General features: G+C 36.8%; 5 protein-coding genes across 7 annotated transcripts; 2 read left to right on the top strand and 3 right to left on the bottom strand.

The window, feature by feature from the left end:
* Nucleotides 1-6762: 6762 nt before the first annotated feature.
* LOC117413812 (chromatin modification-related protein MEAF6) lies at nucleotides 6763-12540 on the bottom strand. 3 transcript variants are annotated; one of them, XM_058997508.1, is made up of 8 exons: nucleotides 12310-12540; nucleotides 11162-11277; nucleotides 10843-10930; nucleotides 10587-10632; nucleotides 10161-10350; nucleotides 9566-9595; nucleotides 7599-7632; nucleotides 6763-7395 (listed from the first exon to the last, which is right to left on the bottom strand). In XM_058997508.1, exons 1-8 carry the CDS (start codon nucleotides 12397-12399, stop codon nucleotides 7387-7389), a joined length of 603 nt encoding a protein of 200 aa, XP_058853491.1. In that variant the 5' UTR covers nucleotides 12400-12540; the 3' UTR covers nucleotides 6763-7386. The 3 variants fall into 3 exon arrangements, with proteins under 3 accessions (XP_058853491.1, XP_058853493.1, XP_058853492.1); XM_058997510.1 differs by lacking the exon at nucleotides 12310-12540 and adding an exon at nucleotides 12123-12230; XM_058997509.1 differs by lacking the exon at nucleotides 9566-9595 and having other exon boundaries at nucleotides 12310-12539.
* A 1015-nt stretch (nucleotides 12541-13555) lies between these two features.
* LOC117413881 (smad nuclear-interacting protein 1-like) lies at nucleotides 13556-16527 on the bottom strand. The gene is made up of 4 exons (XM_058997507.1): nucleotides 16156-16527; nucleotides 15549-15654; nucleotides 14745-15325; nucleotides 13556-14506 (listed from the first exon to the last, which is right to left on the bottom strand). Exons 1-4 carry the CDS (start codon nucleotides 16329-16331, stop codon nucleotides 14242-14244), a joined length of 1128 nt encoding a protein of 375 aa, XP_058853490.1. The 5' UTR covers nucleotides 16332-16527; the 3' UTR covers nucleotides 13556-14241.
* A 649-nt stretch (nucleotides 16528-17176) lies between these two features.
* On the top strand, nucleotides 17177-21809 carry LOC117413658 (caspase-13-like). Its single transcript, XM_058997506.1, has 8 exons — nucleotides 17177-17428; nucleotides 17723-18066; nucleotides 18602-18708; nucleotides 19124-19297; nucleotides 19861-20101; nucleotides 20531-20662; nucleotides 20829-20938; nucleotides 21243-21809. Exons 1-8 carry the CDS (start codon nucleotides 17394-17396, stop codon nucleotides 21333-21335), a joined length of 1236 nt encoding a protein of 411 aa, XP_058853489.1. The 5' UTR covers nucleotides 17177-17393; the 3' UTR covers nucleotides 21336-21809.
* A 135-nt stretch (nucleotides 21810-21944) lies between these two features.
* Nucleotides 21945-25266, top strand: LOC117413485 (axonemal dynein light intermediate polypeptide 1-like). The gene is made up of 6 exons (XM_034022710.3): nucleotides 21945-22190; nucleotides 23297-23433; nucleotides 23590-23759; nucleotides 24377-24555; nucleotides 24674-24838; nucleotides 25158-25266. The coding sequence occupies exons 1-6, from the start codon at nucleotides 22110-22112 to the stop codon at nucleotides 25191-25193; spliced, it is 768 nt and encodes a 255-aa protein (XP_033878601.1). The 5' UTR covers nucleotides 21945-22109; the 3' UTR covers nucleotides 25194-25266.
* LOC117413484 (nucleolar GTP-binding protein 2-like) lies at nucleotides 25214-39083 on the bottom strand. Its single transcript, XM_058997505.1, has 16 exons — nucleotides 38870-39083; nucleotides 37960-38044; nucleotides 37093-37187; nucleotides 36351-36490; nucleotides 33424-33608; nucleotides 32927-32993; nucleotides 32566-32724; nucleotides 30913-31026; nucleotides 30149-30277; nucleotides 29529-29633; nucleotides 29089-29247; nucleotides 27754-27861; nucleotides 26906-27384; nucleotides 26635-26714; nucleotides 26273-26349; nucleotides 25214-26058 (listed from the first exon to the last, which is right to left on the bottom strand). The coding sequence occupies exons 1-16, from the start codon at nucleotides 38931-38933 to the stop codon at nucleotides 25912-25914; spliced, it is 2193 nt and encodes a 730-aa protein (XP_058853488.1). The 5' UTR covers nucleotides 38934-39083; the 3' UTR covers nucleotides 25214-25911.
* Between the last annotated feature and the right edge of the window lie 26907 nt (nucleotides 39084-65990).

The following is a 65990-nucleotide window of genomic DNA, read 5'->3' as shown; positions in this document are numbered from 1 at the left end:
CGGTTTGTACAAGCAGTGCTTAGTGCAGTGTCAGCTGCACCATAAGACTTTCGACACTAGAGTGTCAGCCAAGATGATGAACCAAAGCTCCAGGTGTGAGACACTAGATCATTTAAAACAAACTTAAGAAACGTGTTGTTGGCTCAAGACCATAACAAACACAGAGGCTCGGCTCAAGTTAAAATACAAATCAATTCGATGTGTTGCCCGCCAGCAAATAGTAGTTTTCATAAATATCAGAGAATGTCAAATTTGATACCACTTTTTTCTGCATTAAACAGTTAGTTATTGACACATTAAGAGAATAACACTATGGGGCTAGCAAAGATATACAGCTGTTAGTTTAGCCTTACTAGCTGTGCAACCCAGTAATAAGAAGTGCAATACAACTGGAACGAGACAAATGTCTCCATGTAGAATGCAGGGGCTGCGCTCATAAAATCACTGCGCTCACAAATCACTGTCAGAAAAGGTGAGTAAATGCAACTATACAGATACAGTGCCTTGCGAAAGTATTCGGCCCCCTTGAACTTTGCGACCTTTTGCCACATTTCAGGCTTCAAACATAAAGATATGAAACTGTAATTTTTTGTGAAGAATCAACAACAAGTGGGACACAATCATGAAGTGGAACGAAATTTATTGGATATGTCAAACTTTTTTAACAAATAAAAAACTGAAAAATTGGGCGTGCAAAATTATTCAGCCCCTTTACTTTCAGTGCAGCAACTCTCTCCAGAAGTTCAGTGAGGCTCTCTGAATGATCCAATGTTGACCTAAATGACTAATGATGATAAATAGAATCCACCTGTGTGTAATCAAGTCTCCGTATAAATGCACCTGCACTGTGATAGTCTCAGAGGTCCGTTTAAAGCGCAGAGAGCATCATGAAGAACAAGGAACACACCAGGCAGGTCCGAGATACTGTTGTGGAGAAGTTTGAAGCCGGATTTGGATACAAAAAGATTTCCCAAGCTTTAAACATCCCAAGGAGCACTGTGCAAGCGATAATATTGAAATGGAAGGAGTATCAGACCACTGCAAATCTACCAAGACCTGGCCGTCCCTCTAAACTTTCAGCTCATACAAGGAGAAGACTGATCAGAGATGCAGCCAAGAGGCCCATGATCACTCTGGATGAACTGCAGAGATCTACAGCTGAGGTGGGAGACTCTGTCCATAGGACAACAATCAGTCGTATACTGCACAAATCTGGCCTTTATGGAAGAGTGGCAAGAAGAAAGCCATTTCTTAAAGATATCCATAAAAAGTATCGTTTACAGTTTGCCACAAGCCACCTGGGAGACACACCAAACATGTGGAAGAAGGTGCTCTGGTCAGATGAAACCAAAATCAAACTTTTTGGCAACAATGCAAAACGTTATGTTTGGCGTAAAAGCAACACAGCTCATCACCCTGAACACACCATCCCCACTGTCAAACATGGTGGTGGCAGCATCATGGTTTGGGCCTGCTTTTCTTCAGCAGGGACAGGGAAGATGGTTAAAATTGATGGGAAGATGGATGGAGCCAAATACAGGACCATTCTGGAAGAAAACCTGATGGAGTCTGCAAAAGACCTGAGACTGGGACGGAGATTTGTCTTCCAACAAGACAATGATCCAAAACATAAAGCAAAATCTACAATGGAATGGTTCACAAATAAACATATCCAGGTGTTAGAATGGCCAAGTCAAAGTCCAGACCTGAATCCAATCGAGAATCTGTGGAAAGAACTGAAAACTGCTGTTCACAAATGCTCTCCATCCAACCTCACTGAGCTCGAGCTGTTTTGCAAGGAGGAATGGGCAAAAATTTCAGTCTCTCGATGTGCAAAACTGATAGAGACATACCCCAAGCGACTTACAGCTGTAATCGCAGCAAAAGGTGGCGCTACAAAGTATTAACTTAAGGGGGCTGAATAATTTTGCACGCCCAATTTTTCAGTTTTTTATTTGTTAAAAAAGTTTGAAATATCCAATAAATTTCGTTCCACTTCATGATTGTGTCCCACTTGTTGTTAATTCTTCACAAAAAATTACAGTTTCATATCTTTATGTTTGAAGCCTGAAATGTGGCAAAAGGTCGCAAAGTTCAAGGGGGCCGAATACTTTCGCAAGGCACTGTATATACATGGTGATTATTATAAAACACCTGAAGTGATTATAGCTAACAAAATAATTCCCTGAATCTTCCATGCAGTTTATTTTATAGCAAACGCGCATTTCTATTTTAAAACATCATATCCGGTACTACACTAGGTTAAATAAACCCTGCTAAGCCATTCAGATAGTACTGGCACTTCCTGTAAGATATAACCCTGGTGCTCACTAATATAAAGACACTGGCAGATCTAGACCACGTCTAGGGGAGCCACTTAAACACAGACTAAAGTAGTGGTTAGGGCTCTGGACTCTTGACCGGAGGGTCATGGGTTCAATCCCCGGTGGGGACACTGCTGCTGTACCCTTGAGCAAGGTACATTACCTAGATTGCTCCAGTAAAAACTCAACTGTATAAATGGGTAATTGTATGTAAAAATAATGTGATATCTTGTAACAATTGTAAGTTGCTCTGGATAAGGGTGTCTGCTAAGAAATAAATAATAATTGCAATAATAAGTATTCAATAATTGCAAACATGATAAAAAGGGAAGGGGACAGTGAAGTAATTTGAAGCATTTTGATACAAACAATCCGAGTGCCCAAACAGAGTGGATATTATATTACTTAGTTGTTTGGTTCTTTGTCAGGAGTTATTTAAAGATTGTAATACATGGTTTTAAAAAAATCGAATAGTTCAACAGACCAATGTTTTGGCAATGGGTCTTATGTACAGAAGTATCTTTTCAGCACCAGTTCATTTTCAGCAACGGTCTGTTGTTTTTTGATTTCCTCATGTTTACAGTATTGTATATTAAATACAGGATGAGACTGAAAACTAAGAGGAGGCCTACATCCTATTGACCTGAACTTCACATTTCATTACAGCGTCGACCTCGCGGTGGCACCAGCATTTTAAAGTTTCATTAAAAACGCATTGAAACAGTAACCTCAAAACATAAAACCCAAAGCATATGGTCGAACACAATTAGAAATAATTTGATGCCAACAGCAATATATTCAAATTACTTCCAGGCCAGGGTTTTCATTGCAGTGCATCCACTGCAGGAACTGATGCACATGTATTTTTACCAGCTGGGCCCAGAGTCGGTTTGCTAATGTAATCATAAACTACGCATTTCCATTTATTTCTTTTTTGATAATTCATTATAGATGTACACACTGAAAGTGTAAGCAGATCTTTCAATTGTGTGAGAGAATTAACCCTTTAAATCCACAGGGCTAAGAAACCGTCCATTCAACCTTCCCTTCAGTGCTTTCTTTTGTTATGTGCTGTAGGTTTTTTTTGAATTCTAGAGCAGTGGTAAAAAGTGTTGTTCCATTCAAGGTTTAATAAGTAGAATGAATTGATTCGATACTTTAGGACAGGGGTCTCCAATCCTGGTCCTGTAGGGCCGGTGTCCCTCCTGGTTTTTGTTCCAACTGTACCCTAAATTACTTAATTGGACCAATTAAGTGCTTATTAGATGCTTAATTGGTCAAATTATTTAATTTAGGGTACAGTTGGAACAAAAACCAGGAGGGACACTGGTCTTCCAGGACCAGGATTGGAGACCCCTGCTTTAGGACTATTAAAGGAATTGGTTAGAACAAAAACATCCAGACTCAACAGGATTGTCCATCTAGTGGGGAAGGGTCTCAACCACTGGCTTCTAATCAAGTCAGTTAATTACAGAGAGCAGCTGGTTAGGGTTTAATTAGGATATGGGGCATCTAACTGGGTGTTTTTAGTCTTTTTAATAACATTTGTATTACTTAAATTAAGGCGGCATAACTCTTTTGCCCCCATTTTTATGGTGCCTCATCACAGTAACTTCCCCCAACAGCTCTGAAGATCAGTGGGCATCCTCTGATCTCACTGCCAAGCCAATTGCTTGACATTAGAGTTTGGCAAGCTCTCAAGCAGGGGTGACCAAAGATGACCCTTTCACTCCGGGTCTTTGTTCCAACCCCGTTCTAAAACCTCCATGCAGACCCTGAAGTAGTTATCTAATTGTACCTGTTAAACCTGGAGTGGAATGGCCCTCCAGGACTGTGATTGGACACCCTTGTTCTGCAGCAGTGGTTTTCAACCCTGGTCAATCAATGAGATCTGACGAAATGCCTTGCCTCATGTGACTTCTGCTTGAACCACACTTAAAACAATCAACATCAGTGGAAACTGTGTTGATTACATTGGCTGTAGATCAGGACTTCAAATCAAAACAAAGCAAATCGTTTTCCAAATTCTGAGGTACGCTCCCTTAACTCCCTTAAAAAACTTTTTTTTTTTTTAAAGGAAATTATATCAATGTTAAGTCAACCTTACAATACTTGCATGAAAGTTGAATGCATTGCTGGCACAAACTAACAAAGTCTCAAATACGCAATAAACCAGATGTAATTCATACAGCAATAAATTAATTTGTTTACTTACATCCCCGACGGCTTTCATATTATCGCACACCACAAGCGAGCGTCTTAACCACTACGCAAAAGGACCCGGGCTCTTCTGCAATCGTGGTTATAGAGCTTTTAATCTCATCTCACCGTCCGGAGAGAGACTCTGTAACTGCAGTGCATCACAAAACACTGTCCATTAGTATAACGTATGGTCATCACATATCACATACATCTTCATAATATTAGGAAAATCTCAAAACAAATTAAGATACTTCTGTTTGAGTCAACCATTAACCCTGATTATCCACCTGTGTTTATTTGAACCAAGGAATGTTAGCAGTAGAATGTTTCTGATACAAGGAATGATTGTATACAAACTGTCTCGAGCCTAAGCTGACAACACATCAAATACATCAACACTATTAAAATGACTCACACAACACTTTGTTTTGACTAACCCAACTCAATAAGAAAGATCCCATCTTTACCGGAGTGCTTTTGATCACATCAGGCTTTCTTACAGTATTTGAACTGCTTGCGTTTTAAGTGGCTGGCAAGCCTTTCAACTGACCCCAGATCACATCAAATCCAAGACACGACACTACACAGAAATCAACTGATGCCAACGCATGACTCAGTGTTGATACAAGAGGTACAGTACTGGTAACAATGATAACCTTTACTAGAGAAAGGCATACTTTATTTAAAGACCCATCATTTCCAAGCCTAACATCAACTGGGTGTCACTTTAAAAGAATATGCACAAACTTGTAACAAAGCTTGTCCATAAGTTAACATGCTGGTGTGGTTAAAGACCTACACAATAAGGCTAATAATATAAAGGCAGTACAGAATACAACATCTAAATGTGTATTTTTTTAGGGAAACCCCCGGTGTTCACAAACCAAAAGTTGTAATGATAGTCATAACTAATTCAATAGACAAGAACCTGGTGGAATCCATATCTTGATAATGGCTTTATGGTATGTTAACGATAATTAAAATGAATTAATCTGTGAAAAGGTGCATGGAAGATTGCTAATACAATAAATGAATACATTTAAGATCACTAGACGAGGCTATAATGGTACACATCTGGTGTGGTACTAGAAAGCCCACCTGTTCATGTAATTTATAACGTGAATCATAAACCACAAAAATACTGTGCCAAAAAACACAATGATTCAAAAAAGCAGATTGGTGATTCGCTTACGTAAACACAGCAAGAATGCATTATTGCACAAATATGCCAGATCTGTGAGGTTTAAAACTTTTTCAATGGCAAACCTGGAATCTAAGAGTCAACTTAGGGTTAATCACAAGCATTTATTCAGTCACTGTTATCAAGGAACCAGAAAGTGCATTTAAAAGGTATAACCATTTCTCACTTAAAAGGAGAAAAATGACAGGTCCAAACTCCCTTTTCCTGTCTTTATTTTCACTTGGACTCTGCTGACGTTCTTTTAACCTGCCATCACTGTAGCTTTACTGCCTGCTCAACAGACCGGAACTTTAAGATCCCTTTGGTGCACATAGGACTTTATAGAATGTGGTATCAGACATGATCCTAATACCTGCTACAGGTACCAAGAATGTGGTTTCTTTAAATGTTGAGCTAGATTATGGAATTTTCCAAAGCATTATACTAGTCAGATGTATTGGGTATATACAAGTACTGACCTTCTCTCAATATTTTAACCACTACCTAAGATTGAGTAACCTTGAATATAAAGTTAAAAGTAATGCATAAACTTTTTTTCTTCAGCCAGTGTGTGTTGTATGGCGACAAAACAGCATGAGATGTATAACCACCTCTACTGCCTGCCATGCTACTGCCCTCTGTTGGATCCCAGCAAAATTGCAGAACCTGCATTTCTTTTTATTTATTCGGACATTAGGAAAGCGTAGGACAATACTAACGTGGTAACAATACAGTATATATATATCCTGTAGCACACTCTTGTGACTGGTTAAGGTACTGCCCAATCTACACTACAGGGTTGCTGTAGATTAGATAAAATAGAGCTACTTCAAGTACCCAATTTATTTATTTTTTAATACATTGTTTAACTTTGCCTACATCGTTCACATTCATCTGAATTGACATATACTGTGCATGATCAGTTATAGCAATCTAAGATATTACTGTTTCCAATATGGATTCAAATACTACAAAACTGCCTTTTAGATCTAGTTGTAAACTGCAAAACAGCAAATATTTACAGGATAGAAAAAAAATCACCAGACAAGAGGGTAACCACGTTTCACATTTTAATTTAGTTTTGTAGAAATGGTAAACTTTCAGTAAAAAAAAAAAAGAAAAAGAAATTACAAAAAAAAAAATGTTGTTGCATCTACTGATATTGTAATATTTCTCAAATCACAACAAAATTAAATATACATATCTAAAGATCTTTTGTGGCCTATGGTGACAAAATGTGGCGGATAATGGTGAACAGCTAGACATTAACAGCAGCAACAAGTACAACAAAATGTTGCTGCCCAGAGTCAGCTAATCCATGCAATGAAGTTTCTCACAAAGAGAATCTCGTTGGTACACAGAGAACGCTCAATAGATCTGGCAAGTAACACCACAGGAATCTGCTTTGTCCAATATGCTATAAAATAAACTATACATAGACAAAGTTTGATGCTGTATGCATAATGCACTCAATGCAGAAAGATACTCAAAGCCTGGTGGAGGTCATGGTAAAAAGTAGTAGGGAAAGTGAGGGGAAGGGCAAAACTTTTTCCACAATATTGTACAACAGAGAATTGAATTGTCCTGCTTGCCACACCTGGCACCCGCGGATTCCTGCCTTGCAACAGGTCGCACACTCTAGGTCCAGCTTCCTGCAACATTTCACTGGGATCAAATCCTTTAATATTCCTGCGAGAGAGAGAAAAAAAGCTATCATTATGTCATACTGTGCATCTACCACTGAGCTAATTCTCCTGCTGTGATCAGATCCTTCACATACCAGGATTTATTCAATTGATATAGTGGTAAATCTGTGTTCTAAGTAGTTACCACCATGACTTACGGCACAACTAGCTAACTTTGTTGTTAAGATTGTATTTTGCATTACTTACGGCTCTTGGCTTCTTGTTCATCTTCAAATCGATCCTTAAAACGAAAAAAAGAAGTTGCATAAGTTTAGAGTTTCAAGGAGTATGAAGTAGAATATTGCACATGTTAAATACTCCTAAGCATACCATGAAGAGTAAAGTGGTTTAAAGAACTACCTTCTGCGAGTTTGAAAATGTACCACATCGCTAAATGCAAACATTATGTACTGTTTGGAGTAAATTAGATACTTAAAGGAGAATATTTTTATTTAACTCTGATTCAATCTTTTCAGATTTTCACTGGTTAAAACCAATCCAAACACGTTTCCTCTTGAAACACCCAGAAGGTTTAGGAAAGAACTGTTACACACTGCACTGACAAACCTGTACAACCAACCTATTTGCACTGGCAACAGTTTGCAACTGAAGATATTTTTTATTCAGGGCTTACACCATCTTGGCAAATACATGTTTCATTACTGTGAAAATTACACAGACACAGTCTCAAACCAGGTCTAGAAACAATGCACCACTTAACAGTAACTGACTGACTAGTTGTCGGTCTTATTTGAAAGCTACTTTTACAACCATTAAGCAAAAGGTATGATAAGAAAAATGGTGCCTATTATTGGTAAATTAATAAATACAAAAGGAACCCAATTGTAAAGAATGTGCTTTATAAAGACCCTTGTCGTTAAAAAAAGCACTGTTTTTATTCTTTATGTATATTGTTTGTACAGAAATATATAGTGGTGTAAACACAAAAAAAAAAAATCCTCAGATAAGCATTTTTCTAAGTAACCATTTGTTTACAGCAGCTGTTACTCAAAGCACAAATCAAAGAAAAACATATTTTAACCATTTAAAAAGGCCAGTAGTAAAATGCTAGGCATGTGCTCATTTTATTTTCTTATAAAATGTGGCGCATTCCAGAGATAAAAGCAAATTTGTACTAGATGTTAAACAGTACCAAATGTTAGTTTACAGTAATTCTGTTGGAGGATGATTTTTTTTTTTTCAATTGCCCAAAAACATAATCTCTCAAAGTGCCTATATTTTAAATAGTGATTTTAACTGTGCTGTATTCAAAGGCAAAGGGTACATAATTCATCATGCTAACGTGGGTTAGAAAAACAGAATGGCATGAAAAGGTTAGTGAATGGAACAGGTTTCCTAAACTTTTGCTCCAGTGCATTATTTAGTTTCCACTACATTTTTATGAAGGTCAAACCAACTCCAATGTAAAAATACTAAACTCATGCATGAACCCTGAAACCAAGATTCTGAATATTGTTGCAGCTCTGCAAAAGTTAAGCAAACAAGCCCAATATATCACCTTCTCTCTTGGAAATGGAAGCATTCACACTTGCAGGTAGAAATGTATGCTAGGTTTGTTATACATGAATATCAATCATAATTCTATACAGGGTGGGAATTCTTAGAATGTAACTAAAACTTGCCTTTCTAAAAATCTTTGCTATGAAATATGCCATATCATACCAACCTGCAAACATGTGCAACTTGGACCTCTGACTGAACAGAGACAGATCTTTAAAGGTTCAGGTGGTATAAATATTGCTTCAATCATTATACAGTGCTACTTCATCAAGTACTGTAAAGCCATACATTTGCAAGCCTTTTATTATGTGTTTTTCGTGTATAAAAACAAACTGCTAACAATACATACAGTTGTATATTGCAACAGGTCGCCAACATTTCTGGAGCAAAATAGGTTTTATGGGTATGATTCGCCAAATATTTTGGGTAGCAAATATTTATGTCTTTACAGTAATTATTTTTACTTATAACTTCACCAAAAAGCAGTCAGCTACTCACCTCTGCTAATGTCTGAACAGAGGAGCATGCTTTTGAACATACTCTGAATATAAATGTATGTATTTAAATATCAACAAAATAAAGAGGGGTGGACAATACTACTATCTACACACCAGAAACAAAGCACAAATACTCATTAAAATGTCAACACTTACTCAAAGTCATAATCAAACATGTCAGATGGGCTGAAAGGCAGCATTAGGAAGGAAGAAAGCAGGATACATTAACACACTAGTTATTTGATTATATTAACTGGTAAATATTGCTTTTGTAGAAAAAGTTTAGAAATGCATGCCATTAACTGTATGTAAAAAAAAACTATGCTGCAAACCTAGTATACCTTTATCTTGATCACTGGTGATGATATAATGTGGAACAATACACAACATTTTTATACTGCATTATCCACCTTGTATACAGGCAGGATTTTGAATTACATCTTCCTTAAGAGATGCTCAATTATAAGTCACCAGTTGACTATCAAACAGTAACGATCTGTTAAGGTTTTGATTTCATGATACCACGGCTGATTCTCAAACATTAAGACTACAGGATAAAGACACATTTCGGCACAAACACATTTTCAATTGTATGTCAAATTAATATTGTATGTGATGTTCCCATTTTACTGATCCTTTTCTTTCTATTAATACCCAAAATCACATAAAAGTACTGATCGTTTTAAATACCCAGATGCCAGCTGAAAATGGATTCTAGTAAGACCGCAGGAGATAATATCACGAGGTATACCTATGCCGGTTTTTGTTCTTTCTTTTCTTATGGCTGCCGTGATGACTGCCGGATGAGGATGAAGCAGCTTTCTGTGGTTTCATAGCTTGTAGAGATCCATCCAAGTCTTCTGTGTCCTCCTGGCTCGGCTCATTCTCCTGGTTCTGAAAGTCTGGGGAATTTTCACTTTCTGTCCCACTTCCTGGTTCACCTAAAAAAAAAGAAAAAAAGTTTAGGAATCAATAGTGTGGCGACAGGCTAAAGGGACTTGCAACAAGGTTGCGAGAGAGAGATTGTGAGAGAGAGAGAGAGAGAGATGTCTGAAAAGGTAGATTTATAAAGCCTTGGTTGTGATCTTGGCTATTTAATATTAAGGCTGCAGTATCACATCGTCATGTTCAGTTTTATAGTAAAATATGATTTTCAAGCTTCACCTGAGATACTTACGTTTTTCAATCAGCTGGTCTTGTATGCCTCCTAAAGTACTGACGGCCTAAAAGAAAATAAGAGTATTACTAAAGATTCATTGCAACTTATTTAAATAAAGCATTAGAAATACTTAGATATCAAAACAACACTCAACTGTATTGTACAGCCCCCTAATTATAGCTTTAAAACATAAGGGTCCCTATTTATCAACCAGTGCAAGAAATGAATCAATATGAAACGCAAGAATCCGACACCAGTTAAAATTTTAACTCACAGCTACTGAAGTAACAGATGACTTGCTGAAGAGCCGCTCTGCTTCTTTAAATTTTCTGTTTCTTCTGTCGTTTTTACTGTTGCAGTTCCTATAACGTAAATGTTGAATGTTAATTGGCAAACAAGACCTGTCACAATGGAAGCATTTAGTGAATCCTCCCATTACTTTAACTGCAGAAATGACATTTTTAAAACACAAACGGTATTGTACACATCCTCACAATACAGTAGAAGGAGTATGACTCTGCAGAGGTGGTTTTAACTGTAGGGATGCAAGTTTCCTCATCACAGTTCCTCATTCATAATCCTTGTATGCTTACTTTTGGTTTGTCAGGTACCGATCCCATCCCCTGATGATGTTCCCATACATCTGGGTATCTTCCAGGTAACTCCCTTCAAATGCATAGATTTGTCTTTCCAAGTTTGCCAACGTTTCCTGCATATACATAAAACTATATGTTAAGAAGTGCAACAGCAAATTTGAGTTAATGGTTTTAAATGCAGGATCCTCCAGCTAAAACATGAAGGAGTTTTGGAGTCTGCCACCTACAGCGGCGAAACACTGCCATCTCATGTTTGTTTACGGTTAGTGCATTTACACGAAATCACAACGCCAGAAAGAAAGAAAGAAAGAAAGAAAGATATTTGCATTTTGTATTTATACGACAAGCATCCCTTTCAACAATGAACGCAACCGTATTTATTTGAAGCCAACGTGCTCTAGTACAACTCCATCACATGAATGTACTCTAAATAAAAAATGGCCTGGTAGTATTTTCTTGTCTTCCATTGAAAAAATGTATACACAAGAAACAAGAGACGTGTCAGCGCACAGTGATGCTGTCACGGCATCCCGTTTAGATACATCTCTGAATGCAACTAGAAATCCTTATCAAGTCGTTTTAGTAAATCTAGTCATCAGTAAGGCTAAATAAACGAGTTAATAAATATTGCAAAGGGGAAAAGGGAGCACATTTCTCGTAGTGAAAACATCGTATGCTTCACATTAGGAAAGGTTGCTGCAGCGTGATCGTAGCAGACCGAACCGCTTTTTATAATTACTTAAAAATAGAAAACATGATTAAACATAAAACAATGAATTATAATGCCATTGTAAGTTATTAAACTAAATATTTACAATTAAAATAAATAAATAAATAAATAATTTAGCCACACGTTTGAGTCGTGCCATGGATCAAAAACATAAACAACAGCATCTCCACAAACGGCCTACACATCCAGGCTTGGAGCGGGCTTTCCTAGAACTTATCACCGGCTTACCCCAGCCTTTAGTACAGGCTGCACGCACAAGATACAGCTCCTATTCACCAAACTGAACTCCACAAATATATTTGAAGCGACACATTGCACTGTCTGCGAATAAAATGTAAATCCCTGGGTGGAAGCTTATGGTTAAAACACTCGTCCACTCATATATCGTGACGTAAAAAAATGAAACTATCTTTACCGCAAGCTCCTGTTTCCTCTTGACCAGCTCTGTTAGTTCTTTGCGTGTATCTGGTATCTGCAGAGGTGCCGCTTTGGGGTGCAACGCCATGTTGTCTTTAGAATAAAAAAAAAATACGATGCGAAAGAAAGGGCGGAATACCGAAAAGGCGCCCAGGCAGACGAGCAGAGTCGCGGGTAAAACGTCCACAAGGGGCGCTCAAATCGCATGGAGCCTCTTTACGTAACATCTGAAGAGTAACTTTGAAGCAGTAGAAAGCGTTACTGCCACCTGCCTAGTTGCCTCTTACAAGAAATTCAAATTCTGTACTGTTCTATGAAACAATTGGAGATTGCTTTTTAGATTGTAGCAGCAATATATATATATATATATATATATATATATATATATATATATATATATATATATTAGTCATTTGGATTATAGTTTGTATAAATCTTTAATATTATGGTTACCCAAACTCAATTTGTTGATCAATATACATATAAAGGAAATTGTAATACATTTTATTTAACAATTACTGCATTTGAATATTTAATAACCTTTTTTAAATATTTATTTTCTTTCTTTTTACTGTGTTTGATTAACAGCAAGCCATCTGGCAGAAAAAAAATAAATCTAGAAAAACTGTTCTGTACAAGGCAAAATGTTTACTTTTCCATTGCATGTGGCACTGTACTATTGGGTAGACCATTCATTGTGATATATGCAACCAATTTTCTTTTGGATTAAAGCATAAGAAACTGGACTATAAAAAGATTAGATCAGTTTAGGTTCATATGAAATATATTTGTATATATTATAGATACTTCTAGTTATACCAGTATTTATATACCAACATTCTTGTCATTTTGCAATATAGGTATTGTTGCTGCCTAAACCAAATACTTTTATTAAACTGTTTTTTTTAATACTTTTTCTTTTAGTAAATATCTCAACTAAAAAAATGACTTACAGTACCTCCATAAGTTCTGCAACACCATTACAGCAAAAAAAAGTGTACTAATATAATACACAGAAAATGTAAAATCATCATTTTGTTTGACATAACTTTTTTTTTTTTTTAATCCTCACAAGCAACATCAACTGCCCTGCTTCTCTTAACTGGATATGATTATAAAAAATATAAAAGGGTACATAAATGTATTACCAAGTCCCCTGTTTACACTATACATCTAAATGTGCTTTTTGTTACACCATACAAACTGAAATTGTATATATCAGTACAAAAAAGGTTGCAACAGTATTGTCAAAAACACCTTGCTTTTCATTGTTTTTATTTACACTACAAAAACAGAAAAATTGATGTAAAATATAATTGTTATACAGGGCTGGCTTTTTTTTTAAAAAAAGCATGAGAAATATGTTCCAGAGCCAGATGAAAAAAAAATCTGCATTGGGGCGGTATAAAAACATAAGAAAGCTACAAATACATCTGTATGATGCTAGTAATACAGCTATACAAATAACCTCACCCCCATCCCCTGCAAAACAAACAAACAAACACTTGTATAAGAAACAAATAAGTTGAATAGTAGATTATTTTACTAGACCCGATTTTCTTTACTAAATAAAAAATAAATTCTTATAAAAGGGTCCGAGGCAACTGTCTTCAGATCATTTGGTGGTTACAAAGCTTCAAGGTTTTTATTAATCCCTATGGAACTCCAAACCATTGAACCTGATTATTTAAAATTGTCTAACTGAAAAATTCACATTGATAGTATATTTGAGTCTGAATGGATTTTGGAGAAACACAGGGTTTATATAATGGGGCTTTTACAAAGAATACTGCTTCACTGTTATTTACAAAAGCACTATTACAAAAGTCCTGAGACCTAGGAATCTGTAGTCCTGTTAGGACAATGATTAATTAGATATCAACTTTTCCTCAGTCAGTAGGTCCATCTATTTGGCACACCTTAAATACATTTATTTATCAAGCCCTTCGTCATCCTCTTCATCGTCGTCATCCTTCTTTGCGTCAACCTCGGCCGTGTCTGAAGATTCATGTAACAGGACATATTCTCTGCTGCTGAAGCCAAATTTCAGTACGTCCTTTTCTTTCAGTTCATAGTAGCGCTGGGCTTCAATACGCTGGTTGTTCAGGTAGGTCCCATTACCAGAACCCAGGTCTATGATGTAAGGCTTTACCTTCCTGCCAGCTGTGCCATCAGAACGTGTAAACTCCACGAGCCTGTAAAGACAACAAAAACAGACCTTTATTACACACCTAATAAAAAAGGGAATAGAAACAGCAAGTGCGACTATAAACCTTTCTTTGATCAAGAAATGAGGTGTAATCTCCCAATTCTACTAGTTATTGTGTCACTTTCACAGCAGTAATCTTAGCCTAAACCTTTTACCTAGTAGAAAACAAATAAGATTAATAAGGGCAGTACAAACCACTCCCAGAAACTGAAATTAAAATTCACCTGTACTGAAAAACAGCATGCTGCTTGGAGCAAGATGGGTGGTCAATGGGTATGTCCGCTATCTTTCTTTGTCTCCCCATCAGATAGGCACTCTGACGATGAACATACATTACTGGAAGGGGTTCATCATTTTTAAAGGGGTAGAGCCGCCACCTCCTCTTAGGAATGCGGGCCTCAGGTGGCTCGTTGTATTTGATCACAACTCCTCGGAACGTATTCGTATCCTCCACCAATGCCCCAGACAGTTCAAAATTGGGGTTTTCTTTAGCCACTTGATTCTTGTCCTCAGTCCCACCTTCACCGAATTCTTGGTTTTCCACATCACTGTTGATCACGTCGGCTCTTCTGCGATTCTCCCGTCTCCTTTCATCATGCTGCTCCCTTTCAGTCTGCTGCTGTTGGAAATTCTGCGCATCCCTGTCCCTCCCTCTTGCCCCTGCCCGGTTTTGCCTGTCTCCATGCTCCCCTCCTCTGTCTCTATGTCTCTCTCTGGGCTCTTCTCTGGTTCGCCTGTCATCTGGCACATCATAACGATCTCTGTGTCTCTTTTCATCATGCCCTCTATGGTGATCTTCATGTTCCTGAAACAAACCATGTAAATCTACATATTAGGATAATTATATTGCCAGGAACACATACAAGGAATATTCTGTGAAATGATGCATTTTGACATTCTTCTTCTTCTTATTATTATTATTATTATAAACAAGCCTAATAGAGCTTTTCACTTAACTGATGCATGCCCCAGTGATGAAATTCTTCAGCAAAAGCTGTTGATTTTTAATAAACAAATGGCTGAATTACCCGCTTTATGTTGGTGTCGGCATTACGTGGACTCTTGCTTCTCCTGTTTCTAGGCGACCTACTCCCTCTTCGCCTAGGGGACCTCTCTCTTCTTTTAGCAGGTGATCTATAAAAAAATGTTTTTAACGTAAAATAGTCTACACAATCTCTGCGGTTTCACAGCGACCGATATAAAACAAAACACAAATATGAATGCTACTCGGAACAGAACTATTTATGCAATTACATAACAGAAGCAGTAGGCTGCTAGAATGCCTCGATACGAGACTTTTCAAACAAATTATATATATAACTAACTAGTCGAGTTTTATATCTAAATTCCTTTCTGTAAAAAAAAAAAAAAAAAAACTAAGCTTGAAATACAAGTCCACATTGCAAATGTATGACACACGTTTTATTTAACGTGACGTTACATTGCATTAATCGAAACTATTTTCTTTTTCGTTCATTGGATGTTGTAAATGTGATTACTGGTATAGCATTGTTTTGTAAACACTAATCACCATAGCAACTTAAACTAAAACATGTAAAAACAATGTGGTATCCAACACAAAAAGAGACAATGCCGCTCTGTTTTCAAGCTGTTTTCTTAAAGAATTCCCCCCACCTGCTGCCTCTTCTCCTGTGTGGCGGAGGGCTCCCACCGCTCCGGTCTGATCCCGAACTCGAGCGGCGGGGCTTCTGCGGCCTTGCCGGGCTCAGTTTTTCCTGTTTAACTTTAACCTTAGTTTCTCGCGTTGGGGGGGAAGGGTCCAGGTTTCGGCGCCGCCTCCCCTTCTCCATCTTTATGAGATGCTATCTAATAACTTGTTGTTCTTTACAAAACTCTCCTATCATAAATAATGTGTGTTAAATGACACAATACTTTCTTTCAAAAATTCACCACGGGCCAGCAGCAAACAATGTCTATAAATAGCGACGCATTTTCCGGTTCCGGAATAAAAACAAGTCCGTTCAAATACACAATTCTGGAAACCAGTGATTAGGGGAGGCTAACACGTTCCGGTTTATAATTTATGTATAACAATTTTTTCACCCAAACGTTAGTGTTAAAGCACATATAAACACGATTAAAAATAGTAATAGTAGTAGTAAAGACAAAATGTAATAACTGTAATAAAAAAGTTACTCCCAATTGTGTGTTGTTTAACTTTGCCATTGTTACATCATTTGAGTGAATCACGCTTGTAAAAACATTGGGGTTATAAAAAACATCACGAAACCTACTGTAACATTTACTGTATATTACAGACATCAACAGGAAGGACAGAGGGCTTTTTTTTTTTTTTTTTTTTTTTTTTTTTTTTGCATGCTTAATCACACTAATTGGTGAATTCTCAGACTAATAGGTCTATTGGGGTATTAAATGTACACTTTTCCAGTAAGGTTTATTGTTGTTATTGTTTATGTATTTCTTTATTTAAACTTAACACTTTATAAAACATACAGAAGATCATCATTTTAAAGTACAGTACTGTAAATGAATCAATAACACTTGTGACGGGTCTGTTTTCCAAATTCAGGAAATACATGATTATTAAAGTGACATTTAAATATCTATACAGACATATCACTGCTGTACTACTTTAATGACAGGCTTGGACACATATGCTGGATCTGTCTTCAAGGAGTTCTATGTAATCTGTATTAAGTGCTGGGTGGCTGCCTCCAGAGCCCACCTTTATCCTTAGTTTACTGGAAGAGACGTTGCCCTTCAACCAGTACTTTAGTTCCATCATACAAGGAAATGGGGAAAGCCCTGACGCTGGTGTTGAAGGGAAACCCCACCTATGCTCTGTGCCAGGTAAAAAATGAGACTAATTTCCTCATTACTGTATATTGGACATGGCAGAAGCATCTACAGCACGCAAGTCAAAGTTGTAAGTAAAACTACATTTTTATTGTTATTTTTATGAGTGGCTTTTTAAAGTTTTAATATAAATTAACTGTGATATTGTTTGATGAACTTATTAACTAATTATGGCCCCCTTTCTCAAAGCTTCAGCTAATGAGCAGTTAACAGATTTATGAATTATTTTGATGACTTCAAAAAAAGTCGAGTACCTATGCAGCTTTTCTAGATCGTTTAGGAACTAGGAATTGCTGTGTGTGTTTTTTTTCAGTTGATATTGACACTTTTTAATGTTTGTTTATTTATGTATATATGTTTACAGCGGCAACAAAGCAGACCGAAAACGACAACATGTCAAGCCCGTACAGATTGATAAACTTGCCTTTGAATACATTGAAGCAAACAAAGCTGAACTTGTTGTTTTGCTGTCCGAGGACCCTGCAAGAATTCTGGAAAAAGCCTGTTCTAAAAACCTGGTTACTCCAGCAGAGTGCCACTGGCTCAGGACAAGCAAATATCCCCGTAATAAACAAATGTGCCAAATGGTAGAGCTGATTAGTCATAAGAAAAAATCATTACAGTTCCTACAGATACTTGCAGAAGTTTATGGAAAGGAGTATCAAACAAAGTATAAATGGATCACTTCACTCTTCTTAGACATACCAGGTATTGTTTTTTAAGCTTTTTCACTGTCAATAGTACAGTAGTCTAAATAATAATAATAATTAATTAACACACCCGCCTTAACACTGTCAATAGGTTGCAGGGCCACTATGGGCAGCCAAAGTGGCATGTGACAAGTCTGCAAAGCGTTTAAATTGTTGAAGAGGGATGCTTCATTCCTCAATAAAAAACACATTCAGTTCTTTCAGGAATGTTGGTTCTGTTGGCAACCTATTGGCTGGACACTGTCAATTCATAATGTCTGTTAAAACTAATTTGCAATTACATCCTTTTCATTGTGTAGTTTTAAGTTTACTAATTTAAAAAAAAAAATTACACAGTGTTTTACAATAAATTAAACATTAAACATATGGCCTACCAAATGATGTGCAGCACAAATAAAATCAAACAGTTGGAGTTTCCCATCTTACATATACCAGGAGGCGAGCTTGTGTATGTGCTGTACAAAGTTTGGTAGGCGTGCATTAACAATATACCGCTGGAATATGTGTTTATGAGTCAAGCTTCAATTTTATAGGGTTTAAATCAACAAGAGATGGTTATCCCAGAGAAGAAAGCAACTGCTTTGTCAAACTCTGCCCTCCCGAAACTATCAGCAACATCTTTGAAAGTCACGCTGGAGAGGTAACATATGTTTGAACACCATAGTATTACTGTATGAATTTTAGTCTGTTTTGATCAGCAGTTACTGTACCATGGCTGATCTGAGATACAGAGTCAAGTAGATTTCTCGAGGGGCCACCTTTAGCAGTTACATAGAAAGACTTGTTAGTGCATATGCTTAATAATTAGTTGTAATAATTGAGGGTCCACTGATCTACATATATTCCTAGACTCCTACACTACTGGCAATACTCCTAATATACATTTTAGTAGTAATGAACTTACTGATTACTGGATACTATATCTATACCATAATAAGTGTGGAACTTTCTAATAAACTAATAAGAACAATAATGTGGGTAATTGATTTTAATTTAGGAATGTTGTAATACAGATGAATAAAAATAATGCCCATATTTGTCTTTCATTTTTACAGATTTACCCCATCAGAAATAAAACCAACAGAACCCGTCTAGCACTTATAATTAACAACATTAACTTTACATATCAAAAAAAGCGCTTGGGAAGTGACGTGGATAATGAGGCGATGAAGACACTACTAGAAGCTCTGGATTACCAAGTGGAGGGGCATGCTGATCTGTCTGCTGAGGTATAGGGGATAACTAGGGGGCGATTTGAGGTTTTGAATGGGAGGTTATTCTCTTACACTTGATGCATCATCTAGCTATATCTACTATAAGTGTTTTCTTTTTAAGTTTCGAGATTTTAAAATAAAAGTCAGTTATGTTATGTCCTGCTTCAACCTAATCAGTCATTCTGTAGCAAACTGATGTGCTGTGCTGTCAATGGGAACCTCTGTGACGTTACTGTAAATTAAAATTTGAAGCTGTAAAAGTCAATGGCAGAGGGATTCCACCTTCATATAATACCTTTTAACAATATTTAAACCTGCTTACTCTTTAGACTTTATTAAACCTGAACCTAAATTGTCTATTTAATATGTTTTTTGTAGACTGAATCCATGTATGAAATATAATAATTTATGCTTACCGTTTTGCCTGGGACACTTTGTGTGTTTAGATAAATAATGTATTTGTAATAAAGATTTGCCAAACAGCAACCTTAAGTATGGGCTAAAGAGCACTTATATAAATAGGGAATAGGGCCCGCTAAATCTACCCCAACGAGTCACGTTTCTTTCATTAATTTCAGGAAATGGAAACCAAACTAACAGAGTTTTCTAGGCGTGTAGAACACAAGACCTCAGACAGCACCTTTATTGTCCTTATGTCCCATGGCACTGAAGAGGGGATATGTGGAGTAAATTACGACCAAGAACACGACCCACAGGACATACTCCCCATCAATACAATTAGCAGGATCTTCAACAATAAGTGCAGTTTGAATCTGGTTGGAAAGCCCAAAATCTTCATCATACAGGCTTGTCGAGGAGGTATGTTTAATAGCCTAAATTTAAACGTCAACGCCTAAAGCTTATTCCTGCCTTGCGGTTCAACATGTCTCTGTTTGCAAAAGCATTGCTTTTAGTTTGTGTTGCACTTCCTTGGTTATTTCATCTAGCGTGTGAAATACTTTTCACTGTTTCACAAGTTCACCTCAGCAGTGTCTTCTGGGTCAAAGCATGTTGTCGGCTGAACGATTGTTAGTGAATAAGGGATTCAGCGGGTTGGTTAATGACAGGAAAGAAGGCATCGAAGGGGTGGAGACAGTTTCACTCTCCGTGTGACCAGGGAAGTGTAACGTTATCAGAAAGCATAGCTTGCAAAAAAAGAGATTTCTTCAAGCTAAAATGAAATATTTACTATACAATGTGTTTCTTGTATAGCACTCCCAGTTAACCAGCTTCTTCAATGTATTGCAGTAAATGACGGCTATGTAATGATCCCCAATTTGCAAGGAGACTGTCACCAGCAACCTGAATATGATACAGATGGACCTTTGAACAAATTTCACAGGGAAAGTGACCTGATCTTTTTCTGCTCCACCACCCCAGGTAATTCAACACTTACACATTTAATACAGTCCAGTTAATGCATTGAAAAGGTTTTTTTTTTTTTTTTAAACATTCATGAATAATCTTAACAGCTTGATTTCTGAAGCAAAGTATGACAGTTATGCCAAACACTAATGTATATGTACCGTCATTGTATTTATTGCAGAAAATAAGTCTTACAGGAACCCTAAGACTGGAGCTTTATTTATTCAAACGTTGGTTGATATATTTCGGAAAGAGTCATGGAATTGCCACATTGAGAATCTGTTTAAAAAGGTGCGTAAATAAATTTTAAAAAGTTATATTAAACGAGGATGACCCCATAGTGTTAATATATTCATATTAGTCTTTCTTACAAAGGCACAAGTTACTGTCTCTTGCGAGCATATCTCGCCCTCTTGTGGGGTGAGGGAGAAGTGCAGTCTCCATAATCAACTTGGCCTCTCCGAGTCCGCCTGCATGCAGCGCTCTATAGCATAAATTGTAATGAATCGTGTTGAAGTATATCACATGTTGTTCACTGAGGTGCTAACTCTTTTCACACTTTCTGTGAATATTTATGTAACTCATTCTCTTTCAGGTGCAGCGCTCGTTTGTTAATTTCCCCTCCCAGCTGCCATGCAGAGAACGGGCAACACTCCTTAAAGACTTTTATCTCTTCCCTGGACACTGAGACACTTAATGGAGTTCACGGCTCACATTTCTCCTGCGCATATGATGAGCACAAAGACAATGCAGCACCGCATGTTTTAGGAGATGTATTTACGTTAATTTACAATGTGCAAACTGTCCCAGATTTTTTATCTGTTTATGATAATATTATTGGCTTATTTAGCAGACGCATTTGTCCAAGGCGATTTACAAAGTGTGTGAACTATGCATCAGCTGCAGCCACTTACAACAAGGAGATTAAATGACTTGCACAGGCAGGGGCTTAACCGGGATTTGAACCAGTGACCCGCTAGCTAGAAGCCCATTTCGCTCACCACTGGACCACACAGCCTACAATGTTCATTTCCTATAGTAGAAAATAAAATAATAATAATCTTGATGTTTCTGATGATTGTCGCGCTGCTTTTCAAAATTGATGATGATGATTATTATTATTATTATTATTATTATTATTATTATTATTATTATTATTATTATTATTATTATTATTATTAATAAAGTATTAGGTTCAACACACCAACCGATTTCCAACTTGTTTTCCAAATGCGTTTTTATTCTTTTAGGCCACCATGCACATGCGCCTCGACAACGCTAGTTGTCATAGAAACCTAGTTGTCACAGAAACGGTAAACAATGGTCTTGGACATATACCACATAAACACAAGTTTGTCAGCGCGATTCATCTGACAGTCCAGACTGAAACCTTACAGCAATTAGTTATGAAAAGCGGTTACATTTGTTATCCGATTATAAAGTTGTAGTTCATTTCGACAACATGATTCCTCCGGCCGATTCTTTGTTGAAATATGACAACCCAGTCCTGGTCAGCAGAAATACAGAGAAGAAATCACCAAAGGTAAACACAAAACTGTGAGGAAGCTGGGACCGTTTTCGTTAAGAAACTACATTCATGTAAATCTGTTATATAATCTCTATCTCTCTCTCTCTCTCTCTCTCTCTCTCTCTCTCTCTCTCTCTCTCTCTATATATATATATATATATAATCCTGATGTGTACTTTTTGTCGTTATTTTTTGTTATAGTGTAACACAGTGACACAGAAAAGGGGCTACAACTTGAAACATTGTTATTTCCAAACATTTCAGCGCTACATAAATAGCTTACATGAAACAACTAAACAGCGGCTATTGTATTTGTTTCCAAGCTGCTTCTTGGAAGCGTGTGTGTGTGTGATTGATGTGTGTGTGTGTGTGTGTGTGTGTGTGCGCGCGTGAGGTGACTGTGCTATATGGGTACAGTAAATGAGAAACATGCGAATATCTTGGAGCTCACTGTGTGTTTGTTTGACTCTAAACTGATAAACACTTAGTCTGATTAGTGCACTCTTAAATGTGTAGTGCTGCAATCTACTACTCCAAACTACCTTATGGGCAATGTAAATAAAATGGACTCTCAACAAGGTCTGCTTTATGATAACTTGGTGAAAAGGCTGGAACTTTGGAAGTATGTAATAAACAGACACTAACTAACTTAATCGTTGGACTGCAGCTTTAAGAACCAAGGAAAAGGATAGCTACATGTGAGTAAAGGTTATTGCATGTCATATGATAGCTGGAATTTCTTTTTTGGCAAAAACATGTGATGACAGATCGTGTGGGCCAGTGCCTGATTATAGACGTATTTGACACATGCTGGCTAACAACTTTAAAATAAAAATATAAATACAATACAATAAATGAACAAGTAAACTGATACAACCTAAAATCGAAGCAGATGCAAACATCTATCAGACCTTGGCAACTTTTAATCTGATGCCAATGCAATTACCGCAGGACTCTGAAGGAGATTCCAGAACATTATTCAAACAATACTGAGATGCTGCACCAGACCACAATGCTGTTGTTTCCTTGTCATTAACATGAAAGGCAGCACTACAGTATTTTATGACTTGTTTATTTTCTATTCTAAGGCTTTGTTTGGTAACTTCAAAATTTATTTCCAGGCTCGCCCTTTGAAAGTGAGCCCTCAGCAACCAGTGGTAACAGGTCCAGTCCCCCCACCTCCCAAATCAAAGACAACTTCAATTGATGTTAACAAAGAACAGACTGAGGAAATCCTTAATGCAATCCTACCTCCCAGGTACCTCTCATATCTGTTTTAAAAATAATTATTATAAAACATTCATAACGGAAGAAAGAAATACAACTTCATATTATTTCAATCAGTTATTTTTATTGTACGGCCACTAATATGTGTGTGTGTCATATTTAACAATGAGCATCTTTGTATTTCCAGAGAATGGATGGAAAGCAACCAGCTGTGGGTGCAACAGGTAGCTAGTACCCCTTGCACTCGCATGGATGTGGTTCACCTACAGGAACAGCTGGATCTGAAACTGCAGCAAAGACAGGCTCGCGAGACAGGAATCTGCCCTGTGCGCAGGGAGCTCTATTCACAGTGCTTTGGTACGTTTGATCGAAAGCATCGCTTTTTCTTATTGTAATATTTTTTGAGAATGTAAACAAATATTCTCAAATTTTTAACAGGAACTCATTTGTACCATATTACAATTAAAATAAATCTCCTGAGTAAAATAAACTCGGTACCCCATCAAGTAAAGAGAGGAACATACTGTACAGTAGAATTACTTTTTTTATTTCAGTCATTTATGCACTGGGTTCCTTTGCATGATATTGTTTTATGAATGAACACAACCATGTTAATTTTTGCCACCCAAATACATTTCCAGCAGTACTTGTTCAAATATTCATCCCAGTACCATCACACTACAAAGGCAAGCACTGCTATTTAAAGGGGAACTAGTAGAACCAGTAGTTCTTATTAGCCATTCACAGATCTTACCTATCAGTATGTTAAAAGGTTTAGTACGAGATTGACCTCTGCCCCTTTGAAATTCACTTGTGTTCTATTATATAGGCTGCCAAAACAAATGAAATAGCCTTTGCTTAAACAGGTCTAACACTTTGTTATTTGTTAGTTTGTAAAGCAACCTGGGATGCTTGTTAATGAACAAGAAGTAAATTCAATCTAGTATTAATGTGCATGTTGTGTTTTCTTTCAGATGAACTTATCAGACAGGTCACCATTAACTGTGCAGAGCGCGGGCTGCTTCTGCTGAGAGTGCGAGATGAGATACGCATGACTATTGCTGCCTACCAGACTCTGTATGAAAGCAGTGTGGCGTTTGGTATGAGGAAAGCTCTGCAGGCTGAACAAGGGAAATCTGACATGGAGAAAAAGGTACAAAACTATTCTAAAACAGTCTAGAGAAATATTTCAAAGTGTAATTGCCATTGGTCCTCATTGGGGTTAAAATAAGCGATGCAGTTTGATTTTCTTATTTCGCTTTTCATTTTAGATTTCTGACATGGAAAATGAGAAGAGGGACTTTGAGAGGCAACTAAATGAGCAGAAAGCAAAGTGTGAAGCTATTGAGAAACGTGAGGCTGAGAGAAGACAGGTGGAGGAGAAGAAACACACTGAGGAAATCCAGTTCCTCAAACGAACTAACCAGCAACTCAAGGCAAGGCAAAATATAGTTGGGCAGTGATTTCCAATGATAAATCAAGGCAGCCATTGCAAGTTGTTAGGAATGTAACTTGGCATAATCTGTATTCATTATTTATATATTTACGCAAGAAAGCTTACTTCGATGTCGTCACAGAAATGTACAATTTAAATTTAGATGTCAAATATCACTTCGTTATTTTAATATCAGTAAAAATAATTGCTTCGATAAATCAGTCAAAATGTAATAGTTACATGCCAGATTTGATAGGATTTTTCTGTTTACATTTGACAATACCTGGATTTAACATTCAAGTATGATTTGTGTTTTTCAGGCACAACTGGAAGGTATTATTGCTCCGAAGAAATAAGTGGACCAGAAAATCTTACATTTATTGTTTCCACTATGTAATACTGTTGTTTATTAAATTCTTATATAAAATACTCCTTGATTGTTTTTGTCACCCAAATACATTTTATACAAAAGTATTTTAAAACAAACAGGTTCTTTACTATCTAAAGGTGTTTTTCATATCTGACTTCCTTTTTATATTACTATTATTATTTTTTTTACATGAAGCAAACTTCAACAGATACAACTTTCTTATCTGTTTGAGTATTTTGCTTCAATTTTAATTGTGTGGAATTGAACTAGGTAATGTTCTGGAAAACACAATGAGCAGAACACAAGTTCTGAGGGTGCAGCATCTACTACACAATGATGTCCCTGCATGAGACTCGACATCCTCTGAATAGCAATAATGACCGGTAGCTCTAAATATATGTTGCCCACAGTTTTGTCCAGGTATTTATATCCAGAGTACCATATAGATAACATTGGATGTATTGTTTGTTTCTCAATAGCCCAGAAACAAACTGAGATCCAACTATCTTAGCATTTTGGTAAAAATCCTGATCTGAAGTGTGCCTTTAAAAAAAAAAAAAAAAAAAAAAAAAACACAAAAAAATGATATATATATTTTATATATCAGGGTCACGGTGATCTTAAATACTTTATATCTTTAAAGCATTTAAAAAGCACAGGTTTAAAGGCATCATTACAGTTTATTTTTTTTTAGAAGCTGCGTCTCACGACTTATGTCTGAATTTCTTAGATTTGGATCCTTCTGAGCTGCTTGGTTTCTTTTTGTTCTTGTTCTTGTTTTTCACGTTGTGTGTTTCATAGTATCGAACCCCCACTTTCTTTGAACGCTGGGACCTTTCTAATCTTCTCTTCTGCAAATTGAAGCACATGAAATATGTAAGCACCAATCAGTAATGAAAACCCAAATAATTTTACAAAAGAATGACAAATGAATGGTGGTGGTGAATAATAATCAGACAGAAAAAGGACAGTACACATACATCTCAGTTATACAAACTTCTAATATGAATATAACAACCCACCCATACAATATTAATTTAATAAGCATTTAAAAACAGCACTTGCCTCCTTTGAAGTCAGTTTGACCTGAGGTTCTTCAACATCATCCTGTGCCTTTCTCTTTTTTCCTGCATTTGCAATAACTAAAAGAAAAAAAAAAGTTTATGGTTTACCATGTGGAAAGGCCTTGTGCAAATTACAATTAAGAAACACATTATTTCAACTTTTATTTATTTAAATTGGATATTTTTTCTTAAACATTTTATATGAATACCAGATAACAAAACAATAAAAATATTTTATATGAATTATTGCTTTTAGTTTTGAACAAAAGTGAACCGATACATACTGTACAAACACACAAGCCAAAAAAAAATATCATGTAACAGCCAGATTGTTTGAAAAGGATATTATTTATTTTACATTACCTTTAGGTTTTGAATCAACTGGAGACTCCCGTTTCTGTTCTGTCTTTGTGATTACCTTTTCAGCGAGTCCTTTGGGTATTCTAAAGTATGAAGAACACATCAAAATGACTAATATTCATCAAACACATACTAACATTTTACCCAACAACGAGTCACACCAATGGTTTATGTATTATAAAATTAAGATTTGCATTGCCCAATTAATATTGTAAACAGTAACAATTTACAGTTACATCACTATATTAAGATAAATGTAAATATAAAAAAATACCTTATGGCTGAAAATCTCTTGGACTTGGCTTGATCCAAAAACTTTTTGTATTTGTTGATCTTTTCATCCAGCTCACGAATCACCTCTTTGGAGCTCCTCTCTTTGCCCTTTGCTTTGGGTGTTGTCTGAGCAGACTGGTCGCCTTCGAGTTTGTGTCCCTCCTGAACCTCATTGTTTTCAGGACTCTCATCTTCCTCTTCACCCTCTGTGCCTTCCTCCTCCTCCTCCTCCTCCTCTTCTCCCGAGCACTCCTCTTCCGACATATCTGACATCTCCACAGGCACCAGGTCCTGCTCCGTGAATTCAGGGACTACGTTAATTTTACCAAAGTTCTGCCGTACGTGTGCCATCATGATCTGCTGGATTTCTGTGTCTTGCTTTGCTTCGGCTGATTTGTTATCAGCCTCTGCCGTTTCTGGTTCCTTTTCTGGGTTGCTGACCTCTTGGGTACTCTTGGCAGCTTCGATACCTGCTTGAGGCTGAAAGGATAATGTAATAAAATCACGCATTATAAATTCTAAACAGATGCATGTAGAATTATTTGTACGAAAAGTTGATATTGCATTCTATCCAAAAGGAATCGGACTACTTGTAGCCATTCCAGGTTTAACTATGGATTTAAATTAGCCTTTCTATTTTTTTACGAATACAATGTGGCTAAATAAACTGGTAAAACCAAAGTGGATCAAACAGCTAAGCAATGGGAGCTTTATTTCCATCCCCTGTATTCATCAGATTAAAAAACATACAACTTCTAGCCACTAGGTGGCACAAATCACATCTGGAAAAAAAAAATTCAACCCCATTGTTGCTGCAAGGCTCAAGATGAATTTGAATGCATCCCTCACCTCTGAACCTGGCTCTGCATTTGGGGGCTTCACAAAAAAGGGGATCCTGCCCCTCTGCCAGTCATTCAAAACCATTTTTGATACAGTCTGCAAGTCAGGTTCTCCACCCTGTGTTTTAATGACAAAACAAATTATTGATGTTAAACCTTATTAAACAGGAATCCTCTGAATAGCTGGATTCCCATTACTGTCTCCAGAAATGATAAACTGGATATGTCCTGGTTTAACATGATGATGCTATATAATCTCTCCACAGGTGCAAAAAAAAGTGGAATACACCCAAGTCCCTTTATATCTTTTGAATAAATGACATAAATAAGCAGTCAGACAGAAACAGGTACTGTAGACACTCAAACTATTATTTTGTAATGCATTATAATTCTGTGCCATCTCGGACTGTAGATTTATGCAACATTTTTCCAGTAGGAGAAACTACTTGATCTGCAGCACTTGGGGCTTCACATACAAATCTCAATTTCCTTTTCAACTAAGGGGTTTATTTGATCAATTTATACCCCGCCAGAATAGCTGGATTACATTTTTTTGGGGGGGGGGGGGGGGGGATTTTACAGTACCAGGGAATCACATACAGCACTTACTTCAGTAACACTTTAGGGATCTGTTATACGCGATTATAAACAATCTATAAACATTAAATGATGCTATTAACAATTACAGAATATGATCAGAAATAATAAGACCATTCTACATTTTTGTTTTTTTATGCTGTTGTTTATAATCAGTTATGACAGATAGAATCGGTCTGCCTTTTCAGGTCTGTTTGTCTTTCTATGTCTGTCTCACCAATTCTATGGGGCTGCTTGGCTTTTGCAATACAGTTATTATACACTTTTGCCATTGTTTATAACGGATCCCTAATTGAAAGTGGGACCCGTCCTTCTAGGTGTAATCCCAGGATATCCAGCGATAAGCCATGGTGATTCCCCATTGCAGTAAAACGCTCCAAGAAAATCCAGCTGTGGCTTAGCCTGGCTGATCAAATCAACCTCTAAAAGAAAGCAGCCAGTGCCGCTTCTGGTTTCAATTATTACTCTGGACACCAACGGCGAGTTTTGTTGCTTTATTTGTGGGAATTTTCTTTGCGTAAATGAATGAATACAACATTCCAGCTCACTGAATTTCCTGCTAAAAAGGTCAACTCATTTAAGGAAAAATGAATTAGCCTGCACTAAGAAAACATACATGGTATTCAGAAGTAATGCCCACATTCTCATTACTGCGCCCTCAAACATCATTGTTGAACTGTTTAACCTAATATAATGAAAACCCTCCAAACCCCTCTTCATTGGAAATATTTATTGGGAAATAGCTAACCTTTAAGAGTTTTCCCATCCTAAATGCCAGCTTTTCCAAGAAGTTCTCGGGTGACTCCCAGGAATCAACACGGTATGTTTTTTGAATGTACTCTGGTTTTGCTCTTTCCAGCACTGCAGCAATGTGGTCTTCTGGGCTCTTGATTTTTTCAACCTGAACCTAAAAATATGCAAAATCAAAAGTTAACTCCATTCATAGGACCACTATTTTTTTTTCCCCCATTACCAGTAAATACCATTACACAATTAAGGACTGCAGTTCCACTTACATACAAGTAATCATAAACCGTCACTATGGCAAGCATTCTCAAAATATTCAGAATACTATAACGTGCAAGTGGGAATCATTTCATTAAAACTCTACAGTATGTTTAACATCACAATTACAGCCTGTCCATCCAATTCTGTTTCTACCCACATTTACAGCAAATGTATACGTACCACTCCTTTTAACACTATATCGCTTTCAGTGTCACCGGATGGGTAGACAACCCCAGGGCAATCAATCAAGTAAATACGACGCATCAAGGTGATGTACTGCCAGACCTAAACAATCAAAGCAGAACCACTTTTACGATCTATTTTTAAATGACAATACTTTAACATACAAAACCTACACAGTGAATGGTAGTGATGGGAAATACTTACATAATTCATTTATCAGTTTATATATATATATATATATATATATATATATATATATATATATATATATATATATATATATATATATATATATATATATATATATATGTATTAAATATCAACGTAGGGTTTTGCAAACAGGCACTGTAACACAACCACTGATCAGATCAAAACTGGAACCCGATAAACTGAAACCCCATCAGATTTTTTTTATAGGCATTACCCATCTTTAACAATCCAGGAAAAAAAGGATATCTCAAGTACATTTTCCCCCACTGGACATCTTGGCTTTGAAAAGCTTGCTGCCTTACACAACTGCCTTATTTTTCCAACAGTAGAGCCCCACTTATTATAAGCAGTTGCGTCAAGTGGTTAAAGAAGCTCATTTGCGAGATGGATCAGGCAGCACTCCCTACCTTTGTTTCTCCTGCGATGGGGGCCACATTGCAGACCTTCTTGGAACGCAGCGTGTTTATCACAGAGCTCTTGCCAACGTTTGGATAACCGATGAAACCAACACTGATCTGTTTCTTGTCAGTATGCAACTGTAAAACATTTACACACAGGTTTAGATAAAGATATGTGTTTCATTAAGATAAACTTGTGATGGCTTTAAACAAATACCCACAGCCTAAGACTTCGCAGTAAAGCAATGTATTCTGTCTTGCTGATAAATGAAACTCTAAAATTATAAATGTGGTCGTTTTATTATAAACTTTTCTGTGTAAGGTATGTAGGTGTTTTCTACATTAAAAAATATATATATGGTATTCCCATAAAACATGAAGGTGATTTTCAACCACATTTTACTTCCAAATACATTTTGTATTCATCAACTCAACTGACGTGTTTACCTTGACAGCGAGATAACAAAACTACATCTTTCTTATCGGTACTATTTATTAACTCGTTCCCAGAAATCCAGAACATTTCATTGCACATATAAATTATTATGAAACAAAATCTGTGACATCAGGTTTAAAAGCAGCCTTGTCAAAAACAACAATGTAATACAAAGTTAACTGCATAAGTGAAAATAATGCTGAACTTGTTAACTACAGAAGGTATGTGTATAAACATACATGAATGTATGTCACAATACATTACGTTACTTTTAAAAAAATATGTTGTCAGGTACTGTTAAAAATTGTGCTAAACACTGCAAAAGTTAACCCATTACCTTTCCAAACTGCCTTAAGAGTTGAATCAGGGCACCTTTTCCAAAGGAGTTTGTTAGGCTGGCATGAAAAGCAAGTGTGGGATATTCCTTTGATAAGATTGCAACCCAGCGTTTCTGTAAAGTAAGCAGAAAAGAGCTTATTCCTCAAAATGTTCAATACAATACTGCCTGCACTTGGCATACATCGGAATGTCACAAACGGCTTCATAATATCTTATTTTACCCAGGATCCCTGTCCACGTACTCCAGTCCACATATCCCAGTGGCTCAGTCAGTAAAGGTACTACCATGTGGTGTGGAGGGTTGCCAATCTTTGATGGGGGCCCACAGAGAGCTCTGCATTGGCCTTTGTGCTTCTGTGGGTTTGGGAGCTAAATCGGCTACGGGAATAGTGACCCTCATTGGTCAAACACCCTACGAGTTCAGAAGACGACCTTTGAGGCTGTTCTGCTAGTTTCGGGAGGTGGCTTAACAGCAGGAACGAAGGTCGACTGTTGATGTTCAGCCCATCTGATCAGCATATGAATTTGGCATTTCATTTTAGGTAGTGTAACAAGGCAGGGAGGGGGTTAAAATCCTCCCTGCCAAACACAAGTGCAAATGTGTGTTATCGTTAATTTGTTATTATTGTGTTAATTGTTTTATTGGTTTTGGCAGTTGGCCCTGCCGATTGTAAATTGGTGCCAGCTGCCTATATCTGTTTCTGTGGGGAATATAAACCCCACAGCCAAATCATTCGGGACTGCTGAGGAGAAGGAAGCAGGAAGGTGTGTGCCCTGTTTCCAACCAGTCAGTGAGTACTGTGTGTAAAACTGTGTGTTTATGTCTACCGGTAAACAGCTTAGCTGTCCGATGCGTTAGTTACGGTGATGGAGTGTATAGTCAGTGCTCCGAAGGAGCTATTTTTGTTGACTCTTGTATTATTAAAAGTGAGCGTTTTGTGTGCTGTGTCTCATTTAAAAAGGCAAACGCACGGTAGTGAGAGCAGAATTCTCACAGTAGATAAGCAGGTATTAAGTGGCAAAGTTTGGTTTCTGTGTTGCTATCACCATGCATTTCATTAGGGTAACACAATTCAGATTACAGGTCAAATCAGATTATCAGGGTCTGAATTAGCAAGGTACAGTACCTAAATACCTGTAACAAAGTTTCTTTTTCAGAAATAAGGGTTACAGTGAGGCATAGCTGTGGCATGAGCAACAAACGTTTTCCTTTGTACCTCTGTGAATGCTAAGTCTTGTGAAACCAGATTCAAACCCAGAACTCCATTTTATAACTACATCTTTAGTCAATACCAAAAAACTGGCAAAAGGATTAAATGTTGTTAAATTAGATTAGTCTCATTCCAGTGCTCTGTAAAACCATATTTAACAAGAATCCATATGAAATACAATAACACTACAGATCTTTGTCCAGTGCTCAATAGCTGGTAAAAGTGGAAATAATTAACTATTGTACAATTACACAAGTCACTCATTTTTCTGCTAGCGTCTAGTAATGAAAGGGCTTGGGGTAGGTACTAAAGTAGACAAACATTAGGAATAAATGAATGATTACTTAATTATGTTTTTGTTTTCCCCCCCAGATCCTCAGAGCTGGAAAATAGACCCCCAGCTGTACACTAAAGAAGTTGTATGATGCCAAAACACTTACCGTGACCCAGGTGGGGATGAGATCACATTTATTAAGCACGAACATGAAATGTTTCCAAGGTTTCTCCTTCTTTAAATATGACTCAATGCTACGAGAACGCGTTCCCATGGGGTCTCTGGCATCCAGCACTTGAATTATAACATCGGATGAATCCAATACCTTAAAAATGAAGGGAGGACAAGAGCGCTTTAGGCAGGTACAGTATAGCAAGTACTTAGTACTATACATAAGAGGCCACAATACTCTGCACAGCATTTAAGAATGACAATTACCCACCGCATATAAAAGCAGAATACAATTAAAAAAGCACAAGAAATGCATTTAAAAAAAAACCAAAAAAAACCAAAAAGTGTTTAAAAACCTTATAAAGTTCACCCCAGATCCTTTTTGATTGCCCCTTTTTGTAGATTTCCTCTTGGACTTCATCCCTGAAATCACAGAATTAAAATGAAAAAACAAAAAACTTAAATGCTATTTACAAAACTTCTACTGGACACTTAAAAACAAATCTAAATCAACATCGTACCTCGGCCTTTAGGTTATTACAGAATTGGAATATGATCTAATCATATATGTTTTTTTTATAAACCTCTTGAATCGAACAGAGAATGCTTTCTAAGTTCACAGGGCTTTACAGGGAATTAACAGCAGCTTAGTTTAACATCTGACAGCTGGAATAACTGTCCTTGTAGTTTTATCTGTCTTTTTTGTATGCGGTTTTTACTTTCTCTATTCAGTAGGAGGACTGGATGTTGTGTGTAAATGTTATGTGGTCAAACATCTTGAGCATCTCTTAAACACACCACAGTGTCATTATGAAAAACGGTCAGAAACAGTTTTGTAAACAGGATACAGTACCTTACTCCAGTGTCCTCCGTCACCAGATCCTTATCTTTGTCCTCGCTGTATTTATCTGCAGAAGCCTCAGCTTTCTCCACCAGATCATGCACATCAGCTGCAGACAGGCTTGGTCTTTTCCTCTGGGCTTTAGGACCAAACGTTGTTTCAAAGGTCTCCGTGTCTAAAATGTGTACTTTTGAGTTCTGCGGGTTAAACAGAACTGTGAGCAAAACTTCATACTGAAGATAAGGTAGGTGCAATATGCTTATGTTCTATTTTGTGTAAACTATATTAAATATGGTATTCAATTGCTTTGCTGTTACCTGAAATGTTTATTTGAGTACATTCTGTATTGCTTACAAAATGGGTAGCACTTCAAACAGCTATGTATAACACCACAACACAAATCTTCTGATGTCAATGACTTCATTTGTGTCATACCCATGTTAGTTTCATGGGAGGAATACATTATACTAATAGTGAAATAGGTCCCTATTTGTCGCTCATTAATATGGAAGGACACTTTGCAAAAGCATTGTAATCTTCAAATAAATAAGAGAAGTATTCGGTGAACCATAATACCATAATGTATTTTGCAAAATTAAGCCTTCAAATTGTATTTCTTACCGAGTCCTCCAAATCCAATCACATGACCTTGTTTATACAAATCAGGCTCACTTGTATACATGCTTAAAAACCAAACAATTTACAGATCCTGTCAAAAGCACAACGCTTCAATTTCTAAATGCAACGCAACTGCCAAGTGGTTCTGGGAATAGTTTGGCTTTCATGACCAAAAAAAAAAAAAAAAAGATTGCCTTTTTTTCTTTTTTTGTTCCAAATAACATTTTTCCCTAATTAAGTTATATTGTTTTATTAAATGCACATGCAACACATTCCTGTGGAAATATGTGGCAATTGTCAAATATAATAACTTTAGCTGAGATAATAGAAACTCAGTACCATCGCGGGATGTACTTGAGAGCATTTTTGAATCCAGATGAAAGAAAAGACTGTTGTGCTATAATTTATCATGCAACGCTGGGGTTTAAACTCTTGTAAGTGTACATATTTCAAATAAGCCTCTCCTAACTTATCATAACCAGTTGATACCTTTCTCAGTGGTACGGTTTTGCCAACTACCATCCCTATAAATGCTGTTTTATAGAAATTGCTTGTCAAAGAAGAAAGAACACAGGGTCTTGCACCTATACCTAATCCAAACTACCTAAATAATTTGTGATTACCACAAATTGAAAACATGATTGTCAATGAAGTGAACGGCAATAGTGCCAACAGACTCTGGACTGACTTTCGTGCATACTCTGGTGAAACTCTTTATAGTGTTTTCCATAAAAATCAATTTTGACATTTTGGAACAGAACATCTGTTCTATACACAAATCACAGATTTCTACAATGGACAGATTAGACAGTTTCCCCTCTCCATCCTTATTTTATTACTACTGTATTTTTGGCACTTGTTAGACTGCTTCAAAAGGTACAATTCACCCAAACATGGATATAATTGTCTTTCAGGGCAGTACTGGAAAAGCATAACCAAGAAATCAATAGACCCAAAGATGGCACTGAAAGTTATGAAAATGTTTTTCATATGTTTTTGAGGAGTAATATAAAAACAGCAGAAATGTGATTCAGTTAAGGTATGGCACACCAAAGATTATAAACATTATTATTATTTATTTCTTAGCAGACGCCCTTATCCAGGGCGACTTACAATTGTTACAAGATATCACATTATTTTTTAGATACAATTACCCATTTATACAGTTGGGTTTTTACTGGAGCAATCTAGGTAAAGTACCTTGCTCAAGGGTTCAGCAGCAGTGTCCCCTACCAGGGATTGAACCCACAACCCTCCGGTCAAGAGTCCAGAGCCCTAACCACTACTCCACACTGCTGCCCATATGGAAAGAGTTACATGAGACAGCCAAAGAAGCAAAGAGAATGAACAGGTTCAAGAGAAAAATAAATGCCTTTTGCACTCTGTGACAGACAAAATGATTCTTGGTGATACATCTCCCTTCTGACCTGTGAGGACGCAGTGTAAAGGGAACAGAGTGCCCTGGACTGCACGGCCTGACAATTCATTCCCAGGGTTAGGTGTAAGTCGACCATCTAGAAAGGGGGCTCAGCTGCGGTACATTTAAGTCATTGCCCCAGAGGGAAAGCGATGTGACAACTGCGGATTGGAGGGAAAAAGGCTGCACTCGCTAACCAAGGGGGCGTGACTGAAGGTACAAATATAGGACTAGGTGATCTGTTCCTTTGTTGACGGTTAAGAGAAACGCTGAAGGACGAAAGTAAAATAACCGTGAGTGTTTAGTGTTTGTTTGTCTTGTTCTGTCATGTCTAAGCAATTCACTGTTTGTTATTATTAGACAGCTGAACACGATCCAGAGCTGTCGCCAAAGGCCAGCACTTACCCGGACATCACTGCATTTTGTTTCACAAAGAACTAATTACACCACAAGCACTTTAGCACGAACTGTGGACTTGTGTATGTGTTTTGTGTGGGTGTTTAACAACGGGACTGTTTATCATTTCGGGACCAACCCCTGAATTACAATAAAGCAATACACGCCGCTTTATTGCTTCTCACCCTTATTATTTACTGTGTTTTTGTGTCATCAGACAATTGGACTTAAAATAAAAATAACATTGCACCTGGATTATTGTTGCCTGTCTGTTCACTATCACTGCTGCATTCCTGCACCTGCACACAGTTAACCACTTTGCCACACAATTTCCTTTCTGGCACATCAGGACTTAATGCACAGCATTGTAGACTGCATCTGTCATCAACTCAGAATACAGCTGGACAAATCAAAGTTGACCCCGCCACCCCAACTCCCCCACCCTGTGCATGCTACACTCATGATTTAATCAAACAAAAAAAAGGTCTTTACAGAGTATAGATCTTACATGAGATTTGATTCTGTCTTGCAAGAGAGACATCGGCAGCTTGCTCTTTTTCATCACTACTCTGTATGGGTCCTTCTTCACTCGATCCATTTCATCTTGAAACTTCTGCAGAGATGATTGCTTGATGACCCTTGTGTTAGCTGTATAGTTGGAAAAACACCAGGATAAAAATGAACTACATTGTACAGGCTCTGTACTTGAAATCTGCCCTTAACGATTGCTCCATAATCTTTGTAAACCTAAATAATGTAAAAGAAATACAACAGTTCTCCAATATATACACTAGCATCCCAACAGGACTAAGGGACCAGTCACTACGTGTATTATTATTATTATTATTATTTGTTTATTTAGCAGACGCCTTTCTCCAAGGCGACTTACAGAGACTAGGGTGTGTGTACTATGCATCAGCTGCAGAGTCACTTACAAATACGTCTCACCCGAAAGACGGAGCACAAGGAGGTTAAGTGACTTGCTCAGGGTCACACAATGAGTCAGTGGCTGAGGTGGGATTTGAACGGGGGACCTCCTGGTTACAAGCCCTTTTCTTTAACCACTGGACCACACAGCCTCCTGTAGATGTGTAGATGTTGTGCAACATGCATTAAACATGTGCAATACATTTAAACTGCATCCAAATGTCAGTACATATGTAAGAAAGTGCTATATATTCATGTGGAAGTGGTCATATTGGGTCTTTAATTGTGACTTCAATACAACAGAGAATAGCGAAAACACTTACCAAACCACTTAATATTTGGCTCTACTCTTGCTACGGTTCCAGGTGCCACTGTAGACTGGTACTGCAGAGTTTTAATGACTTTCCCCCGGTTGTTTCTAAAGGCAAAGGGAAAACAAGTGGTTATGAAGTGTAATTTCCATTATGACAGACAGTGTGTCCCAGTAACGTTATGGCAAGGATGGTGTTGAAACTGTAGCCACATTGCTGCCTTTTCACATGGAGACACCTGCCTCAGCAACTTCAATCAGCCCTGATCACAAATGAGCCACCCGACAGTGAGACAGCTTCCTCAGATGGTGAGGAGGAAAGATGCTGAAATGCAGAAATTGCTGAAACTGTTACGTTGCTATCAGTTAGTGAAAGCATAAGGGTTTATCACATCTGACAAGCAACTAGTTGTCTTTTGTATTAGACCCGTATGCATACAGATTAGATGCCAACATATGTGACCATCCTGAGAAATCAGGGATGAAAACTGTCTTAGAAATATTACATCAATTAAAATAGGAGGGCATTGCCTTAGGGAATGCTATTGCTAATAATTAACAAATGGTCTAAAAAGGCAGATAAGCAAGTATTTAATCACATTGAAGCAATTTTCCTGTTTCAGCAATACTCCCAAAAATGACAAATCAAAAGGATTTCTTAAAAGCTTCCATATTGTTTCTTTCCTGCATTCCTAGATAAGCCCAAAATGGTTTAAAATACTTAATTACTTCAATGTTTATTTAAACACTTGGCACATGTTCAAAGTTTAGATTCTTTTTGTATTTAGTGAAGTTGCTAGTTTTACACAGCTTAACATGCTCTGTTACTACGTTTAATCATTGCTTGCAAATGTATTAGGTACAATCAGTGGGTACCTACCGACGTTCTTTCTGCCTGTACATATTCAGGCGCTTGACGGTTGCCCGGTCCCTCATATGACTACCTCCAACACCCTTAGGTCGATCTTTCAGTACAAAAGGAAGACAATTACACACTGAACCAGTTGCAAAAGGTCCTCGTTTGCATAGCAAGATGATCTCTACTGCCTTATTGTTTTGGTTCTTGTTTTCAGGATTTTCAATCTTAAGGCAACACTAGGTTCACATCCTGACCATAGGACTGTATGTGGAGTCAAGTGGGGCCATTACACACACACTATATATATATATATATATATATATATATATATATATATATATATATATATATATATATATATATATATATGACTTGTAACCTGATGAAGACACGGAAGTGTCGAAACGCGTTGTTCTACACATTTTTTTATGTAAATGAACAAACTCTGATGGGATACCTGTCTTCACCTTTTTTGAACTGTTCGTCACCATTTGGATCTACATGAGAGTGCTGCTATACTGCGACTAAATAAATATAAGTGAGTTTACTACCTGCTGTATCAGAGACAATTCGTTTTAATTGTTTTTTTGTGTTTTGTAGCAAGCACCTCACCATAAACTTTCTTGGTGCACGAGTATATACATAACATTTTTGTCTTGGTAGAATTTATCTGCGCAAAGTTAAGCTTGGCATACGGCCAACGATTCAGATTTCCTCTAACAACAGCGCAAGCAATTACAATCTTTGACTGATAAAACATCTGCACTATTGGAATCACCCTATTTGAATGTGCGCGTATGTTATACGCGTTGTTACGGTGTCAGGTGGATCTTGCACTGACATGTATTTTGTATTTGTATTGTAAACATGCACATACACGGGCAGCCATACAGTGCAAAGCACGGCTGTTTCTGGGTATTTAAATTCTCACCTGGGTTACTGCTGGAAGTAGAGGGGTTAATGGAGCTTCTCCCCTTGTATTGTGGCTTCACCATTTTGGCGGCCGGTTCTAGACGAGCTTCTAGGTGAAAAAATAACAAAATAAACGTTGTTTTGCAAACTTCCAGACGCTTACTCTTCTAACCATACGAGTACACGTGTTGACGACTCACCATGACCCAGGAAAGAGCGTCATCAGACAAGGGACGAGTTACGGAACAATATGAGTAACGTCAATTCAGCGCGACAGACCCGGTTTAGAAATCAACTGTAGCAAAACCAAACTAGAAAGTCCTTAGAGAAGATATAAACGAAACAGATACTGGACTAAACAGTCGACGATTTAAGTTTAAGGAGTGTAGGAATCACAATTTTGGCAGATGTTACTATACTGGATTTTTATAATTGCAATATTTATCAGTCATAATAAAAGTACAAGAATACAATTTAAAAAAAAAAAAAAATGAATCTTTATCATTTTTTTTGGTACCACATTTTTACATATTGTTGACTGGGGAAAACAACTAATTTCCCCAGAGGAAAGGAACAAAAGACTACAGACCTTGCCAACGTTTGTGGATTATTTGTAATGGTAGTATTGCGTAATTTGTTATTCCTTTCCTGTGTAATATAATTTAAACCACAAGTGTTTCCCTGCTGTAATAAAATACGTGCTTCTACTGTACGTGTTTGTCTGCGCTAATTAATTGGTCTTAATAAATGTCTACCCAGTCGAGTGAGAACATCTTTTTTCTTCTTTTTAGTTGTATTTAAATGTTGTTAGTGGTAAACGTTTTGAGAAATATGTTTAAACAAAGTTAATAAATGTCTAATTTTCCAATAATTAATCATTTCAGAGGGGAAAAAAAACAACATTTTACTTTTTATACAGTATGACTGCTTGTTTTGATCGATAGAGGGAGCCACTGTACCACAACACAATGGATCACCTTGGAATAAAAAGTGAGTTGAGTTTCACTGGGAGTTAAACTTACTGGTTATCATTATCAATCCACAGTGAGTGAAGTCTGGCATTAGCGTCATCATGTATAATAGACGATTTGCATGATTTATTCAGTATCTTAAACCGCCAAAACACTAATAATGAGACCAGAGGGCTTTCTCTCCGTGTTCCGGTAGTTCACGTTACAGTCAAAACAGCCCCCTCACAGTTCTGAATCAAGCCTGAGTGATTAAAATAATTTGCACAGTGATTAAAAAGTGTATGGAGCCTAAAGATAAAGTACAGGGCTATATAAAAACAAAACATTGCTGTTTCCTGGTTACTTGATCATCTCCTGTACTGTTGGTCACATGGATGGTTTGAAGCGCCACCATTGGAGTGAAATTGACTTACAGGACAGGATGTGATGTGGCACCAGGGAGAATTCACAACAGTGCTGTATACCCTCAAAAAATAAAATCACAAGATATTCTGCACATGGGGGACCAGTTAATGTTGTTAATGATTCTAAAAGTGTAACGCCTAGAGCGTCACTTAACAACTGTATAAAAACAGGTCATATCTTGGTTGATTTACAGGATTTTTATTGTAACAATCTGCAGCAAGCCTTCCTTGCAGTGAATGGGGGACATGTTATATTTTGCTTATCGGCTTCAGCCAAAGCGCTTTTAAAAGACTCATGGAGGTAGTCTTGCAATCTTAGTGCTCATATGTGGTGTTGCCACCAGGCACGTTTCTTTGCATCAAGATGAATGATTTCTAAACAACAGGAGTACAAAGTGGCCGAGTAACTTCATAAGTACTCTGTGTATATTTACAGTAGAGTCATACATGCAGAGAACAGAATTCCTATGATATCTGCAGTTTGTTGGAGATATCCAAGTTTTGATCAGTCCAACTCCTCTTAGCTTCTGAGATTTGGCATGATCCACGATGGCCTGATTTAAGGCACGTAACCCAATTTGTAGTAGCGCAAGACATAATATAAACAGGAATGTTTTCTTTTCTTTTTCATTTTCTAAAATTGGACTTGACAGCATTGGTATCGCACCGTGAATATTAAAAAGTTTTGTTGTTTAGAATTCAGACTTTGAGCAAAACAATTTGCATCCCAAAAAGTAAAAGACAAACCATTTCCATGTCTGTAGAAGACCTGCTTTGTGGTAGAATAGCAGTGTAGTAATAATAATAAACGTTTGGTGCTATTTCTTATGGGGTTTACTGGTTTGTTGGAATACCCAGACAGATTGTGATTTTGCCTAAGCTTTTGTTACATGTCTAAGCCAATCTTTTTTGGCAGACTTCTTTTTGTTTTCCACATGATAATTCATGAACAAAATGATGGAACGGAATGGGTAGGTTTGGTACTCAGCCTCCTATTGATTTTGGATGTGATAGTGTCAGGGGACCATCTTCTCGCTCACACTGTGCAAGGATGGAGTTTTTTTTTTCACAAAACAAGTGCAGACAAATTTGAACCATTTCGAGCTGTTGGCTGTAAGTGACATGATAAGAATTCCTGATGCACAGATAAGTTGTCAAAAGTCAGTTATTTTTATTGGTTGCTAGATGGCATTCTGGTGCTTGAAATAAATCACAGATTATGTTTTAAACACTGTTAGTATAAATAAGATAGGCAATAGGCTTTTAGGTACAATATTTATTAGGAATGCTATGTTGTACCTTCTTGCCCAGAATCAGCTGCGCTGTCGTGTTTAGGTCATTCAATAAGTTAAAATGTCTGCAGAGTAATTATGCATGCCTTTAAAAAAAAAATAAATAAAAAAAAATTCAGTGATAGCAATATAAAGCAGGCTCAATCTTTCACTAATTAAAGCACATCTGTGCAAAGTCATATTTATATTGCAGATGCATCTCTAAAGATGCCACTCTCAGTTTAATTTGCTGAGATAATTAGCCCAAATGGCAACCACTACTGATGGCCAATGGCTTGATTGATAAACAGTAGTCATATCTGATTTCATGCATTGTGCCTGCTTATCATCTTTACATAATTTCTACTTTGTTGCTCATTGATCTGTTTCCAGATGTACACAGCTAGCATTGTTGATGAGAAAATATGTTGGACAGAGATCAGTGATTTCTAGCTCGCTTATATTCTTTTCAAAGATCACTTCATCAGGATGATGGATGGCACAATTATGTTAAGTCCAATTGACAGCACGGAGCTATAGATCAGATATCATTACTGGCTGAAAGAAAAAGCAGGGGTTCTAGAAATAACAGAATCAAAATGTTCTGCCCAATTCAACAAACTGTTTTATTTGCCAGTAACAAATCATTTAAAGTTACATGTCACAATATGTGTTTATGAGACCCCCTCTCAACCCTATTCTTTTATGTCTGTTGCCTGTCTGTATGTGTGATACTGACCCCGCTGCTCTGTTGTATAATATAGCAGCAGGTGTAGTCAACAGAGCTGAAAGATCACTGTCACATTATTTCTTTTAAATCAGGATCAAATAACACAGCCCTCAATCATGCTCAGTTAGACAAATAAATACAACTCATTATTGGAACAGCAACCTACTCAAAACACACATAATAAAAATAGGTATTCAGATTGTAAAACCCCATGGCGACAGAATAAAAACCTATGCAGAATTATTGCACGACTATCCCCTAGAGTGCTATAAACATGATTACACGAGAGGAGAGCTCATTAATTTAAAGAAGGAATGTACTGTGTTATTATCTCCGAGCCACTTTAATGCAAAACTCTTCTCAACTGGAAATAAGGTCCAGCTTTGAGGAATGGCATCTTTTTTTCTGTTTTCAAATGTTGCCAACTCAATTCTCCATGTTAGCAACTGTGGTAGGCCTCAGTGGTAGGGAATTAAAGCAAATGGGAAAACCACAGGGCCTGCAAAGTTCCATTATTCATCATAAACAAGGCAATTAGAGAATTCACTTTTTTTGCTGTAATTCAGTTCAGCCTTAATACATTACATGGAACTCTCTGTCATCTAATAACAGACACATACCAGATGCAAAGATGCATAGGCTAGTACTATCAGGTACCAGCTACACGGCTTCTTAGCCCGTATTACAGCACAGTAAAGTCACTCTGAAATATCTGTTTTAATAATTCTAGTAGACATGTATTATATTTAATTGCAGATCATTAGGTAAAGTTCAGCTCTGGGTTAAAACCTCGTCTCCAACTGCACAGCAAAGAGGCATGGCTATAACAAAAAAATATATATACAGCTCTGGAAAAAATTAAGAGACCACTGCAAAATTATCAGTTTCTCTGGTTTTACTATTTATAGGTATGTGTTTGGGTAAAATGAACATTTTTGTTTTATTCTATAAACTACTGACAACATTTCTCCCAAATTCCAAATAAAAATATTGTCATTTAGAGCATTTATTTGCAGAAAATGACAACTGGTCAAAATAACAAAAAAGATGCAGTGTTGTCAGACCTTGAATAATGCAAAGAAAATAAGTTCATATTCATTTTTAAACAACACAATACTAATGTTTTAACTTAGGAAGAGTTCAGAAATCAATATTTGGCGGAATAACCCTGATTTTCAAGCACAGCTTTCATGCATCTTGGCATGCTCTCCACCAGTCTTTCACATTGATGTTGGGTGACTTTATGCCACTCCTGGCGCAAAAATTCAAGCAGCTCGGCTTTGTTTGATGACTTGTGACCAGTACAAGGTTGCCCTGGAAGAAAACTTGCTTCCTTCTGCTCTGACAGTGTTCCCCAACTCTGAGGATTGGTTTTTCCAGCAGGACAATGCTCCATGCCACACAGCCAGGTCAATCAAGGTGTGGATGGAGGACCACCAGATCAAGACCCTGTCATGCCCAGCCCAATCTCCAGACCTGAACCCCATTGAAAACCTCTGGAATGTGATCAAGAGGAAAATGGATGGTCACAAGCCATCAAACAAAGCCGAGCTGCTTGAATTTTTGCGCCAGGAGTGGCATAAAGTCACCCATCATCAATGTGAAAGACTGGTGGAGAGCATGCCAAGACGCATGAAAGCTGTGCTTGAAAATCAGGGTTATTCCACCGAATATTGATTTCTGAACTCTTCCTAAGTTAAAACATTAGTATTGTGTTGTTTAAAAATGAATATGAACTTATTTTCTTTGCATTATTTGAGGCCTGACAACACTGCATCTTTTTTGTTATTTTGACCAGTTGTCATTTTCTGCAAATAAATGCTCTAAATGACAATATTTTTATTTGGAATTTGGGAGAAATGTTGTCAGTAGTTTATAGAATAAAACAAAAATGTTCATTTTACCCAAACACATACCTATAAATAGTAAAACCAGAGAAACTGATAATTTTGCAGTGGTCTCTTAATTTTTTCCAGAGCTGTATATACAAAACAGATGCCTTCAGATAAAGTTAATGTAATAAACTGTCTTGCTCATTGCAAATAATAAATAAATAAACACATGAACAAAAGTGGATGTGTTGCACTGCATGCATGGTGCAACACACTGACTTGTATTGTATTTACTACAGGGAGGACACATTTTAAAGTAAAGTAGAGCTTGGACTTTCCATGTAGAGTTTGGCCGGGAGTCCAGAAACAGAATGATTGAAGAGAACCTTTATTAAACAAAGTGGGTGTTTAGGTTGCATTCCAGTATCTGATATAAGTCACCCGTCTGAAGGGAACTGTAAAACAAAAAGAATAAACGGCCAAAGATTGAAATTAAGGATACAAGTAGATTTAAGATATAGTTGTACCGAATATGTATTTTTGTACAGAAAAGTGTCTGGTAAGGAAAGATTAGAAGGGATTGCTGAGTTTTAAAAAAAAAACTAAGGAAAAAAATACAGTTTAGTGGTTGTAGCTTGAAAAAAATGATCCACTTATCTGTTCTCTTCATGTGTCTTGTAGTTGTCTTTTATTTGATTAGTGCAACTTATAGAAATAAAATCTATTGCAATATACTGGCAATATATTGAAAATATAGTGCAATATATTTTGTTTATGTCCCTAACACTGCATACTGTAAATCAATGTATTATCTTCCAACTATGTTTGGGTTAAGTACTTTATGCCACTGTGTATAACATGGATTTAATTTCTCAGCTTATTACATTAGATAGACTTCAATATAAGCAGCACTACTTAAGCAAAGCAATGGGATGCCTCTTGGTGTAGATGGTTTGGTTTTTATCATCTTGCTCGTCTTCCTGTGTGTTTTTTTCTATTTTAACTTCCTGTTCTTGAGAAAACATTACATATTGTTCTACCATGGAGAGTTGAAAGGTCACGATATGACACAGCAAGAATTGATTTTTAAAAAATCTCAATATTTGAGCAACCAAACTAGGAACCGTTCAAAATGATTGCAACCATCATAAAAACAATAAAAAAGGCATTTAAAAACCATCTGCTTGATCTGTGTAATTTACCTTAACCCCCCCCACCCCCCAAATAACAGGGTTTGTTTAAAGCAAATGCATATTTCCCCACAACTGTTTTAAATAATAATCAAACAAATAGAAGCCAATAAGATAATCATGTGTGATGTGATGTCATACTCTTAACCTTTAAAAAAGCAATTCATCCTGATTGGTGCGGATTGGAAAATAGCATCCTTTGTTTTCTGTGTTTTTGATGTAAGCTGCCAAGCACTTGCTTCAGTAAACTGGCAGATGTGGATTTCTCTATAGTCCATCCAAAACAAACATGTTTTCCACAGAATAACCATTTAGTGTCGCGTGTTTGGGCTTTTCCACGTTTAACATGTGGTGCGCATACTTTTATATTGACTGAAATTATTTTGTACACTGGCAAGGAAAACATCTTTTCAGTATTCCAGTGCGTTAAATATCTTATTATGTGATGTCTGTGTGATTCTCCATTGAGAGGTTGTATAGCTCATTGAAGCCCAGGCACTGTAAGCAAAAAAACATGTTTAGATATGTCATTTTTAATCCCTATGTTTTATATATGGTTCAAAAGGCTAGGAAATAGCACACAATGTTTACATTGCATCAGTGCCTAGCATTAGCAGCCTAAATTGGAAGAGAGCTGCACCTTTTGTATTCAGAAAATATTATTTTGTTCAAAAGAAGCAATTCTAAACACTGTCATAAATGTTGTTAATATTCAATGTGTGACCACCTATTTTTGGAATTCATGGAATTTAAAAATGAATACTATTTCCTTTTGTTTTTAACTGTGTAAGTAGTACACATCCTTCAGTCAAACCAAACTGCCCTGTTAAGTGGCACCTTGTCTCCCATAAACTTCGTCTACTCAGTGCAGTAAATAAGTATTAATAAATGACCAACAAATCAATTATCCTGTGAAATGCAATGTTAACAAATATATCAGCGTTGATAACAATTAATCTGCCAAAAAAAAACAAAAAAACTAGGCTGGGACTAGAAACAAGTCTAAAACTCAGTGAAACGGAACTGCGTTTTTCACATTTTATATAATTAGGTGATAACTGTGCATTGAGTCTAGAGGATAAAATGCTTACAAGAGGGGCAGTTGTAAAATATCAGCTATTATAAGACAAATGCTTGATCTTTCGTTTTTTAAGGTTCTGGTTCTTAATACGCAATCTGAATTAAAAATGAATAAACACATTCTGCAATCATGATTAGATTTCTGTGGTTAATGAAGAATGTTTTTAGTTTCTATTCACATGCACTTTAAGACAGCAGGACATTTTGGTGCCATAACAATTGCCTGTTTTGATGAAGTCAGTAGAGTTTGGTATTCCAATTGCCTGCTGTGGAACACATTTCAAAAATCTCTTTCCAAGTGTTCAAATAAAATAACGATCACAGCACACGAGGATCGGTTTGGTGACCATGTGTGCAAAGATGATTTACAAAGAAGCATCTAATCACACAGTGGCCGCACTTCAATTTGAGATTCGGTGGCTTTCTCTTGGTGCAGAACGGAATGGCAGCTAAAACAATATTAGTGTTGGTAAGAGTTCACATGTGAAGTGACAGCATTCATTTTTCTGCAGCAATTAGCCGGTCCTAAACATAGTAAATCCTTGGTCTCTTTCTTCTGCTGTGACACACCACAGAGCAGACTTTAAATATACTGTAGACTATATGAGGCCTGTGGAAGCTAGGGTAACACCCCTCAGGGCAGGAAGCTAACCGCATGCAGTGTGTGAACGAAACAGTGCCTCAGCGGTGATGGTGATCGTATTGTCTCTAATTTGTCCAAATCTGCTTTATTGATACTTGTATTACATATGCATCGGTTTTACTGTCTTGCGGGCTGACCAAAAGATAAATATTTTCAGCTTGAATGTGTAAGTACTGAGACGAAAACCCTCAACTCCAGAGTGCTTACAGCAAACACAAGCTTCAGGCTCAATAAATCTTCTTGATTGGTATGGCTGTAGAGGACTGTAAACAAGTAAATTCACCCCTTTTTATGTCAATGTATATCAGCGCCACCTGGTGGCGATGGTCTTTTAATTCTATATGGATTTTTTAAATTAGAATTACCGGTATTAAAAACAAGTACATTGACCCGTTATAAAAGTTTGCCATAGCCAAAGGAGTAGCAAAGTGTGGTGTGAAATCATGGCAAAGCTTAAACAAGCATTTTTAAACCCAGAGAGGTAGCATATTAAAACATGGCAAACTATAATAAAATATAGTAAATGCATGATATTAAGATGGGAAAATCAATGGCACATTACCATGCAAATTTGCCACGGCACACTTTTATGAGAGGGAGGGGGTGGGGGGTGGGGTGCAGTAACAATGCTGCTATCACTAATAAGAGGTAAGAAAATGGAAAATCTTGGTTAACACTCCTTGTTTTTATGCATATCTCTAGCCTTTGGCTGGACCCTTCATTACCACTGATTCACACACTCACAAAAACATATTCCTAATCAGAGAGTTGAAATGGCATCCCCTTTTGCTTTATCTGCAATACTTTATTTTGAGATAATGGTACAGTGCAGTCCTTTGTGCTTGTTGAGAGAGTGATAGCGACGCAGTGGTACATCTGGGTGATAAAACACCCTTTCAGTTTTTCCTCTAACGTATCAACTGTCTAAGCTTCAAAAGAGAACACTGTTTATCGTCACCCTAAGACTCACTGAATACAGGCCACTGTCTCCATGCTGGGACCTGAAAGGTGGATTATGACCAGAGCACTGGGGTTAATGCCAGTATGTCCATTGGAATCTGACTACCAACAAAACCTAGAGCCTAGGGATTCAAGTTACCCAAAGTAACCCAAAACTACACAAAGCCACCTTAATTAACCCTGGATTCCCGTGTGAAATGTGATGGTTGACACTTGACAGTGTTCAGCTATGGCCAAAAGTTCCGCATCACCTAGAATTTTAGGATTGGAACATAATTAATATATATATACACACACAAACATAATCTAGATATTTTATTTAACATCATGTAATAAAAATAAATAAATAAAAAAAAAACTACAAAATGATATCATATAAGTCTACCGGAAGCCATAATAGTAATACAGTATTTTATGTTAGATTTCAAAATGTCACTTTCGATTTTTCAAGTATATGGAAAACTACAATGTAACTCAATATGTTAACGTAACATTATTCAGCAGGTTTCATTCAACTTTATGAAGCAAAATCAGTTAATTCTATAGGGTGATGAAAAACTTTTGGCCATAGCTTGTACATTCAGGGATTTTGTGCGTGTAGGATTTTAAAATGACTGAGTTTAGTTCTAGTTTTGTAAATAACTTGACATGTAGGTCTTTGTCACAAAGCTTTAAGTTATTTAAAGAATGTTTTACAAAGTCTGTCTTGATGAAGTCAGTAGAGTTTGGTATGCCTAAAACTGCTCTTGACTGTTGTTAAAGAAGACCTTAACCCTAAGAGAGCAGTTATGTAATACACTGCTGCTGCTGCTGCTGCTGCTTTGGGACACATCCTCTCTAGGTATTGTTGTGATAGGAAGGTACCTGCAAAGCGTGGTAACAATGTTCTTTTAACAGTCCTCCAATAATGAATTGCTTTGTTGTGGAGTGATGATGAAGTGGTGTTGATGTTTCTCAGTCTTAATGAGTTAAAGTTGCTCGCACTTTACAACAATTCCCAGCTGTTTAATGGGGCATAAAACCCCCACAATAGAGTCTGTGTTCCATTATTTTAATGATTTAAACCTTGCTAGGATTGAGATCCACCACTATTTAGATCAATTGAATAGACTAAGGATGGAATGGCTACTGATTTGGCAATACTTGTTTGATTTAATGTCCTTTAGTGTGTGTTTTTCTCCCCCATGTACAGTAAACTGCATAATTTTATTAAATGTCTTTAAAAATGTTTACACAATTGTGGCAGAATGAGGGTACTGGCCTGTGTATATGTGTGTTTTGTAGTGGTGGTGGGTAATTAAAGGGTTAATTCACCAGCACTTTAAAAACATGTGAGAATGTGGTGGAGGGTTTAATTGATTAAGTGGGTGTAAATTGCTGCACAGGTGTGTGTATATAAGGGAGCACTGAGCGCACAGGTTTAGTTGGTGTTAGGATTCTGGAGAGGGTAGATCTCTGATCCTGTGTGTGCGAGAGCTGGTTTTGTTTAAATTGTTTGTTTTATTTAATAAATACGTGCCATAGCACTTTTCCCTGCACATCCTGACTCTGAGTCTCCTTACCCCGGTCAGCCTGTCACAACAATTTATACAACCATTATACAACAATTCAGAACGGTAGAGATTTTAACTTTAAATTGGTATAGCTCCAATCGGGATCGCTGCTCCCTACCCCCGAATCCCAAATCCAGAATTCCAGATTGTACTTTGTGGAGGCAAACCCTTAAATGCTGATTGGAATGAAAGTTTCCGATGGTACCAATGGAAAGCTCAATAAGAGATTACACAGATGAATTTCAAGGAGCCAAACATATTTTAGAATTTGAATATTTTCTTGCCATGACAATAGCATTGATGGAAGTATTATGCTAACAAGTGTTTTTTTAGTGTCTGTTGCTAGACCTTAAAGATAATGCAGTTTTCATACATTATTAGAGTTTATTTGTGATGGACTTTATTGGACAATGTATTGTAATTTACAAAAGGGTTGCACAAACTAAGCAGCAGGAACAAGGAGGCTGTGTGGTCCAGTGGTTAAAGAAAAGGGCTTGCAACCAGGAGTTCCCCGGTTCAAATCCCACCTCAGCCACTGACTCATTGTGTTACCCTGAGCAAGTCACTTAACCTCCTTGTGCTCCGTCTTTCGGGTGAGACGTATTTGTAAGTGACTCTGCAGCTGATGCATAGTTCACACACCCTAGTCCCCTGTAAGTTGCCTTGGATAAAGGCGTCTGCTAAATAAACAAATAATAATAACAAGGCCTGGCCCTGTTGCCATTGTGAGTTGTTTATACTGTGCATGGGCATATGCATGGAAAATGTGCTAATGATTCCTGGACACAATGTAGCCAATTTGCTGTCCCGTATTCCTGTTAATTCTCTAAGTACACATTTACACAATGTATTTGGTTTGTTCTGGCGCCAAACAAAAGAAAAAAAAGTGGCATATTTTGAAATGGTACATTTAACACAAATGCCTAATGTGTTACATTTGCCCCAGACTTTTCCATAATCCTTTGGAGTGTTTAAGTTATGCATGATACACTGTAGCTGTTTTTATTTTTATTTTCCTGATTAATATATCTGAGTTTGAATCCAGGTACTGACTATGCTGAACACTGCTTAACCTCAGACAGGAGTCTTTGGCAATATGACTGCAGGCTTATGTATATTTAGCAGATCTTGGAAGAGAGTTTGACTACCCACCTCAGAGACAGACACTGTGGAAGCTAACTCACTATGGCCTGGGGACAGATGGGTACAACATAATCCTGCGTCTGTATGAAAACAGCAGTCACTGAGAGGGCAGTAGACAGTGAGGCTGAGAGGGAGTGACTGTGAACCGAGAGCCTTACAAAAACTGAAGAGACATACCCCTGAGTTATTGCTAGCTGCTATATTTTTTTTTTTGTAGGGGTATCTCAATTGAAATTGACACCCAGTCAATTTTGGCAGAACATTTCTTCCAAGCAAACTGGAGATGACACCTTCAATCCCAACACTTTTTTATGAATACTGCTCGTCAAGATGCTCGGGTGCTTTCGGGTTACCCATATTGTACACACCATAAAGCTTTCACCTTCAGCAGCAGATTTATTATTTAAGCTCAGATTTTTATGTAAAGGGGGTAACCCACTTTCAACGGTTTATTTTTCTGGAGTAATAATCTGTGACAATTTAAACAGAAACACCAGGTCTTTCTTTTAGTAATCCTGTAAATGCAACACATCAGTGGCACTGTAAAAACATGCATGTGGAGATTTAAAGAGACTAAATTATATCTATTAAAAACTGATTTATTGCCAAATGATACCGATTGGCCATTAATCTTTGTCTAAGTAATGTTTCACAGGTGTTGCACTCTTTGAATCATCCACTTATGTGGGCCCTTATTCAGTCATTAAAAATGACTTAGAACTAAATAAATAAATAAATATATATATATATATATATATATATATATATATATATATATATATATATATATAAAGAGAGAGAGAGGATACACCAGAATGACTGAATGAATCAAACTGTTCTACTAAACGCATGCAGCGCTTGCACTTTTTATATAAACAGAATACTCCATGAACGACTGCTCTGTTTATTTCACTCATGAGGCTGGCCATAAACACATTACTCTGTGAATGTTCCTGCTGTATCCTCTACTGTATTTATCCCACAGTACTTAAATCCAAGCCACAACTTTAGGGGCAAATATAAGAAAATTTTTGCCATTATACACTGTGGTCTCAAAACAGGTTGGACTGTATTTAAAACAAGCAGAGAAACTGTGTAAATCAAATGATCTTTTAAGAGCTAACAAGCATAATTTATTTTCATTATTAACAGAGAAGTATCTGTTGGCATCTGAGACCATTATGACTGGTCTGGGATACATCACAAATTATTTATTTATGTCACACTGGTAGAGAATGAGAAGCTACCAGAACACATACTCAGTCACCACAGATTCTGCTCTTCAAAGTTTTGTTTTGGATCAAGCTTTCGTTGATTCGTTTTGACAAGGCAAGTGTTCCTGAGACTAAAGCACGAATACACAGCTTTTTCCCTTCCATTATGGCATTCTTAATATTTTTTCTTTCTTTCAAGAGGGAAATTACTTGATTTGATAAGAGGAATAGTAAAAGTAAGCTCATCATTATGGGTTTAGTCTTCTCAGCAATGCTGCATTTGCTGGTGATGGCTGCTTTTAAGATGACAATGCATCCATCCACCCTTCCAGAATTGTGCTGGAATGGTTTGAAAAGCATGATACCGAGTTCAGGCCTCTGCAATGGGCACCACAATCCCTGGTTTTCAATTGAGCTTTGGGATGAACTTGAATTCGCCACTTAGTGTGTTAATGGACCATGTATAACATTTCATTTGTGATTTATTGCAAGCAGACAATTTAACAATGTTGTAAAAAACCAACACACAAGCTAGAAAAAACCACAATAGCTTCACACGCGATTAGGGAAAAAAAAAAAAACCTGCTATGCAAAGTTCTCAGTCTTTTACAGGGAGGGTTGGTTCGGCTCCAAGGACTGTTTCTCCTCATCACACTACTGTAGACCTCACTGGCCAGACACCCATTAACCTCAAAAGTGGCCTTGCCTATGCCCTCAGGAGGCTGGTAACTTGCTGACACCCACTCTTGAGCTCCTGGGCGTAAAGAGGCAATTGGCATGGTTGTGGGATTGGACCTTTGGTTTTCCTAAGCAATTACTGGGGATTACTGCGGTGGGGGAGTATAATTGGACATTCTAAAAAGGAGAGACAATAGGGGGTCAAATATGACAGGATCATCTTTATCTGTGAATTGTACCAGCGTTAAAGCTACACTTAGTTTTCTGTTCTTTTATACAAACTATTTAAAAACCTAAACAATTTTCTCATTTCTGGAGCCATCAGACTTTTTACTGATGGAGGCATTCTGCTCTTCTCTTAACCAGCTGGTTAAATAAGAAGATTTATCTGAAGTTTGTTATTCTTTCTCTCCACTTCTTTGTCCAGCCATTATAGAATTTTAACATGCACATGTAAGAGTCTTTCTCTTCCCAGATGTCCTCAAGCATTCCGATCCTTAGAGCACACGGTCAGCATTCTCTGTTTTTAAATAAAACAAGAATGGCTACAGAACATATAGAAGAAAAAAGTGTCAACTGTAAAGGCTTACCAGAGACAGCTTCATTTCAGCTACAGTGGTTTACCTCCCTGTACTGAATACGCTATAATAGGAATAACAATAAAATAAAAGGTGTATTCCCTTTATTTCCACATTTAATAATACCATCGATGACCATCTGTGTTAAGTAATGTCCTGTGCCTGAGAACCCACTATTGTTGCTGAATAGTGAATCATGACACATCATATCACCTTATACATCTGCATACATTCCAGGGGATTGTCGTTGGTTAGGCAGTGTATAGAATCACATGCTACTGTGGAAAAACCAGGCTCGACTGTGTGGTGTGCAGAGTGAGTCATACAGTCTGAGGGAGTGCAAACTGATCAACTATAACACACATTAAAATCAACATTCACACTATAATAAAATCCATCAGCCTTGTTGCCTAATCTGGCGGTTCCCACAACGGAACAGACTGTTCATTCCACTACGAAGCTGTTGTGCAACTCATGCATGTGTCCCTGTGGTTTAGGGCAGGCATTTGTCGGGATACAATAGCATCACAGTTATGACCTCTTCTAAAAGACTGCAATTAGTCAACCTTTGTGGGGGGTGTGGGGGAATAAATGTTCTTGTCAAAAACTATTCCAGAATGTTTCTGTTGTGAAGCTCGTTTTCTTAAGAGAGCTGCTCTTTAAGCAGAAGGGATAACAAATACAATAATTTCCTAATCCCTTTAAAGACGTTATTCTGTTTTAAATCACATGGAATGAAAGCTGGAAGCCACAGAGATGATACTGCAGACCTACTTTACACGCAAAGGATTGTTGGCCAACATAACCCAAGCATGTCATCTTTCTCAAATATCTGCTGAAAAAAAAACGTCCCTTTTAAATTGGATTTTTTGTTTTTGGGTGCCTTTTTTTTCTCCCAGGCTCATCACAGCCAATATACAGAGAATTATAATTAATTTCCTAGATGAAACTGAATGCTATAGTCCAAATGCTAAAGGAAATAACTCGGTTTAAGAAAAGCCATGTGCAACATACAACTAAATTGGACAACAAAAAATGATTCATGCATCCTTAAGCATCTTTAACATTAGCTGCCACAGATTACATTTCAAGAAATATGGTATGCCAGCCAGTCTCCTGGCATTGAGTGTCATTTTCCCTCCAAGCAAGCAGGATTGTACATTTGCCATAGTAAATAAGGCAATGAAATGTGGACTTCACAAAATCAACAAGAAACTATGCCTCAGATAATTTCTTTGCATGCCGCCGTTATAGTGATCTTATCCCCAGGTGGTCACTTTGGGATATTAGTCAGCAGACGAAAAACTTAGTCAAGAGGAAAAAAAGGCTATTTAATGTCAGATGATCCTTCAAATGCATCACTGAACAAGCGATCCTAGTTCATTCTTTATTTTTTAAACAGCTTATGAGTTAAAGCTTGTGAATAGAGCACGCTGTCATTGCCCTGTACTGTACGTGTGCTCAGTATTTTGTGCATGTATCCCAAATTATTTTGTTGTCACTGTGGGTAGAACATGACACTTTGGCTTGACAGCAAATTACTAGCGCATTAAAAAGGATAAAGCCAGTGAAATAGTATCCGTCAGGGGCTGGAATAAGTGCAGGCTTTTCAGCTGTACAAATTAATATGGACAACAGGAGAGGCAAGAGATAGGATTGTGTTTAGAAGGAGTAGGAAATGGTGGTGCCCACAGCTGTATCCCAGAGTAATTAAACTACAGACCTGAAGAATGTTATGAGCTGGAGAAAACCCACAGAGAAGATAAGAAAACAGCTCCAGAGTCTATTGTTAGGGGATTAATGTTCTCCCACAGCTCTTGAAATACTCCATGTTTGGTTAGTAGGCTTTCTCAGTTTATGAAAGAAATCATATCATTTAAACAAGACTTTTCTAAAGAAAAATTTGAAAGAATACCTCTTCAGTATATTCTCACTGCTTTTTAAATTACATTTTCATAAATTTGAAAATATATAACTTGCGTATTTTGTGTTATATGTTGTATGTGGCATGTTAATGCTTGTGTATATATATATTGGTGCACGGGATATAATGTGGGATATTTAGCACAAGTTTCGTTAAAATATAAATATATAGTTGTATTTAGGCACAAGGATTGCACTCCATGTGCAGATAAAGTATGTAATAGTATGTGAGTAGAGGATTGCACAAATTAGTTCACGTGCTGGGATTCAAGTGAATAATTAATTAGTAATTAACTGTGTATACAACTGTGTATAGAGATGCACGTTTCACTCACTCGTGGTTGTGTGTTCAGGGTGAAAGTGAGGATATAATAATAATAATAATAATAATAATAATAATAATAATAATAATAATAATACCAATTGATAAGTTGTGCTGGAGGACCAGCACGGACTTGTTTGTTGTTTTGTTCAGTGTTTGTTTGTTAGTGTCTGTTTGTTTTGTTTGTCTATTCATTTTGGCCCAAAGTGCTGTGTGCTGTTTTGTTCAAATCCTTTTATTTTGTTCATTTATTAAACCGTGCAAGCAGTGCAATTCACTCACCAGTCCTGTCTGTGTCCTGTCTACTACTTCCTGTCCTGACTTCACCACACACGTCATCTTTACCACAAAATCATACTCATATTTGTAGAGATATGCCAAACAATCCTTTAAAAGAAACCCTAAACTTAACCACCAGCACATTTTCTCTCAGTGTCAACTTGCAATCGTAGAACATTTTGGTTCAATTATCAGCATTTCATTAACATATTTCCATTTAAACTCTACAATTACTGGTTTCAAGTTCTCTGTTATTGTGCAGATTACATAAATAAAATAAATAAAAAATACATTGCTTTAACAGCACCTCCGCAAAGGAAAATGGGCTTGTTTGTTTCTACTTTTGTTTAAAAAAAAACATTTTGTACAAATATAAAACTGCATTGGCTAGCAGAAAAGCCAAGCAGGCATTTTGGGCTGGGATGTGCTTAGCGTGTGGGCCAGTTTCCCCAAGCCATGAATAACTAGACGGGAGAAAATCAAATAAGACAAGTGGAGACAAGAAGCTTGCCATTTGGAGGTCTGGAAGCTGGCATACATCCATACATTCATCTGACCTTGTTGCATACCACATGTAGTATTTGAAAAGTTTTTATCAAAAGTGAAGCACAAAACAAAAGCCTAGCTCCCATTGGAGCCCTAAAAATCTATCGAACTCTTATGACAGGCAGAATAACATATTTTAAATTGGTAGTCAACAGGCACACCCTATCCTTCTTGTATCAGAAACTGACTGACTGAGTGACTGCTCTATCCTGGTGCATTTATATCATGTAGCCACATTAGTTGCTCCTTATTCAGCTTCCTGTTCTCCAGTTTCCATGTTTCTCCAGTTTGCTTGCGCCCTGACACAATATATTTATTTACATCATGTAAAAACACCTGTTACAGATGTGCAGGTTATGAAGCTCAGCACGTAGGAAACTGAGCTTTATTATCGCTGTGGATAAGAAAACACCAAGATTCTTTTCATTTTTAGGCTTCAGTTTAATTTTTTATATCCAGGCATCATAAAAGCAGCTGTAAGGCTATATTTGCAGAATTAACAGTTACATTTAGACTTATCTTTTGCAGTTAAAGAGAAAATTAAAATAACAAGTAGATACCAGAAAAGCTCCAAAAAATTCAAATGAGCCTGTCCTCAAATAATGACAATGGCCCTTAATGTGTAAAGTCAGTGGCAGATGGAAACATGGGTTAAGAATCACCATCCTTCTGGGATAGAAACTCAGCCAATGCCTCAATGTTGTAAGTGATTTCAATTTCAATGTATTTGCAATTTATTTGATCTATTTAGCACCTTTCATACCACAGTATTGCAAAGCGCTTTGTCAGTTAAAACAGAAGGAAGTATGCAATTACAAGAATACAAATTACAAAGTAACAATACATGTTAATAATAATAATAATAATAATAATAATAATAATAATAATAATAATAATAATAATAATAATAATAATAATAAAACAATTGAAGAAAACAGGAAATGAATAAAAATGATAAAACACAAGATTACAAAAATAAAAATAAATAAATAAATAAATAAATAAATAAATAAGATACAGGTCTGGTTTGCTCTGTGGATATTACAGGGCCCAGAAATATGCACTTTAAAAATCACATTGCTTCGTGTGACAGTAATCAAAAGCCTGTGAAATATTTAACATCTAAGGACTGATTGGAACTGAATTTGTCAACTGCTGCCAGTAAACTTGGGCCTTACTGCTAAAAACATTCTTCTGTTCAAAAGAAGTTTTGCATTTTTATTTAATTTTCACTGTCCCGTCCAATTTCAATAGACCATCTAAAATGTTTTTTATTTTTCTCCCCTAGTGCATAAAACTGTCTTGCACTGCACTGGATGTATATGTTATTAAACGATCATGTTAAAAGTAATTATTTTACACTGGTGAAGGCATTAGCTGAAACATTTGTCAGCTGATTCATTTGTGTATAGTTTGACCTAAAAAAAAGTCATTTGTAGCAAGGCATGCTGAATCATAAAAGGGATAAGGATAAAAAACAAAGAAAGCACAACCAAGATATCAGGGGAGCATAGTAAAGCATGCTAAAACATAAAATAAAATAAAAATAAATAAAAAAGAATTATTTTGGCTTCAAGATATTTCCCTCAGCTTTAGCTAATTCAAGTTTTTGGTTTGCCCATTTGTTTGTCATGATTGTTTAGGGAAACATGGACTGCTTTCATTATGATAAACCCATGCGTAATTGTCCTGTGGGGTTATTTGGGGTAAGAGCTACTGCTTTGAGGTTTGAGTTACCCATTAAAAAAAGTTTGAGTAATACATTTCTCTTTGTCAACAGAAAAAAAAGAGCTGGTTTAAAATAAAACAACCGACCATCTGTTAAAAATCTAAAAACACAAAAACAACTTTGATATTAACAAACCAACAATGCAGTTTTAAAAATGTTGTTAGCCAGTTCTTAATAAGAGTAACATTTCATCACTATACATTGTAAAAGAGCAGGTCATTAAGTCATTTGTATGAAAACACTGTGATTTCTATGCAGCACAAGATGTACTGCAACTGAAAGAATTACCCGTGCTTTTTATACTTGTCCATTGCTCTTTCTTTCTGCAAGCTGTTATATAGGTTGTGTCTGTTCTGTAGTCATTGTTTGATGTGCGACAGGTTTTATGTTGGATGCTTCTTTTTATGTTGTCCTTACTAATACGGGTCTTCTTTACCAATGGCCTGAATTAAATCAAGCGTTATTTTGTAATTATTATAATTTTATAATAAATGAAAGGCATTACGTATGTACGGAATGCAATTCAGGGATTCCGTACGGTGACACTGAATACTGGGTAGAAATACTCAAAGGAACCAGTACAATTCTTTGAAAAACATTTCAAATTACAATATTGATAATTTCTTTTCGTGTTTCTACAAAACAGGCTATTAACATTTTACCCATCTTTAGTATGCCAACAAAATGGTATATAAATGATTTAGCTGATAGATGTAAAGATTATATACCTATAAAATATCTAAACATGTTTGTGAGGAAAATAATCTTGCCATTGCAGAACTTCATGGCAACTAAAATGACTTTATTAAGCTGCAGTGTAATATTTTTTGGTCCTTTTTTTCTTAAAGATGAAGAATTCAAGTACAAAACAATAACTTATGATTTTATGACAATGTAGTTCATGCCATTGCCATGTTTTAAGTGTGTCAGGGCCAACTATAACACCCTGTACTCAGTAGTCGAGTTAATAAAACCTGTAAATTACATTGTGATCCCTCATGCTTTGGTGATGAATGATTTCAGCCTACTAATGTGTAACTTCCATCTGCGTCCCTGGCACTGGAGAAACAGTCTTATTATGCCTCCCCGTAAATTATTCGCTGTTCGTGTTTTTAAAGCTATATCATCTGGAGTCTTCAAGTCCTCTGTTAATTTAACCAAGGTATTTCTCATGCGCTACAAATAACTCAACGTTGTTAAATAATCTCGTTGTTCTATATTTGAAACGTAAACTTGTGGTTCTCGCACTTGCTTCCAAGAAATTGAGCTCTTATTATAATAGGCCTGTTTCGTCCGCTAGGGGCCTATTTGGCTAAGACCTCTCGAAGCTTTAGATACAGTAGTTGTTTTTCAACTTGGTTGGCTCATTACGTTCATACTTTCCCCTCTCTGTGGAAAAATGATCAGACTCATATAGAAGTACACAAAAGCAGCAGTAAGCCATTCATTTTGCTGGTGCTGAAATCCATTGCCTTATCTAGGGTGGTTTGAAAAGGTCTGAGGCTTTCTGAGGCAACCAGCCAGAAATGTATTGCTGCTTTAATGGAAAATTGTTAGTGACCACTAGTGGTAATATTCATTTCCAACTCCCTTGGTTAACAGAATAGATTCATTAACAATATCCACTGCGAAGCTAGATTCATATGTGCAGCCGGGATATTGCTCCTGATTTTATACCTCCACTGGGGGAATAATGTTTCTCATAGTAAAGATATACCATGTACAAAACACGGGATGCGATAGAGAGGTACCTCAAAGGGCAGGGTCATCCAATACTCACAATAACTTTGGAGCTCAATTTACTGCCATATTTTCACACATAACTCAAAAAGTCAATCACATTTTGTGCAACAACACACTTAAGTGAACAGAATTCCAGTTGCTCATTAAAATATCCATATCACAAGATAAATTATCGCAACATTTCAAACCGGTATGTGAAGAAAAAAAAGCTGTACAGCTCTGGCCAAAAGTTTTGCATGACCCTATAGAATGAACTCTTTGCTTCATAAAGGCGAATGAAACCTGCTGAATAATGTTACATTAAAATATTGAATTACATAGCACTTTGTAGTTTTCCATATACTTAATGAAAAACTGACAAAAATTGTGACATTTCAAAATCTAACGTGAAATACTGTACTACTATTATGGCTTCCGGTAGACTTTTGCGATATCATTTTTTAGTTTCTTTGGTTGCATGATGTTAAATAAAAGATCGAAATTATGTTCATGTAGTTTTTTTTTTTTTAGTAATCATGTCTCAATCCTAAAATTCAGGTGATGCAAAACTTTTGTATATAGCTGTATATTATACAGTATGATATATACATATATCTATAAAACCAACTTCCCACACAGTGGTAAAAGTGCTTGGAGATAAAAAAAAAAAAAAGCAGATGAAATGCTGATAAATAAAGTGCGGTGGTGGGAGGGAGAGCAAGTGTTCAGTCAAACTGTGTTCTAGATTACAGGACTATGTTAAATCAGCAACTCCACCTTGAGAATCAGACTTTTTTTGTAACCACACAAGGAATTCCTGCATGGTGTGTGCTTAAGGGACACAGCGGGCGCTTCAGGAGCTCCAGACACTGGCGATTTCATTATTAATTCATGCTGGTGCCATGCACTTTCCATGGCATTCAATCTGACTGTGCTGTCAGATACCTAATTGATTTCTCGGAGCTCCCTGCTGGTGAGACTCTGATAATCTGCTTGTGTAGCACCAGCGCTGGAGACCTTTCCACTAAGATGGTGTGAACTGATTTTCTGTTCTTGACCTGCTAGTTTTTACTTTTGTTCTTTAGCAACAGTTTTTAAAAGTAATTTGATTAGAGATGCTTCTTAGTTTTGGCTTTTGTATATCAGACAGCTAAATTAAATGATACTCTGTATGTAGGCTTTTCTGTTTAAAAAAGCATACTTTAGTAGTGCATGTTTTTGCAAATTGTTTTTTTCATATTCAGTAATCAATATGGTTCCAAAAATCTGACAATTCTTCTGATATGCATTTGTAAAAAATAGATATGTTTCTTTATAATTCAAATTTTGAGGCTTGGGAAACTAAAGTTTGTATAAAGCAGTTATTATAACTTTTAAAAAGTGTTTCAGAGGACAGCTGAAGTTATTTGCGCAAGTACTTGTCATCTTGAGTTCTCTTATTTTGTAAGGTGGTATAAACGGCAGACATTGAACTGTTTCATCTTGTTTCAAATCCCTAGCTTGTCAAAACTGTTACTAAAAGACAGCCTGTCACTGAAAATGACAGTTAAAACAACATTTTGTGCACCACCGATATCTTTATTTATTCATTTGTAGTGATAGGCACCAATATCGATATTTTGATATGATATCGATATGGTTCGATATTGATAATAATTTCCATATTGCGATTTCGTGGGATTAAATAAATTAATTCATGTATGCTCGCAGAGACATACTTTTTATTGCTAATGCTGCTAAAAATACAAACGCAGTATAATCAAGTTTATTTTGTATGAAGATACAACAAACCCTATACATACCAATCATTGTCAGTCTCATAGGCAAACGCCACACACTAAAGTATTATTTAACCATTTATTCCATTGATTGGCGTTTAGGTACCAAGTGCTATTTGCATGCTGCATTAAGCACTGTATTGGCCATCCGTTTTGCATTATTTTGAGATACGAGATACAAGCATGCATTAATATATTGAATTACATACCGCTGTGTAGTTTTCCATATACTTAACGTAAAAACCGACAAAAATCAAAAAATGTGAGATTTCGAAATCTAACATGAAATACTGTGCTGCTGCTATGGCTTCCGGTAGACTTTTGCGATATCATGTTGTAGTTTCTTTGATTACATGATGTCTCAATCCCAAAACTGTAGGTGATGCAAAACTCTTGGCCATAGCTGTCGATGTTGTCCTGTTCATCCAAACAGTGGTGGGGTTTGTGGAAATCTAAGCAATGCTATTGATGATAGCTGAATTTTAACCAACCTGTACACTCTGAAATGAAGTGTGTACATTTCATAACTGACCTACCTTCTTTGACTTCAATGGAATATAGGTTTAGTGATTTCATTTGGCATTTTAATATGTATGAGGATTTATAAATGATGCTGCTCTTAGAAGATGAAGTGAATTGTGGATTTAACACCATGTTTGGCTAACTCCTCTCTGTGGTCCCCTATAGGATGTAGCAGGGGGGGCTGGTAATTGTCAGATTATATCCATGCTCACCTCTGACCACACATCTGGAAAGCATCAGCTCAAAGGACGAGACTGTGAAAAATTAAGAAGCAGTTAAACACAGCAAATATTTAAATTGAGCGGACAGATAGGAAGTGTGAAGTACACCCCTTACGTCTCAGGAATGTGCTGTTTGCAATGTCTGGAATGCACAGTGGTTCAGTATAGCCTTTCAGAAGAATTTTTAAAAGCAACTTTGCTGTTTCCATGCAAGGGTAAATATGAGTCAGTTGACAGACAAATGTGATTTTATTCCTGGTTATTCATGGTACGGTTTGCGAAAGCTGCAGACTTTTACACAAACACTTGGGTATTATACTGTAGGTCAAATGCCTGATACAGGCTGACATTATGTAAGCTGACTGATTGTTGCTTAGGAACGCAGTTTGGCAACACCCAGGACCCAAATGTCTATTGCAGTAAAGGTATTCTTGCTATTACATCTTAATAACAAATATATATATATATTATGAGCAAGTTTTCCATTTTTTGTCTTCTTGTTTTTTTTTGTTTTGTTCTGTATTGCAAAACTTTCTAAATAAATGTAAAAAAATAATATCAAAGTAATATGGAGGCTACCATGGATCAAGTGTCTTCAGGAATGATAGAAAGGAGGGATTAGGATTCAGATCGTTTCCAGAAACCACAGTGCCTGTTTTCCCTTCAAACTTCAAACAAGTGAAAGTTGAGGTCTTAGATACCACCTGAGACTGGTACAGCCTTCAGCATTTCATACTCAAGTGCTTGCATTGTCTAGTGCTGTGTGAACTGGCTTCAGCTTTGGCACTTGTAGTAGTGGGGTCAGATAAGCTCAGTTCCCATGTCAGATTGCTAAAACAGTCAAGTAAGGTCTGAGCTAAGAATTACAAACTCATTTGAACTTTCTGACCCATTGAAATGGAATAGAAATATTTAAAGACTGTGCTGGCGAGCTATTTAACACCGTTATTATACAACGAGTGTCGTGCACAGTAAATAACTTTTTAACCTGGATCTCAATCTGGAACCTGTCCTGCATCCAGTCAAATCTAATGACAAACAGTGGGAGAAGCTCGTTGAAAGTAAGTCACAGAATTCCGCTCTTTGATGTAGGTTTACATTTGTAAATTTGTAAATTACATTTGAAATATGTATGTTCCCTTAACTTTTTTATGATGGTGTTTCGTATTGCAATTACTCCAGTAGTATGTTTATTTTTCTTTTCATTGATAAGCCTGTGTTTAGGCGAGCTTAATTTCCGATTGCCTACCATAGATATATTTAATGTAGCACAGATCAATCAAAGTGTCTTCATATTAGTAAGCCCCTGCATGATCTAATGTTCAGCTGTGTATTGCCAGCAGTACAATGGGAAACTTGATCCATCGTAGCAGATCACTAGATGGCGCTGGCTGTTGCTTTTAAAAAAACATTGGCTGATTTGGCTGATCTACCCTGTATCTATGGCAGTTAGCACTGAAAAACAGTTACCAAATACCTTTTAATAATTGAGCAAGTGCAATAATAACCAGTAAGATACTAGTAGATACCAGTATCTAAAGTCAACAACAGGAAGGCATCAAATATAAAGCGTAAGAGGACAGTTACAAAAATGTAATTCATGTCATTTTAAGCTACTTTATTATTATTTATTTCTTAGCAGACGCCCTTATCCAGGGCGACTTACAATTGTTACAAGATATCACATTATTTTTACATACAATTACCCATTTATACAGTTGGGTTTTTACTGAAGCAATCTGGGTAAAGTACCTTGCTCAAGGGTACAACAGCAGTGTCCCCCACTGGGGATTGAACCCACAACCCTCCAGTCAAGAGTCCAGAGCCCTAACCACTACTCCACACTACTTACTCTTTAAGGAGCATCGCTCACGCTAATAAGAAGTGAGAATACATTTTAAAGCACTGGTTGTCACGCTTTTAAAAGCTTACTTAGTTTAACTCTGTTCCAGTGCTGTATACATGTCTGTAAATATCGTTTCAACTGCTAACTACTTCATTCATCTTTTTCAAAAACAGTTATCTGTTTCCCATTGCCAGACGTTTCTAAAACAAACAAAGCGTGCGCAGAATCTTAAAAAATCTTTAAGCTGACTCTTAATCAAATTCAGCAATGGTACAACGTGCTTACCACATGCTACATCTCCAGTTTCGAATCCTTTTAAGCAATGGTTTACGTTCTGGTTTTAATATTTGTTTTTAAAACTGCACATCTCATTTTAAGGGTTTAAAGCTTACACAGAACACAGTCTTTTTCAACTTACCCATGAAAGGTCTCATGCAAAACAGATATAAATCAGTACATCATTTACATCGCTAATACACAACACATTTTAGGGCAAGCAGGTTTGGAAGGGACTCAAAGGGAATTTGCCACAAAATGTGATTCTTGCATCAACAAACCACATCATTGCTCCATCGTGAGATGTAAAACAACCTCAATGATTGGAAAAGCCTATGCTTTTAACACAGATGCAAGCAATTATATAATATGTCATGACATTTCAAATAGTCCTTTGGTATGATTTTACTTCCAGTGTTCCATTAGCTTGCAGTAGTGCTACAGACAGACATCAGGAAATGAAGGTGCTAGTTTTCATTGTGTGTCCTTGCACCAAGGTTATATGTAGCCAGGTTGTTATGGAACGTACAAAAGCCTTACGAGATTTGAATTGATCTTGCTGTCATCTATTTCTACTCTTGCCTATGCTATTCTAAGAGTTCAGTTTTTTTGTTGGATTTAATAGACAGATTAATAGTGGAGTTGAACCCGAGTCCTAATTTGTATTCAGATTCGTAACACATGTTCAGATGAAACTCAAATTTGTTTCTATTCAGATCTTACAATTTCTTAAGTATTTTTCTGTACTAAGTTATTCTTTTTGTGGGCTTTGTGACTGGCTATCTCTAGACAGAGGACAATGAGTTAAACAGTGAAAGAATGTAAATCAGTGTAAGAGACTCATTTAATGCATTTCCGGTTCACTTCCAGTGTCAACGGATGTCACACAAATTCAAGTGTTAACTTCTTCATTTTAATTTGAAAAATATTATCAGCTGCCTGAAACAAGCTCTTCGGTGTCTGGCAAACTAATTCCATTTCTGATTAGGGATAAGGTCGAAAGGAATGCTTTATTTATCTTTCCTGAATTTGGGATGTAATTCATACTCCTGAAGCCTATCGTCTTACTTATTTCTAATCTAGGTATTTGTGGCTCTTCTGGGAATTTAATTTGATTCCCCTTTCTTGTAATAATGCAAAACAAACCAAGCGTTTTATTGTTGTCAATTAATTTACGGCCCTTTTGAGGTATCATGTCCTTTGATGGAGACAGGTGATGGATATTTAGAAGTTTAAAATACCTGACCTGCGATATGCAGTAACAGACACTGCTACTTACAAGACATGGGCTGTCTTATCTTATGTTAATCTGTTTCAAGAATGTCGGAATGCATTTGTATTCCTTTAAAATATTAGAAATAACAGTGTATTAAATATCACCCATCCTTACAAAGCAGGCAATCGGAACAGCTGGGATACATTTGGAGCAGAAAATCATCCCCCCCATCCCATTTTATGTTTTTCTTTAAATGTTGCTTGTTTTAAATAGAGGTACAAGCTGCCAAAGTTCAGTTGCACTATCTTGGACCTGCCAAGCCATCTAGCCATATAATTTTTTGATTTGAAATGTCTTTATACATATCAATCATGTTACTCTTCTGGAGGGCTGACCTGGTTTCACAGACCCTGATAAATCTTGACTATCTAATGCTACTGATGAAATGAAATATGAAATGATATTGATGAAACAAAAGTCTAAAACTGTTGATGATTTGTTAAAAATGTTTGT

The sequence above is a fragment of the Acipenser ruthenus genome, chromosome 23 (assembly GCF_902713425.1).
Source record: "Acipenser ruthenus chromosome 23, fAciRut3.2 maternal haplotype, whole genome shotgun sequence".
In the NCBI taxonomy this organism is placed as follows: domain Eukaryota; kingdom Metazoa; phylum Chordata; class Actinopteri; order Acipenseriformes; family Acipenseridae; genus Acipenser; species Acipenser ruthenus.
Note: the sequence above shows the minus strand (reverse complement) of the source record. Positions and strands in the feature narration are given on the sequence as shown.

What these genes read in the sequence shown, in the direction of transcription:
- LOC117413812 (XM_058997508.1), bottom strand. Translation starts at nt 12,399, where the DNA reads ATGGCGTTGCACCCCAAAGCGGCACCTCTGCAGATACCAGATACACGC. An exon ending in AAGAACAAAAACCGGCATAG is followed by an intron (nt 9,596 to 10,160) that starts GTATACCTCGTG and finishes GCTGCCTTTCAG; the next exon opens with CCCATCTGACATGTTTGATT. An exon ending in ATGTTTGATTATGACTTTGA is followed by an intron (nt 7,633 to 9,565) that starts GTAAGTGTTGAC and finishes TTTCGTTTTAAG; the next exon opens with GATCGATTTGAAGATGAACA.
- LOC117413881 (XM_058997507.1), bottom strand. Translation starts at nt 16,331, where the DNA reads ATGGAGAAGGGGAGGCGGCGCCGAAACCTGGACCCTTCCCCCCCAACG. An exon ending in CCGACACCAACATAAAGCGG is followed by an intron (nt 15,326 to 15,548) that starts GTAATTCAGCCA and finishes GGTTTGTTTCAG; the next exon opens with GAACATGAAGATCACCATAG. An exon ending in CATGCTGTTTTTCAGTACAG is followed by an intron (nt 14,507 to 14,744) that starts GTGAATTTTAAT and finishes TTGTCTTTACAG; the next exon opens with GCTCGTGGAGTTTACACGTT.
- LOC117413658 (XM_058997506.1), top strand. Translation starts at nt 17,394, where the DNA reads ATGGCAGAAGCATCTACAGCACGCAAGTCAAAGTT. An exon ending in ACAGCACGCAAGTCAAAGTT is followed by an intron (nt 17,429 to 17,722) that starts GTAAGTAAAACT and finishes ATATGTTTACAG; the next exon opens with CGGCAACAAAGCAGACCGAA. An exon ending in TTGAGAATCTGTTTAAAAAG is followed by an intron (nt 20,939 to 21,242) that starts GTGCGTAAATAA and finishes ATTCTCTTTCAG; the next exon opens with GTGCAGCGCTCGTTTGTTAA.
- LOC117413485 (XM_034022710.3), top strand. Translation starts at nt 22,110, where the DNA reads ATGATTCCTCCGGCCGATTCTTTGTTGAAATATGACAACCCAGTCCTG. An exon ending in AATCTGACATGGAGAAAAAG is followed by an intron (nt 24,556 to 24,673) that starts GTACAAAACTAT and finishes TTTTCATTTTAG; the next exon opens with ATTTCTGACATGGAAAATGA. An exon ending in GAACTAACCAGCAACTCAAG is followed by an intron (nt 24,839 to 25,157) that starts GCAAGGCAAAAT and finishes TGTGTTTTTCAG; the next exon opens with GCACAACTGGAAGGTATTAT.
- LOC117413484 (XM_058997505.1), bottom strand. Translation starts at nt 38,933, where the DNA reads ATGGTGAAGCCACAATACAAGGGGAGAAGCTCCATTAACCCCTCTACT. An exon ending in TACAGGCAGAAAGAACGTCG is followed by an intron (nt 37,188 to 37,959) that starts GTAGGTACCCAC and finishes CTTTGCCTTTAG; the next exon opens with AAACAACCGGGGGAAAGTCA. An exon ending in ACGGAGGACACTGGAGTAAG is followed by an intron (nt 32,994 to 33,423) that starts GTACTGTATCCT and finishes CTGTGATTTCAG; the next exon opens with GGATGAAGTCCAAGAGGAAA.